Consider the following 68,644-nt stretch of genomic DNA (forward strand, 5'->3'; position numbering starts at 1 on the left):
CACTGAGCAAGACACTCATCCCATGGGTGCTGGGGATGCTGTTCTGACTATTCCCCAGCCCTGCCACGGCTGCTGGCTCCTTGGGGCAGCTGCTCTGCACCGTGTTGTCAGTCAGGTCAGGGAGAGCACAGAACAAGGCAGACAAATCATAGACTGCGGGGACAGTGTCCTCATTGTCTGCCAGCCCTGCCGCTGCTGATGGTTCCTTGCGGCTGCTGCTCTCCTCTGCACTCTCAGTCAGGTCAGGGAGTGCTTTGAGTAAGTCCATCAAATCATAGACATCAGGGGCACTGTCCTTGCTGTTCTCCAGCCCTGCCACGGCTGCTGGCTCCTTGCGGCAGCTGCTCTCCACCGTGTTGTCAGTCAGGTCAGGGAGAGCATAGAACAAGGCAGACAAATCATAGATCCCAGGGCTGGTGTGGTCACTGGTTGCCAGCCCTGCCGCTGCTGCTGGTTCCTTGCGGCTGCTGCCCTCCACTGCTTTCTCAGTCAGGTCAGGGAGTGCTTTGAGTAAGTCCATCAAATCATAGACATCAGGGGCACTGTCCTTGCTGCTCTCCAGCCCTGCCACAGCTGCTGGCTCCTTGCAGCAGCCGCTGTCCACCGTGTTGTCAGTCTGGTCAGGGCGAGCATAGAACAAGGCAGACAAATCATAGACCCCAGGGACAGAGTCCTCATTGTCTGCCAGCCCTGCCACGGCTGCTGGTTCTTTCTGGCTGCTGCCCTCCTCTGCACTCTCAGTCAGGTCAGGGAGTGCATTGAGTAAGTCCATCAAATCACAGACATCAGGGCCACTGTCCTTGCTGTTCTCCAGCACTGCCACTGCTGCTGGCTCCTTGGAGCAGCCACTCTCCTCCACATTCTCAGGCACAATAGGGAGACCACTGAGCCAGGCACCCCTATAATGGGTGTTGGGGATGGTGTCCTCGTTGCTGCCCTGCCTTGCCACGGCTGCTGGCTCTTTGGATCTGACACCCTTCACCACTTTCTCAGGCACATCAGGGAGAGCACTGAGCAAGGCACTCATCCCATGGGTGCTGGGGATGCTGTTCTGACTATTCCCCAGCCCTGCCACAGCTGCTGGCTCCTTGCAGGCCTTAGAGTAGTGCCATTGCTGCTTCCCAGAGTTGGAATAGCTGCAGGCCTGAAAACTGGTGGTGGAGCAACTGCAGTGCTTCTGCCTGGGGCTGGATTGGCCAAAGTGCTTGTTGATGGGGCTGGAACAGGCACAGTGCCTGTCCTTTGCATTCAAGTGGCTGATGTGTCTGTCACGGTACTTTGAGTATCCACAGTGCTTGTGGATTGGTTTGGAAAAGCCTCACTGCTCGTGAATGAGGTTGCAGCAGCGGCAGTGTCTGTCTCAGGCATTGGAGTAGCTGCACAGCTGTTGCTGGCACTGCAGTAGCTGCTATGCTTGTTGCAGTTGACACACACTGCAGGTATTCCAGCCACATCAATCAGCAGTGAGGCTTCTCCAGTGCGAGCCACAAGCACTGTGGCTTCTCACTGCCTGCCAAAGCCCTGTGGCTACAGCAACCCCAGTAACTGGGACAGTGGCTACTACATGGCAATGATAGGCATAAACACTGCAGCTATTCCAGCCACTGCAACAAGCACAGCTGCTGCTGCAGTGCCAGCCACAGCAGTGCAGCTACTTCAATGTCTGAGACAGACACTGCCGCTCCTGCAGCCTCATTCAGGAGCAGTCACATGCAGTGTGGGTACTCAAAGTACTGTGACAGACACATCAGCCACTTGAATGCAAAGGACAGGCACTGTGCCTGTTCCAGCCCCATCAACAAGCACTTTGGCCAATCCAGCCCCAGGCAGAAGCACTGCAGTTACTCCACCACCAGTTTTCAGGCCTGCAGCTATTCCAACTCTGGGAAGCAGCAATGGCACTACTCTAAGGCCTGCAACGTATGCAGTGGCTACGTCAACCTCCTCTACAAACAGTGCGGCTTCTCCAACACCATTGACACGCACTGCTGCTTCTCCAGCCCCATTGACAAGCAGTGAGGCTTCTCCAACCCAAGGCCTAAGAACTGTGTTTGCTGCAACCATGAGGGGGGTCAGTTGGGGGGGCAGTTGTGGGTCTGGGCGGTGACTTGGGGGCAGTTGTGGGTTTGGGAGAATCAGTTGGGGGGCAATTGTGGGTGTGGGGGGGTCTCTTTGGGGGCAGTTGTGTGGCTGTGGAGTTACAGGGGGATGACTTTGGGAACAGTTGTGGGTCTGGGTGATCATTGGGGGGTCACCTGTGGGGCAGTTGTGGGTCTGGGGAGTACCCACACTGCACGTGGCTTGGTTTGGAGAAGCCTCACTGCTCGTCAATGAGGTTGCAGTAGTGGCAGTGTCAGCCTCAGGCATTGGAGCAGCCGCACTGCTGTGACTGGCACTGCAGTAGCTGCTATGCTTGTTGCAGTGGCTGAAATAGCTGCAGTGTTTTTGCCTGTCAGTGCCACATAGTAGCCACTGCCCCAGTAACTGGGGTTGCAGTAGCCACAGGGCTTGTGGCTCGCATTGGAGAAGCCTCACTGCTGGATGATGTGGTTGGAATACCTGCAGTGTGTGTGTCATTGGAGCTGTAGCAGCCACAGCACCTGTCCTTGGCATTGGAGTAGCCCGTGTACCTGCTGCCATGGTTGTAGTAGACACAGTTCTTAGGCCTTGGGTTGGAGAAGCCTCACTGCTTGTTGATGGGGCTGGAGGAGCAGCAGTGTGTGTCACTGGCATTGAAGAGGCTGCAGTGTTTGTGACTGGCACTGGAGTAGCTGCAGTGTTTGTGGCTGGGGTTGACGTAGCCACTGTATACATAGCAGGCCTTAGAGTAACACCATTGCTCCTTCCTAGAGATGGAGGAGCTTCAGAGCTGAAAACTGGTGGTGGAGCAACTGCAGTGCTTGTGCCTGGGGCTGCATTAACTGCAGGGCATGTTGAATTGGCTTGTAGTAGCCACATTGACTGTCCTTGGCGTTCGAGTGGCCAATATGTCTGTCTCTGTACTTCTAGTACCTGCAGTACCTGTGGCTTGGGTTTGAGAAGCCTCACTGCTCGTCACTGAGTTTCGAGTAGCCGCACTGCTTTTTTTGCCCTTGTTGGAATAGCAGCAGTGCTTGTCTGTGGAGTCGTATCAGCTGTAGTGACAGTCCTTGCCATTGGAGTAGTCACGGTGCCTGTTGCCATGGTTGGTGTCATCGCAGTGGTTGTGGTTGGTGTTGGAGTAGCTGCTGTTCTTGTGGCTGGTGTTGCAGTAGCCGCATTGTCTGTTGCTTTGCTATTAGGTCTTGCCTGCCCTCACTGCAGAGCATGAGAGACTGAATCAGCCTTGCTCAGGGGAAGTGCTAATCAGAAACCACTATACAATCCGTGTGTTACCAGCGTTATCCTCAGACTAGAGCCGAACCTAACCACTGCCTCAGCTACAAGAGCAGAATGAACTCTTACGAGGTGTCCCTCTGACACCTGTTGCCCTCCAAAGAACCCAGAAACCAATCCCCACAACCCCCCCAATAACTGCAAAAGTCCCCCCAAAACACCCTATCCCCCAATAAACACCCAACCTCACCAAGGTCCCAAAACTGCAAAACACCCAAACCCACCAACTCTCCGCAAAACCCACAAAGTTGCCCCAAGAAACCGACCCCCAAACCCTCAAAGTCTCCAAAAAATCCCCACAGGCCCCAAAAATCCATCCTAACCCTCCAAGAGCCCAAATCCTCGCCAAAAACCCCAACCTCCCAAAACCCCCAAACCCCACAAACCCCACGCTCCCCCCAGAAGGCACCCCGGGCTTACTTGCCCGGCTGCTGGCTCAGGCTGTGAGGGTGGAGTGTGGCTGTCTCCTGGGGCAGTTCATGTTTGCAGCCAAGGGTGGTTGAACACATCCTCCAGGGATGGTCTGGCCCAATCTTTCATGTTCAAGCACCACCTGATGAGCTGCTGGCATTCTGGGGAGAATCCGGGAACCACCACTCAGTTGCAGGAGGCTCCTGCCCACCTTGTGCCACCGTCCGCAGCGCCCAGGCCGGGGTGTGCTCAGAGCTGCACCCAAACCTCCTGCTCCATGATCCGGTTTAGAGGAGAGCAGGATGGCAGGACATGTGCCACCTCCTCCAGCTGACCAAGGGAGATCAGCTGCCACCCTCTAAAACTTGACCTCCCCCTGCTGCCGCCAAGCCGAGTACCTACCAACAGAGATCTGGCGCTTGAAGAAGAGCTGCCCGCTGGTGATGTCCTCGCAGCACCGGAAGGGGAGGACCCCGCACACCATCTCATACAGCAGCACGCCCAGGGACCAGATCGCCGCCGGACGGCCGTGGTAGCAGTGGTAGAGGAACCACTCCGGCGGGTAGTACAAAGGTGTTCCTACAACAGGATACAGGAACAGCTCATCAGGCGGATGCCGCCTGCTCCCGCATCCTCAGCCGTGCATCCCCAGGGATGCAGGGGCTGCACCGGTGGCCCCATGGACGTGGGGAGACACACTTGGTGTGACCTGCCACTTTGTCACCAGCACGTGACTCTTTTCCCAAACTGCCTGCTGCTGGAAGCACCCTGGGCTGTGCGCTCACCGCTAAATTTGGTGTAGACCATGTTCCTGAGGAGGGTGCTGCAACCAAAGTCAATTAGCTTGATCTTTCCGGTGACCAAGTGGATGATGATGTTCTTGGACTTGATATCCCTGTGCAGGACACCGCGGCTGTGGCAGTGCCGCACGGCCCTCAGCACCTGGAGGAAAATGCCCTGCGCCGGAGACTCGGGCACGAACCCCCGGTTTCTGATTAACTCAAAGAGGTCCTGCGATGGCTCCGGACGCTCCAAAACCAGCAGGAAGGAGTCGGGCAGCTCAAACCAATGGAGGAGCTGGATGATGGTGCTGCAGTCGGAGCGCACTTTCCTCATCATGGCTATCTCCATGGGAATGCGGGTGCCGCTGCGCTGCAGGGTGACCGTGGCACCGTTAGCGGGGCTGATGCTGGCCCGGGGGTCCTGTGCCTCCCTGCCTGGGATGCTCTGATGCCCCCCTGCCCGGCCCCACTGTTCCCAGGTGCCCCCCCCCAAGTCCCCAGGGATGCTCTGGTGCACCCCTAGCCGGCCCAAGGGTACCAGGCACCCTCTGCCCAGGATGCTCCGTGTCCCCCGGTGACTCCACAGCCGCTCCCCTCGCGCTGTCCCGCTTTCCCCCCTCCCGGCGCCACCGCCTCACCCCCACCAGCCCTGCCCCACGCTGTGCCGGTGGCCCCGCGCACTCACCCGCTGGCCCCACGAGGAGATGCGCTCCCGAGCCACTTGTTTGATGGCCACCTGCAAGCCGAGAGCAGCGCTGGGCTGAGCCTCGCCTGGCCCCGCCGCCTCCCCGCCCCGCCGCCGGCCCCGCCCCTTACCGGGGTGTTGTCACCCAGGCGGACCCCCGAGTACACGGAGCCGAAGCCGCCTCTCCCCAGCAGCGGTCCCATTCGGTAGAGCCGCTCGAAGGTCTCCTTGTCATGCCCGACGCGAGAGACGCTGCCGCTGCCGCTGTCGCTGCGCGCGGGGTCCCCGCCGGCCCCCAGCGGCCGCTCCGGGCCGAGCGGAGCCGCATCATTCCCGGCCTTTCCCGGCCGAGGCTCCGCGGCGTGCCGCTCGCCGCCGCTCCCGGGGCGCAGATAGAGCGACGGGTCAATGCGGGTGAGGAGCACCACGGGCACCTTGGCCGAGCGCGCTGCCGGTGCCGGCACCCCCGCAGGGCTCTCGGGGGTCGCGGCTGCCGGGCGGCTGCGGGGCGGGGCCTGGGGGCGGGCCGGGGAGCGCCAGGGGGCGGCGCTGCCTCGCCAGACCCAGCGGCGGCGGCTCGCCCAGCGCCGCCACTGCCAGTACCGGGAGAGCCGAGCGGCGCCGCGAGCCCCGGCGGGGGGCACCATCGCGGGGAGCGGCGGAGGGAGGGCTCCGGACCGCCGAGAGCTGCCGCCGCCGCGCCGGGTGCTGCTGCCGCTGCTGCCGATGACAAAGTCGCTGCGGCTCAAAAGCCGCTGGAAAAGTCGCTGCCGAAGTCGCTGCCGCTCCAAAGCCGCTCCAAAGCCGCTCCAAAGCCGCTCCAAAGCCGCTCCAAAGCCGCTGCTGCCGCTGCCGCCGCAGCCTCGCTCTCAACGGCTCTGTCCACGCGGCCGCAGGAGCCCGTGGAACGGCGGAGCGGGCCCTGCCCAGCCCCGCGGCCGGGCTCGTGCACCCCCCGCCCGGCCGCAGCATCCCCGCGGCCGAGCCTTTGTAAACTGAACCTGAGCCTTGGGACCCTGCGAACGAGGCTTTAATAAAGAAGTGAGACCGGAGGCTTTGGGAAGTCAAAAGGAGGCTTCATTTTACTGCTTATTTTATCCCCTTTTTCCTTTCCTGTCCACAGAGGTGGATTGAGATGAGATCTCAGGAAGCTCTTCCCTGGGAGGTGCTGAGGCGCTGGCACAGGGTGCCCAGAGCAGCTGTGGCTGCCCCATCCCTGGCAGTGCTCAAGGCCAGGTTGGACACAGGGGCTTGGAGCAGCTGCTCCAGTGGAAGAGGTCCCTGTCCATGGCAGAAGATCGGAACTCAGTGAGCTTTAAGGTCCCTTCCGACACAAACCACATGAGGGTTCAGGTGCCCTGACTGGATTCACTTATCCAGAACCTTTCAGACAGATCATTCAGATGGGAATGATCAGTGCCCAGGCTGAGACAGCAGCAAAGACCACAGCAACCACCGTGATCCTCAGCACATCCTGCAAGGGAGAGGAGAGACCTGGAAAACACAAACCCGAGGAGCTGAGAGTGAGAGCACCGCAGGGCCCAGCAAGGGTGGCTCTGCTGCTCCATGGGGCTTCTCTGTCACCAGGACATGGGATTCATTTGTCACCCGCTGTCGAATCAGCGCTTTGTGCTGCAGCTGTGGTCCATGGGATGCCTGAGCTGGGACAAATCCTGCCCACGGCTTCCTTGGCCACCCCCCGGCTCCAGAAGTGCTGCAGGTACCCTCTGCAGCGGGCACTGACACACAGCACTGCCCCAGTCCCTCCCTGCCTGCACTGACAACAGAAAGCAAGGGAGGGAATTGTGTTTCCAGGATGGAGCCTCTGTCACAGCCTGGAAGGTCTCCTTGGGCAGCAGCACCAAATCTGCTCCCCCAGGACATGTTGGGAACCTCTTCCCAGAGTCTCCCTGCTGATGTCTCCATTCATGACAAGCTGATAGTGCATAAACAGTCAGGTAATGCCCCTGCCCTGCTTGCACCCATTACCTGCTCTTTCCTCCCATGCTCTCCTGGGTTTAGCTACTACTGACTGAGGACTTCCGGCAGGATTTTCAGGCTCTCCCTTTCTCCCATGTTGACAGTTGCTTTGTAGATGCCACTGTCCCTTTCTGGGACACCCTCCAGCAGGAGAGATCCATTGGATGGATGAGAATCAGCTCATCCTGCATAGGGAGCATGGATGGCTGGGCTGTGGGACCCCCTGTAGGCAGGATGGTGTGGGAGCTGTGCCATTGAGGTATTCCCACTGCACAGAGTAGACCTGCGTGATGTTACCCAGCCCAGGAAGCAGCACTGGGGATCCCACAGCAGCAACTTTACCCTTGAGGGGTTCCCAGATTCCTGCAGCTGTTGCAAAGGCACCAGCAGCCTTTTCCCTGCTCAGGGAAAGCTGAAGGTCTCAAAAAACACCCAGTTTTGGGGAAGGACAAACGGGAAAGAGTAAAGTTCCTTCCTTTTCCTTTCAGCCTGGAAACCTCCAGCAATGACAGATAACAACGGTACCTTTGCCTACGAGGATCACGTACATGGGACAGGCAGCAGACTCCTGCTGGCTTCCTCCTCAACAATCCCCCCCCGTGAGAGAGCCCAGTGAGCTCTCACTGCTCACAGACACCCCTTCCCAGCGCCCTCACCTCCCATTCCTCTGCAGCACAGCCCCCGGGCTTCTCTTCCCCACGGAAAGCCTTCGGTGGGATCCAAGAGCTCACGGGGAGGACTGAGGCTTGGAAGGAGCTTAAGATGCCTTCCACTGGAGCAGCTGCTCCAAGCCCCTGTGTCCAACCTGGCCTTGAGCACTGCCAGGGATGGGGCAGCCACAGCTGCTCTGGGCACCCTGTGCCAGCGCCTCAGCACCCTCACGGGGAACAGCTTCTGCCTAAGAGCTCATCTCAGTCCTCCCTTGGCACCCCCATAGCCCCCCTGCACCCCAATGACTCCCCAGCACCCCAATGACCCCCCCTACACCCCAATGACCCCCCCTGCACCCCCATAATCCCCCCAGCACGCTATAACCTTCCTGTGCCCAGTGACCCTCCTGGCACCCGATGCCCCCCCACACCCAATGAGCCCCTTGCACCCCAATATCCCCCCAGCATCCCAATACCCCCTGCACCTTCATAACCCCCACAGCACCTCATAACCTCCCTGCACCCAATGCCCCCCAGCAGCCAATGGCCCCCCAGCAGCCAATGGCCCCCAGCACCCCAATACCCCCTGCACCCCCATAGCCCCTCCCAGCACCCCAATACCCCCCTTAATGTGTGTGTCGTCCCCCCAGGAGCTGCTCAAGCTGGAATCCTGCCTCGGCATCATCGGTGGCAAACCCCTGAATTCCCTTTATTTCATCGGCTTCCAAGGTTCCATATGGGAATTTGGGGGGGGGGGTGTCCCCAGGACATGGATATGGGGGGGTTCCCCCTAATTCATCCTATCCCATCTCCAGATGATTTTCTGCTCTACCTGGACCCCCATTACTGCAGCCCTGTGTGGATACAGAGCAGGAGAACTTCCCACTGCAGTTAATGGGTGGGGGGGGACGGGGACATACCATCAATGGGGTATTTTTTGGGGGGGAGGGGAATTATCCTGACACCCCCCCCCCCCCCTTTTCCAGTCATTCCAATGCAGACCCTGCGGAAGATGCCCTTTGGGAAGATGGATCCCAGCTGCACCATTGGCTTCTATGCAGGCGCTGGGACCGGGCTGGATGCGCTCTGCAAGGACCTGAGCCGGGTGACCCCACATCGCATTACGGGGGGGGTGTTTTGGGGGTGCCCCCCCCATTGTAACCCCCTTTTCCCTCCCCCCCCCCCATATCCAGGTCCTGGCCCCCGCCACAGCACCCGAGCGTTATCCCCTCTTCACCCTGTTCAAGGGGGGGGCGCAGAGGATGGAGCCCCCCCCTCCTCCGGAGACGTCCCCCCCCCCCCGCAACCCCCTCCGGGGCAGAGGAGTTCGTGTTCCTCTGAGCACACACCACACCCCCCCACAGGACTGAACCATTGTGGGTTATGGGGGGGATGGGACTGAATCATTGTGAGTTATGGGGGGGTTCCCATGCGACTGAACCCAATGGTTATGGGGGGGTCCCAACCCCTGAAACCCCGCCCCCCCCATGGGACTGAACCACTGTGTGTTATGTGGGGTCCCCAACCCCACAATGACCCTTCAGGGACACCCACCCCCACCCCTTTGTGCCCCCCCGCCCCAGGGGGTACCAGACGCTGCTCACGGTGGGGGGGTCACACGTTATTTATTGCTCCCCCCCCCAGTAAAGATGAACTGAACCAGGCGCTGCCATCACCCATGGGGACCCCCCCATTACCCTCGGGCCGGGGGGGGCAGCGGCTCCCCCCCCCCCTTGTGCTGCTGCTGGTACGGGAGGCGCCAGGCACTGAGGCCGAAGGAGCCAAACGGCTCCCGGTGAATTCCTGCCCCCCCCCCAGGTGCACTCGGGGGCCCAATGGGGCTGAGCCCCGGTACCGGGGGGGGGGGGGCACCTTTAAGCGGCCCCCCCGGGGTCGTTTCCGCTGTCCCAGGGCTTCTGCTCTGCTTCCGGCTCCGCTTCTGGCTCCTTGGGGCTGGGAGAGGGGAGGAGGATGAAGGGATGAGGATGAAAGGGGGGGATGAGGATGAGGATGAAGAGGGGAGATGAGGATAAGGGGATCAGGATGAGGATGAAGGGGAATGAGAATAAATGGATTAGGATAAAGAGGGTGAGGATAAAGAGGGAGCAGGATGAGGATGAAGGCAGGGATGAGGATGAGGATAAAGAAGACAAGGATAAAGGGACGAGGATAAAGAGGGGGTGAGGATAAAGGGATCAAGATGTGGATAAAGGGACAGGGATGAGGATAAAGGAATGAAGGTGAGGATGAAGGGATAAGGATGAAGATAAATGGTGAGGATAAAGGAATGAGGATGAGGATGGGGGGGTAGGTTTAGGTGTGACCCTGTAGGCGCCTGTAGTTGGCCTGATCCTGCCGCTCCTCCTGCTCCGAGCTGGGGGCAAAGGGGTCCTGAGCATCCCTAATACATGGGGGGACACCCATGCCCCCCCCCCCCCCCCCCGTACTCCCCTTACCGGTACATGCAGGTCTTGTGCAGGGAGCACCAACGGTTCAGCTCCTTGTCATCCACTGCCAGGATCTGAGGGATGGAGGGGGGGGGGCACAGGGGGTTGGGAGGGGGGGGCAAATGGGTCTGGAGGGGGCCAAATGGGAGGGACCAAATGGGTCTGGGGGGGGGGGTCGAGATGGGTTTTGGGGGGGTTCAAATGGGTCTTGGGGGGTCCAGATGGGGTTGGGGGGTGGCCAATTGGCTCGGGGGGGGGGGGGATGGTTCAATGGGGCTGGAAGGTTCCATTTGGCTCTATGGGGGGGTGGTTCGGAGTGGGAATGGGGAATATGGGGGAGAAGGTTGGGAAAGGGATGTGGGACAGGGACATGCGGTGAGGATAGGGATGGACACAGGGATAGGGATGGACACAGGGATAGGGTTGAGATGAGGGTGAGGATATGGGAGAGGGATGGACACAGGGATGGACATGGATGAGGAAAGGACAGGGATGAGGAAGAGAATGAGGCAATGGGACAGGGATGGGGAGGCAGCGATGGGACAGGGATGGGGATTCGGCAATGGGACAGGGATGAGGATGTGTCAATGGGACAAGGATGGGGCTGAGCTCGGCACTGCCAAAGGCCTCTATGGGACAGAGCACGTTCTATGGGGCAGGGACCGCTCTATGGGGCAGAGCACCCTCTATGGGACATATCCCATTCTATGGGGCAGAGACCCCTCTCTATAGGGCAGAGCCCCTCTTATGGGGGCTAACCTAACCCTAACCCTAACCCTGTCCCTACAGGCACTTGTCCAAAGGGGGGACTCCAGTTTTCCTGTAGTCCCCTTCAGGTATTGAAAGGCCACAAGAAGGTCTCTCTGCAGCCTTCTACAACAATACTCAATGACTTTATGTCCAGCTGGTCTCTCCTTCATCACACCAAGTGTTTAAACAGGAACATGAGCTCTTCGTGTCTTAACAACACAAATCTGTGCCTACAACCCTATTGCTCTGCTCATTGTGGCTTCTGTTGGAGCTGCTGCTCTCAAAACCAAAAGCTTTTTGCTCCTTGTTGTGTGTATTTAAGGAAAGCAGTGTTTTGCTGTGTCAAAGGGATGCCACTGCCTTCAATGGGGTTATCATCTGAGCAGGAGAGCAGAGGAAACACAAGGTGACATTCTAGGAAGCAGAAGCAGCAGCAGCATTGCAATGCATCTTCCTGGTGGGTCATGATGAGCAGGCAATGAGGTGGCTTCTGGCATTGCTGCTGATGAGCTCCTAATGGCTTTAGCTCTCCACTTGCAGGTGGAGCTGCTTTCATTGGAGTTAAATCTGGTTTAAAGGCAGCTGAGCAAATGCTGGGCAGGAGCTGCTGCCCCTTCTTTGGGTACTTAGTGATTGGATTTAGGAGTCAGCTCAAACGTCTTTAGGCAAGGACTTATCTGCTTACATTTGAATGCACCAGGTCACCCCTATGTGTTTACTGGGTCCATGAGCTGCCTTTATTGTTGAGGGAGATTTGGTGGGGTTCATGCCTCTCACTGCAATGCAGACACCTCCATTGCTCCAGCTGAAGAGATCTGGGTGAAGTCTGCTGATTGCATTGGCCTGAGTCTCATCAGCTGTCATGGGACCTTGGCTCATAGATAGGTAAGGAGAGACACTCATGTTTGTGTATTGCTCCAAATGCAACACACACACACTGCCAAGGGCTGAGATTCTGAGTGTACTTCAGTAATCGCTGCCGTGTGCTACAGGCTGAAACACGCGCTGTGTTTTAAGGTGAGAAGAGATCCCTCTGAATGGGAACAGAAACTGCTCAGATGCATTGAGCGGTTGCATCCATGAGCCAACCAGGTCTCTTCTGCACCAAGATGAATGGCCACTTTCACATGGATTGATGGGAATGATTCCAGCTGCTCTCCTACTGCTGTGCTTCATCTGGGGAAAAAAAGCAGCATCTGGCACATCTGCCTAGAGAGGCGGGTTGGGGACCTTGGGTACCAGTCATCACAAGTGCCTGTGTGACTGGGGAGACAAGGAACTGGTTTTACCCACTCTCACAGTGACACACACAGGTAGCCTTAGGATTTGCTAGTTCAGGTCACACATTTTTGGTTGGGTTTTCACTTTTCCCAGTGGAACCAGGGTGTATTATCAGACACTGCCCATCCCATAACTTTGAAATATGCTTCCACTCTGTGTGTGCCCTTCACGAGGGCACAGAGAGTTACCAGCCACTACCTACAAAACACATCCATCAAATAAACTACTTCCCACTCTTCCACCTTAGCTCCCTATCAGCAAGATGTGTCCCCAGCCATTAGCCTAAGGGAATGATGTGATGTTAACCACCACCTTCAAAACTAGTGCACACTTTGGCAACAATAAAAGAGGACAACTCTAAAAGCGTGCATGGAAGTTCTTGCAGCCCCAGCACTGCGGGGAGATGGGAGGTTGGCTTTCCACTTCTGCTCTGCCCGTCTGCTTGTCTGCGCTCGTGTCACAGCCTGGGGCTAACAGGAATGGCACTCGGATCCTCTCCTGGCATGGAAACAGAACTCATGCTCCTCTGGTGTTCCTCCTCCCCTTTTCTGCCCTCAGGTCTCCACTGCCTACTGCTCTTCATCCTTAAAAACTCCACACCTTGAGGGTACAGGCCATAATGTGCTGTTTTACCTCCAGGAATGTGCTGTCTGGTGTATGTGAGGGTTTCAGTCCAAATGCTGCTATGTGTTTCTGTGCACTTAATGTAAGCCAAAGAGGGGAGAATGAAGCCTGGATACCGAAATGGGGATGGGGAAGGACACTGGCTACACAGACACTGTGCTCTGGGCTTTCCACTTCAGCAGGTACAGCCAAGCTGCAGTGAGCAACAGGACGTGTGCATCTGTTCAGTGGGGGAAACAATCTCTGGGACTTGCCCCAGTGCTCCCTGAAATCCCTCTTGGATTAGACTGGTTTTGTTTCCTGTTCAGTGGTCAAAGTGCAGAGTTGCCAACTGGTAACTGCCTCTGTGCTCCTTGAATCCAGAGAGCAGGAATCCCAACTCCCTCTGAGGAAAAGGAAGTGCCTTTAGAAAGAAAACAGGGTGTCGTGGTTTAAACCAAGTCCCCCAACTCCCGGAGAGTTAGGAAGGAGAATCCAAGGAATGTAGCCCCCACGGATTGAGATAAGAAAGGTTTAATAGCTAAGGCCTAACACAATAATAATGATACAGCCAATAACAAGTGAAAAGAATACAACACCTCACCAGCCACCGACCCATAACTCACTCCACCCTGCCTGGCCGAGCACCGAGTGCTCCCTCCTCCATTTTCCTCTAGAGCTCCATCCCTCCTGCTCTCTCTCTCCCAGCTGCATCCTGGGCATCACGTGCTATGGTATGGAATACCTCATTGGCTAGCCTGGGTCAGGTGCCCTGTCTTTCCTTCCTCCCGGCCTCCCCTCCTCCACCTGGCTGGAAAAACCCTTGAACAAAAACACCCTCAGAACATGCTCAAACCATGACACAGGTTTAGGAAGAAGGTGGCTTTGGGTGGGCTTTGAACCCCTGGATGCCTCGGGCAGCACCCGTCTCACCTCCTGTCTAAGAGATCTGTGGTGTTCATGAGGAAGAAGAGTTTCAAAGTGGGGATTTCTCTGCAGAAATGCAGAGGGTTTTCCACCTAAATGAACATGTCTGATAAATCCTGCACCTCAAGAGCTGAGGCTTTGTGTGTGTGGGGAGGAGCTGTGAGGATGTTTGGTTCTACTGACGAGGCAAAGGACTTTCTGCTGGTGTGATCCCCCCAATTCTTTGCTAATGGTTTGTCATCTCTGTGGGGACCCTTTCCTGCACTTGGATATGTCAGCCTCCGGTTCTGTAAGTCCCAACAGCGCAAGCAAAGCATCATCTGAAGAGCCTGTACTTCTCTGGACTCTGCTTCTTTTCCATACTGGAAACACCCACGATGGCTTTGGGAAGAGAAGGTGCCTTGCTTCAGATTCTGCCCCCCTTGTACCATGCAATCACTGCCAGACATGGGAGAGTGCCCATTGGGCTGGAGAAGAAACTGGGTTTGCTCCTGTCTTGCACATGTTGCAATGACTGCATGTGATGGGGAAGCCAGAAACAAGGTACTCCTGGCCCTTCAGTTCAGGCAGTTAGTCCAAGCTGCTTTTAGCTCTCTTGAGTTCAGCGTCACAATGTGCTGCCCAAAAACCTCTAAAATCAGTTCCTTGGCAATGTGACAAACAAAATGTGCTGTACAACTCAGTACAGTTGAAATAAAATCTCTCTATTAGTGCTGCTGTGTTTGGGACCCTTTCTTTTGTTTGTGCTGAATTCTTCTGATGGTGCTCCCCAGGCTGCAGGTACTTGCTGCCTCTCCCCTTGGTGAAGGTACCTGAGGGATTTCCTATTCCTTGTCACAAAACAGAAGGAAGGGTAGGACATGCAGCCCCCTGTGCTATGGTCTCCTACCCCGAGGCCCATCATGCTCTTCCCAGCAAACATGCAGCTGCTTGGGACACCAGCCTCTTCCAGCCTCTTTCAGCCTCTTCCAGCCTCAACTTTAATGACCCTTAAAAAAAAAGCAGCAGGAGTTTTCTTTCCAAAAGTCCCAGGCTCTTGTTCCAACACTTCCGAAACAAGAAAAAAGGGAATTTCCCCCTTTCCAGAAGCATGGATTTAGTTCCATTTAAGAAAGGGAGGAACTCAAAAGGACAAAAAGTTTGGTTTGTTGTAGCTTTCTTCCCCAAAATCACTTTATCTTCTTGTCTTGAAAGCAGCAGCCAAGCCACCACTCCCAATCTGATGCCAGCACCGTGAAAACCCCCTCAAACATCTAAAACTTTGCCATCAATAACCAACACACACCTACAGCTCCAGGACACCTTGTTCTTCTGGGTGCATCAATACCCCAAACCATGTGGACCACATCTCTGCCCGCAGCATGGGCCAGCCGGGACCGAAATCCCATTGTCTTTCACTGGAAAACACAAAGATGTTTTGCATCAAAAAGCTTTAGAGAACTGGCTTATTCAGTGGTGTCATCACTGTATTTACAGCTTCTGCTGGGGTCTGTGTTTTGCAGGTAGCCTGCAAAGAAGTGGAACCATTACATGGAGTGACACATATGTATTTAGCTGTACATAGCTCGCAAATACATCGAGCGCTGCCTACACACCACATCGAAGGAATTGTTTGCCAAATACTTCACACGCTGCAGTCGGTTTCTCTGATTCTCTTCCCTGAAAAGAGAATCTATCCTACATTCATCAGAGAGCAAACACAAACCATGACAGGAACAGCTCTGGTGGGAGCCGGTGGGATGTGGCTGTAGGAGTTGGCTTCCTTCATTGCCCCTGACCAGAGCACCCTGCTCCCCACAGGCATCCAAAGCCCTGTGGCTCTGCACAACAACACCCCCCCCCAACCGGAAAGCAAAACCCTTGGTGTTTCCCTTCTGCTTTCTCCATGCTGTCAAATGACACTGGACTCTCTTCTAACCTCCCTAGGAGGCCAGGAGCTCTCTCCCCCACCAGGGTCAACCTGGGCACACAGGAACATAAATCCCAAGAAGCACTTGAAGTGAAATACAAAGAGCCAAACTGACTTTAGAAACGAGCATCCCAAGGTGCATAAAGCCTAAGAGGGTTTCAGGACACCCAGCCTGCATCTCTCTGAAGGCAGAGCAGAGCTGAGCCCTCGTCTCCCACATCAGAGGCAGCCTGTGATCAAAAGAGTGGGGAACAAAGGAAACCACAAGGACATTTGGTGCTGGAAACTGCTCATGGGGAGCTCTGGAAGGAGCCCGTGGCACACAGCGTGTGCCAAGGAAAGGGACGAGATGTGCTATCTCCTCACCCACGCTTGGTGTGAGACACAAAGAGCATCCCCAGTCTGGGGGGACCCTGGGCTCCTCCCTGGGCGCCGTGGTGCCCACCACGAGCACCCTGCACCCCGACAAGCACCAACCAACCAGTTCAGTGATTTCATCTGCAGACAGTGAGGAGGCAGCTCTGTGCAGATGGCATCAATACAGCTCTGCTGCCAGCTCCACGGTGTCATCGATTCTGCTCAGCCTGAAGGGGTGCCCATGTAGAAAACAAGGTCATTGTTGCTGGGGTTTTGGGGCTCCGGCTGCCTGGCCAAGCTGAGAGCATGTGGTAGTGCTGGGGAAGGACAGGCACGAGGAATGGTGTTATCTCAGATGAAGGTGAGGAACTTCCCTAAAGGCTGAGTCCTTTCAGTGCACAAAGGCATTTTTTGAACCAATTTCAGTTATCAGCAATGTTTCTGGCTCCTGTGGGCTTCAAGAACACCAGAGCCTGTGCCTGCTGTGGATATGGGGATGGGGACAAGAGCCACCCCCAGCTCTGAACTCACAGGAACATCTCAACCTCAAGGCACAAACCCACCAGAAATTGGTATACATAAGACACCTGACATCCCTATTTACCCCTGAAACACTCCGTCAGTGCCGGACTGGACACAGCTGCAGCAATGAGCAGTGAAGCTCCTTCAGACCCCCTCATGTCTCATCCCACCGCAATGCCAACGCAGGAGACATGGCACAAGGCAAATGCTCCAGCAGCTTCCAGCATTGCCCTGCCTGCCCCAGGCTTGCAGTAATACAAGAGGCAGCCTGGTTATTTCCCATACCCCTTGATTCAGATAGGAATACACCCTCCCACCCTCCAAAACCATGCCAGAAGGGCCATTGCACAGCTCTAGGCACACCGAGAACCTGAGTTTCAGAGCTCTTTAGACAGTTGTGATGCTCACCATACTCATGGTGCTCTGTCTTGAAGAGCCTATAGCACCTGCACAGGATCCACAGGAGTTCTGTGGCGTTTTGGAGCCTGAACCAGACCCATCCCAGTCCTCACTTGTTGTGGGCAGCACTATCACCCCACTCCAAACTGGCATTTCTCTCTTCAAAGCTCCGTGCCCGCTGACTACCAGCTCCAAAACTGTTTGGTGAGAGGCACACATCTCTGAGAGGTGATCACAGAATCATGGAATGGTGACTGCATGAGTGAGGTCCCTCTCTGCCAGTCTGCATCCCTGATGGGGAAAAAGAGAAAAGCCTTCTTTGACTAACACAGGCAGATCTCAGCAGCATGCTACATGCCTTAGCAAGTCAGCCCATTCCCTATCCTTGACCACTTAGCCATGGATTCACACTGAGGCAGTGAACAGGAAGTCCTACTGCTCCAGAAAAGCAATTTCAAAATTGACTCCCTAAAGGATGTGGGAACAAAACGAACCACATGTTAAAGATACACCCCAACTCTGATAAGTCCCTTCCCATTGGGATCTCATTTGGGAAGGAAGGAGGGCTTTAACCTTAAGTATACTTGAGGAGGGTGTTCAGAGCAGTATCTCTCTGCCTCCTTTCAGACTTTGATAAGTGGCCCACTTTCCCTGAATTCTGGCATTCCCATTTGCTAAGAGGGCCACTCTGATGCTGAAGGCAATGGCTTTCAGCACAGTGCTGCTTGGTCTTCAGTTTTAAGTCTTTCAGGCAGAACAATCACATTCTGATTCAAGCTGATCTGAAGCAACATTCGCTTTGCCTCTCAGGAGGACTGGACCACCCTTACAATTCCAGCCCCAGCAGATAAGACCATCAGTTCAGAGGCCATCCCCAAAGCAGCGCTCCTGTACACATCCTGTGTACATTGACATTTAGGCACTGCTCCCCTTGTGGACAAGCAGGGTCCTTGGGGAAGAAGATTCCTTTATGATAGAGCCACTGCCTTTACACAACCTGCATTCAGTTATTACTGAAGCTTTTGGGTCCCTTTCTTTCATATCCTGATGTGAAAGAAGGGAGGAAGAAAATAATGAGCACAAATTTCTCTGAATTCATACCTGACAAGACCATACTGTCTAATGGTATAGAAAATGCACCACAAAGGCTTCTTTGTTCTTTACAATTCTTTCAAAAGGGAATAACAAGCAGAGTTGAGCAGGAAGAAAGCCAGTTTATTTCAGCATAGAAGGTCTGCAATTGATTCCATGCTCACTAGGAGTAATGCAGTTATTGCTCTATATGGTAAGACTCGATTCATCGTTAACCCCCACCCTGAGTGCTGGGAGTCTGGGTTCCCAACATTGCCAGGAAGAACCTCCCAAGCCATTAGGATTGAAATAACTGGAAGAAAAAAACTTCATTAATAATTGCTTGTAAAGATGTGATCTTTGAGAAACACACAAGTTCCTCAGTTCTTCATATTGCCACTGCTTTGTGAACGGAGGCTAGACTTTGCTCTCCACACTAGAATGATGTACAAGTTAGAACACAATATTGGAGATACGGTGAGGTAAGAACAGATGATCCAGGTGATCAAATCAAAGAACACGAGACACAAACTTCTTGCACAAGGATGCTCTGAAGCTGGAATCCTTTAACTGCAATGCAAATCACCCAGAATTTGTTTTACAGCCTGGAGTTTAGCAAGAATTGAAGTCTTTTTTCTTGGGTAGTAGCCTGCAAAGCAAAAGCAAACATGACAGGATTCAAGTGTGGACCATTTCTGCATCAGACCACCAGATTCTGGTTTGCCCGTCTCACTTCAATTACATGTAACAGACACTGCTGATGGCATCACTTTGAGTCATTTCCATGTCAGATTCCATCTATCAAGTTTCCCTGGGAGCAGACGATACCAATGCAGGGGCCTTCCATTCTCAACTACCTTCTGCCATTTACTTCCTCTGGGTTAAAAAAAAAGGATTGTTCAGTTTACTCTAACATGCTACAATATGGGCATGCATAACTGTAGGCAACGAGTGAGTTACTTCAAGATGTGCTTTTTCATTGAAGTGTGCTTTTACTATTACATATTCTACATCAAGGTGGAAGGAAGGAAGGAAGGCAGGCTGCAGAGTGCTCATACACTGAAGCTGAAGGAGCTTCCTTCTCCTGAACAGAGTTAAAATGTTCATTCCAATGTCCTATAGACAAACTACTCTATCCCATGCACTCTGGCCTGAGCCAGTATTCAACATTCCAGAAACCTGTGGGTTTGTTTGGATAGTTAATGGCAAGGCTGACAGCAGCAGTGTTTTTCAGGGCCTAAAAGAGGGAAGGAAAAAACAAAGCCATGATTCTCCTCAATCCAAAATGAAAGAAAACCTTGTATGAAATTAAACAGAAATAGATAAATAAATAACCATCTTGCTGGTCCTCTCCTGGTAGTGCAACAACTGCCATGTATCGTAGTTCATTCACGTATTCCAGAAGCCTTTCATGGTATTGTGAAGTCAAAGTACATTTATCTCTACTTTATACAACTGCACTGGGCAGTCAGAAACCATTCATTATCTCTGCTTGTCAGAAAGGTATTGCAAAACCACACATCACTGAGGTTGTGCAAGCTTATTACCTGTGCTGTGCAGTGATGAAGATGATCTTCAGTACTTCAGGCAAGCAAATACTCTTGTAGAGATACAAGCTCCTGCAGGAAAGCATTCAATGAACAGCAACACTTCTAGTGAAGATAACATCCTACTAATTAACATTAAAATGCTGATCATTACAGTAGGCCCCATGGACCAAAGCTACCTGAACTACACATAAGACTCTCCCTGACTAGAACACAGTCTGTGAACACAGAAATCAGTTCATTACAGACTGTTCCTATGTAATGTGCAAAACCAACTCAAGAAAAAGCACATATGAATACCTTGAAATTAGTTATTAAACCAGCATTCCTCTCAGAATAGAGTGGCTTTAGGGCCTGCTGCCTTAAGTGCATAAGGAGGAGTCATGACTATTCCATAAGGCTCCACAATGGATAGGGCAACAGTATGGCCCCTCCATTAGAATTTGCTGCCAGATTCCACAAGAGAAAGTTTTTAATGTTTCTGAAGCATTGAATGGTTCTAAAGCTCTGATGAACTTTGCCAAGGAAAGGAAAACTGCTTTTAATTTAACACGGAACTATGTATCATTGTGGGCACTGGGGAGAGGAGGGATACAAACACAGGAACTGCTTCCACTAACTCTGTTTTCTGTAACAAGAACGAGTTCTGCAAGTGCACCATGAAGAGGAGGAAGAATCCCAGGCTTGGCCATGTCATGACACAAGTTGTTTTCCATATGGGTAAAAAGCTGCCCAAGTGGCTTCAACAAGGTAAGGTCACAGTCCCTGAGAAAAGGCAATTCAAATGAAATAGTGAGTAACTGTGACCTTAGGCCTGTTTCTGGGAAGGAAAAAACCCAACACAGAACCCCAAACAAATTGAAGAGAACAAAACCAGACAGTTTTAACTGATGAGTAAATGAAGGAAGAAGCACAAGAATTATTCTAAAATCTAAATTCAGTGAAGTGCTTCAGGACAATTAATTTCATTCTGAGTCAGTGAAGTGGAGAAAACGTCACATCTATGAATATGTCCAAATGACTCTGGTAAAACTCAGTGGCCTCCTGAAATGAGGACTTCAAAATGACTGTATCCATCACTTTGCAAAATGCTGTAGCTCCATTGACTGAAACTATCAAATACTGCACTACAGCACTGAGCAGGCGATGCCCTTGTACAGCACAGACAAAACCTGAGCTATAGCTGAAAAACAATTCCAACCCTGCCTCCTTCCTACTCCTGAGTGAAAGCCAACTAACCCAGATGTTACTTACTACACAGATAGGATGACAAATGTTGGAGGGGAGGGAAAAGGGGAAGCTCAATTTCAGAATGGACCATCAGATTAACACAAGAAAAAGATTAAAGAATACAAGCACAATGGAGACTTGGCCTTTCCGCAATTAAATCTCTTGTCCACGTGACAAAGATGACATTTGCTGATGAAAATACCTAAGGGAACTTGAAAAAGTAATAAATCCATGATGAAAATCCCAAAGCCAGGTTTTCAGACTTGGATGCAAATCAAGGTTGCAGAGAGCCAAATGGTCCATTTTTATCACAGCACAAATATACTTTTTCACTTCTCTTTATTAAAGCAAGCTGGTAGGATGCTGCTATTTTCATGATTTTGCTTATTCTGAACTGAAAAGGTTCAAATTCAAACAAAATTCAAACAGCTGTTACTTTAGTAGCGACCCATTTGTTCACACGGTCAGTTCTCTCTTCTCCATATACTCAATACTGATCTGGCAAGCAAGAAATACCAAACTGTAACACCAACCAAAAACCTGAGATAAGTCTGGATTACGTCTCAAGGTCACAAGTCTTTTCTTTGGTAACATCTAGAGCAAAATGAGAAAGAAACCTATTCGAAATTCAAGTTTGCCCAAGTAAGGCAAATTAAACATAGGTGTTTTAGTGTGAGGTGGCTCTGCCCAGGGCAGGCAGGTTGGAACTAGATGATCTTCAGGTCCTTTCCAACCCCAACTATTCTATAGGTCCTCACTCACTATGCAGTAGACATCTGCTGATTGCAGTCATCCACCAGCCTCAATTTCATTACAACTATTTGAACTCTAATACAAGCTAACAAACCCTTTCATGCTATACCTAGAAATTAGATCCAGAACCAACTTAGTTTAATGGATACCTATTTTAAAGAGACAATTACAGTTATTTGTTTTCCTGATTATGGCACCTTAGAGTGGTTACTTCGGTGTGTAATTACTGATATAATGAAACTCTGAATGCAAATAGCATTACTATAATTGTCCCCACATCTCTGAAGATTTGGTATTTCTAACAAAGTCACAGCAAGTAAGAGACATTGGTCAAGAATCAACTTGAACAAAACGAAGCACCTTGTTTCCAAAACATTGGAGAAAGCAAATTCTAAGTCAAGAAAGGGGATAACCACATCTCTGTCAAAGCTTGGCAAAATAACTCCGGAAAGCCCTTTCCAACACATCCTGAGCAGTGCTTACCTGTCTAAAACCTCCCAGGATGACCTGCTGTCACTGTAAACTTATAACCCCACTCAGTGTTACTCATGTCAGAAGTAAATCTGTAATACAGCGTGGCACCTGTGTACAAGGGGAGGAAGAAAATCCACATCACAACCTTCTGAGTTAGCTTGGCTACCACAAATACAATTCAAATGAACAGTCTGTCATACATTAATCCTAGAAATCATCATTCAGGAGATGTGATCTTTTGCTTTTTGGTCATTCTGAAACGCACAGAACACTATGATAAGCTGGAGGCTGAAGTAAAGCACGGAATGGTTTCCACTGTGTACAGGTACAAGGATAATGCCTCTTACATTTTGCCAGTTAGATGGAAGGAGGAGTTAAAGAACCTCTATACCAGTTACGCTTCCCTTTTCCAACTGTGTTATGGAGCAGTTATGATTTATGAAGAAAGAACCTTTACAGAGGCAGCCAAATTCACAGCCCATTAAACAAAAGGTTAAAAACCAGAGAAAGCAAAGCTGCACTGCTTTTACAGACAGAATTAAATGGCACACTGCCACTCTAGGGAGCAAAACCCTGAAGTGGTTATGGCTAAAAGTGGAAGAGCTATCAAAGGTTTGACCATTTTGCTGTAGGAACTGGAACATTCAAGAAGTTCTTGTCATTGTAGCATCTCCAGCTTCTCAGAGGGAACACTGGTGGTTAGCTGAAATGCCAAACAAAACAGGTCCTTACCTGTCGTGCTCTGCAATACTAGAGCTGGTTAAAACAGAACTTCCTTCTGTTCCATGGACAATCCTGGCACCCTGGGACAAGCATGCCAGTTTGCACCGAGAAGCAGAATTTGCAGTTTCATGAAGAAACATTTTAAACACATTTTTTTCACAATTAAAAAACCCCTAAAAGTCTATCAGCTTCTTCCCTTTTCCATCACGAAATGGACTCATTGCTCTCTCCTATTCCTAAGAGGTTTGAGAAAGCCTTGCCATCAAATGAAAAGCTCAGAAGCCTTCAAACGCTAATGACATTTCTCTGTTGAGATCCACTGTCCTCTTGCCAGCCCGCTCCAGCTGGGCAGCTGCAGGAAACTGCTTTCACACAGAGCATAAACTCTCTCAGTACCTCCCAGCTCTGCCTATGGGGGCCTTTCCACAAGTCTCTCTGCCTCCTTCAGCCAAACTCATGAGCATCTGATGTTCTGGATTTGCAGGAACCACAGGTGACACCATCACATCATCAGAGGGATGCTTTTAGTCAGAGAACACTCTTTCTTTCTAAGCAACTCTTGACACAGTTCACACATCAACACCCATGATTTGCGGAAGCCAATACATTTATGTGTTTATCACAGGAGTCATCCTCTCACAATCCCTCATATCCTCTTCCTGGGAATTACACAGCCCATTCTCCAAAGTAAATTCAATACCCGTTCTCCCACTGGGTGTGCTTCACTGCTTCATCTTACACAACACAGCAGTGAAGGGGAAAGCCTGTGCTATCAGGAGCACATTGGCTCATTGTTTAATCTCAGGAAGAACCTGCAAAGGTGTAGTTTACATCAGCACCTGCTGAGTGGCTCTTACAAAACCAAACCAAACCCAAATGTACATTGCTCTAAATGTGTAAGCTCTTCCTGGCGGAAGGAAAGGGGAAACAGAGAGCAGGCTCCTATGCAATGTCAGGGGTAGCTAATTCAGTCACACCTTAGCCTTTGTTACCAGTTTTAAGGCCAGGCCCAACTCCTGCCTGTCTCTCCCTCAGCAGCAGTGGGCCAGCCATGCTGTTCCAGCAGTAACATCCTTATAAATACCTATTCTAGCCTTACAGTTGTATTTCTATGCTGAAATAGGTTATTTCTCTCCAACCCCAGATGCACTGGGACAAGCCCCTTTACCTTGGCACAACTAACTCGGCTCAGAGAGGTTGGATGGATTTAACTGTTTAATTCATTGATTGATTGTTTTCCCTCTCACCTGTACTGGCAGGAGCACTGTCTGTGTCACCCCCAGGACAAGCAGAAGACAGCAGTACAAACTCGTGTCAGCAGCCTCTTTGCAAGCACCAGGAACGTTCCAGTGGTACCACTTTTCACTCTGGGGCCCAGTAGGAGACACACACCAACTGTGCCGGGCACAGAAGAGGAGAACACAATGTGTACCACCCATGTCCTAACAGAATTCAAAGCTCTACAGGATCTTGATTATTAACTCCCCTCTCTGGAACTTCCACCCATTGCTAGTGAAATTCTCAGGAAAATAAAGGCCAAGTAATAAACACAACACGGAAGAAATTATTATTTTTTCCCCTTTTCCATCATGAAATGGACTCATTGCTCTCTCCTATTCCTAAGAGGTTTGAGAAAGCCTTGCCAACAAATGAAAAGCCCAGAAGCCTTCAAATGCCTGGTTGCAGTTAAGCCTGCTGAGGGGAATCAAGAGCCTTAATCCAGACAGCCTTGTCCAAACATGAAGTTCCACAAGGTGAAACTCAGGTTTCACAGCCAGGGCTGCCCCAAAACAATGGGCCTCCAAGTTCAGGTTCTTAGCAAACCTCTGCAACTATACGGAAGGGAAGGACAGAAAGAAGGTCATAAAAATCCGAAGTATTTCTACAGTATACACATTAGTTCCTAACATGCACTTTGTCACCCAAACTGCTTTGCTAAGAGAGCTCCTACGCCTATTTCCAGCTACTGACAGCACTCGAAGTCAAAAGCTTCCTGCAATGTCATGGTGCTCAGTGGGTTCAAACAACTTGAAGATGTCATCCCTCAGCTCACCAGCATTTGCTCCTGTGTTATCAAAACCAGGCTTAGGAGAGAACAGAGACTGAAGCTCTCAGTCAACTGAGTGAGGTTTTTTCAGCTGTACTCTGTGGCAACACCTGGAGACTTGCACTTGGCATGGTTAAACTTCATGGGGTTGGCATCAGCCCACCTCACAAGTGTGTCAAGGTCCCTCTGGATGGCATTCCTTCCCTCTGGTGGATCAGCCGAACCACACAGCTTGGTGTCATCGGCAAACTTGCTGAGGCCGCACTCAATCCCACTGTCCATGTCAGCGACAAAGCTGTCCAACAAGACCGGTCCCAACACCGATCCCTGAGGAACACCACTCATTACTGGTCTCCAGCTGGACACTGAGCCATTGACCACAACTCTTTGTGTGCGCCCATCCAGCCAGTTCTTTACCCACCGAGTGCTCCACCTATCAAATTGATGTCTCTCCAATTTAGAGACAAGGATGTCGTGTGGGACAGTGTTGAACGCTTTGCACAAGTCCAGGTCGGTGACATCAACTGCTCTAACGCTGTCCATTCGTTCTGTAGCCCCATCATAGAAGGCCACCCTATTGATCAGACAGGATTTCCCCCTAGTGAAGCCCTTCTGGCTGTCACCAAGCACCTGGTTGTTTTTCATGTGCCCTAGCATGCCTTCCAAGAGAATCTGCTCCCAGATTTTGCCAGGCACAGAGGTGACACTGACTGCTCTGTAATTCCCTGGGTCATCCATTTTCCCCTTCTTGAAAATGGGGCTTGTATTTCCCTTTTTACAGTCATCGGGAGCTTCACCTGACTGCCATGATTGTTCAAATATGATGGACAGTGGCTTAGCAGCTTCATTTGCCAGCTCCTTCAGGACCTGCAGACAGATTTCATCAGGTCCCATGGACTTGTGCACGTTCAGGTTCTTAAGATGGTCTCGAGCCAGATCCTCTCCTACAGTGGGCCTAAGGTCTTCATTCTCCACTTTTTACCTTTAAGGGGAACCACCTGAAGTCTTAACCATGCTTTCCCAAAGAATCTTAGAGAATAACAGAATCATAGAACTGTTTGGATTGGAAAGGACCTAAAGATCATCTAGTTCCAACACCCTGCCACAGGCAGGGACACCTCACACAAGATCATGGTGCTCAAACCACGTCCAACCTGGCCTTGAACACTGGCACAGATGGAACATTCACCACTGCTTTGGGCAACCTGTGCCAGTGCCTCACCACCCACACAGGGAACAATTTCTTCCTTCTAGCTAACCTGAACTACCTCTGTTTCACTTTAAGCCCATCACCCCTTGTCCTATTGCTACCGGCCCTGATCAAGAGTCCCTCCCCAGCATCCTTGTAGGCCCCCTTCAGATACTGGAAGGCTGCTATGAGATCTCCATGCAGCCTTCCCTTCTCCAGGCTGAACAGCCCCAACTTTCTCAGCCTGTCTTTGTACAGCAGCTGCTCCATCCCCCTTAGCATCCTCGCAGCCCTCCTCTGGATTTGCTCCAACAGCTCTACGTCCTTCTGGTGAGGACACCAGAACTCTACCCAGTGCTCCAAGTGCGGGTCTCATGAGAGCAGAGTGGAGGAGCAGGATCACCTCCCTTGACCTGGTCATGCTGGTGGTGATACAGCCCAGGACACAGGGGGTTTCTGGGCTCAAGCCCATGCTGAAGCCAGCTCATGTTCTGACCCCCAGGCCCTTCTCCTCGGGCTGCTCTGAATCACTTCTCCGTGCAGCCTGTAGCTGTGCTTGGGATTGCCCTGACCCAGGGGCAGGAGCTGCACTCGGCTTTGCTGAACTTCAGGAGGTTGGTCACCTCTCCAGCATGTCCAGGTCCCTCTGGATGCCATCCCTTCCCTCCAGCACGCTGACTGCACCACACAGCTCGGTGTCGTCAGCAAACTTGCTGAGGGTGCTCGATCCCACTGCCTGTGTCACCGACAAAGATGTTGAACAGGGTCTGCCCCAACACCGACCCCTGAGAGACACCATTCCTCACTGGTCTCCAGTTGGACATAGAGCCACTGACCGCAGCTCTCTGCGTGCAGTCATCCAGCCAATTCCTTGTCCACCGGGTGTCCATCCAGCAAATTCACGTCTCTCCCATTTAGAGACAAGGACGTCGTGTGGGAGGATGTTAAATGACATTTATTTGCTCCAGAGAGCACGAACGTGGCAGGAAGGGCTGGGGGCAGCTGCTCACTTGCGGGGGGAGGGCAGGCCCCGGAGGTGGTAGATCCAGGAGCCCCCAGGGCAGGAGACCACCAGCCTGCTGGTGACAGGAGCCGGGCCGCCCGCGAAGGATACGGTGATGGTGGTGCTGCTCTTGGCGCGCAGCACCTCGGGGGCCCTGACGGTGAAGTCCGGGTGCTTCACTGCGTATTGGAACGCCGTGGCCTTCCGGAAGACGTTCCTGAAGGAGATGGAGGTGGTGCCGCCGGCTGGGATGAGGAAGGGGCCCTGGGCTTCAGGGGGCAGCGCAAGGCCGATGAGTGGGATGCAGTACTGCCCGCCCAATGCAGAGCTGAGCTGCAGCGTGGCCTTGGCTTCGCCCAGGTGGCAGGGCTCAAAGGTCACTTCCACGCTCAGGTCCGAGCCCCCAGCACTGGCAGGTGCCGCACTGATGGATTTTGCCGTCTGGAAGTCGGCACAGTCGGTCTGTGCAGGGGAGACAAGAGACCATGGGGGGTGGGTCACAACAGCAGAGCCAGCACATCGGGAAGAACACGATGGTCCCCTGGCCCTGGCCTGGCCCACCCACACCACACTCCTGGTGAGTGCCTGCGGGGAATGGGCACGAGAACTGTGCAAACGTGCCCAGCAGGGACAACCCTGCACCCAAGCCCCAAGACGCCTGACTGCCAGACCTGGGCTGCAAGGGGGAAGCAAGCCCAGGCACCGTGGCACCTGCAAAAGCAGCTCCAACCAGGGCAGCAGACATGGGCCCACAAGGGAGGACAGTGCAGCTGGTGACAAGCCCACACCAGTGGGAAGACCCCTGGGCTCACATGGCCACCCTGGCTCTGCCACGCCAAGCCAGAGGCACTTAGAGCCCTTGGTGGAGAGGGCTGGTGCTGGCCAGAGGAGCTGCCTCCCAGCCAGAGCCCCGGCAGCCGCGCTCACCTGTACGAGGTACTCGGTCTTCTGCTGGGCAAAATGCCGTATTTTGGTGGTGATGGTCTGACGGGAGCCCAGCCTGGTGCGGAAATACACGGGCTTCTCTGGCCTGCTCCAGGTGGCTTTCAGCTGCAGCGTGTAAAACAGAGAGCCCAAGTCGCTGCTCTGGAGCACCAGCTGCCCGCTGCTCTCACCCGTTTGCAGGGGCTGATACTCCAAGACAAGATCCGCCTGGGAGGAAGGAAGGAAAAAGCCACTTTGTCAGGCAGAGGCAGGGAACACGTGTGCCTGACAAGGGGCAGCTGGTCCCTGCTGTGCTCAGGCAGTGCCAGAAGGCTGGGCTGCTTTCCCCCCTCTGACTCCCCTCTCTCGGGCACAGCCTTGCTCCTTCTGGGGGATGGTTCACTTAGGGACAGATCCCAACAGCTCAGAGCCCTCCAGCACGATGCCAGAAGCTTCCCACCATAAAAAAACCCCTGTGCTCCCCCAGGGCACACACCACTTCCTGTAAATCCAGGCTGCAGACAACCTGGCCATGGGCTGAGGCTTGTCCTGCAGCCACTCACAGCTGGAAGCACCACACTAAATGAGGGGCACGTGGCACAAGGACCTGCCACGTGAGGCCCACTTGCAGTGTGTTCCAGGGGGCAGCAGGGCAGGCTCCACCAGCGCAGGATGATGCCCACTGGGGATATTCTCGCACACTGCTCCCTCTCTAGATCATCGGCAGGGAGCTGCCACCACGGAAGGAAGCCCCACATGGCTCCTTTCAGGCATCACCCTTCAAGAGCATCCCCTGCAGCCAGGAGCAGGGAGAGCAGAGGGAGCCGGAGGAGCTTTGCCCCTACCTTCGACTGTGCAGGGACAGTAAAGTGCTGGGGAACGCTGACGTCGGGCACTTTGCAGTTGATGTCAAACGTCACCGGGACAGGCAGAGGGTTGTCCACCTTGACGCTGGAGGACACTCTCTGCCGAACAGCGGTGCTCATTTGAACAGTGCCCATGGGTCCTGAAGCCACTGCCTTGAAAGTCACCATGTGGAACAAGTACTCTCCGGTTGTCTCATTGAGGAAGGTCACCTAAATCAGACAGAAAGGGAAGGGCTGCTCATTCCACACATGAAAACAGACCCAAAACAGCCCCCTGAGCTCAGCGCCCTGCTTCCAGGAATGGCTGTGAGCACCCACCGAGGAAGAGCACAAGACCACAGAAAGCACGTGCGGTATTTCATAGGACCTGTGCACGTGGAGGTATGAAGAGGCATGTAGCTTCTCGGTGAGCCAACAGCTCCTTGAAGGGCCCTGCAGACCAGTGTCCTCACTTACCTTTGCCCTGAAGACTCCTTCTTTGTAGGAGAGGAAGGTGAGCTGGTAGTCCTTCTTCACAGAGCTTGGCACGTCCATATAGGAACACCCCTGCAGCACAGAACTGCTTTCCAGGTTCTCTGGTTTGAGCATGTCAATAATCACCAGGAACCTGTGGGTGAGAAGGACACAGTGAAGGTCAACACGAAGGACTCCCATAGGATACCCATCGTGTGGGGGTACAATACAGCCCCTCTCACCCTCAGTGCCTCAGGCACAGGGCACCAGCTCTCATCCCCCTTGGAGGAAAGCCCTCCAGGGTGCCTCTGCACAGGCAGAACATGGGTATGGCCACACACGGCCAAGGAGAGGGACAAGCTTTCAGGAAGGAGCTTCCAGGCACTTCCAGACTTCCTGGGCTGGACTCACCTCTGTGGTCTGTGCAGCCAGTTGGACACAGGGATGAGCTCCGTGTGGCACTTCCTGCATGGAACCTGCCGGGAAATGGCCCCTGAACACCTGGGGGCTTCAGCAGTTCCTTCCAGGTGGTAGCGTAAGCCTGTCCCGTCCGGCAGGGGGAAGAAGATGGAGCCCTACAGACAACGAATAGGACAAGTCGGCTCTGGAGCACCCCTGGCCAGCCCCAGGCCTCAGGCTCTCACTGCAGCAACTTCCAGCACGCCCAGCTGGCAGAGCTCTGCCTGCAGCCCTGTCCCGTGCAGGAGGCACCAGCATCGCACCTGCTCAGAGCTGGTTGTGAGTGGGTGCATGGCCCACAGGACATGGCACAGCTACAGGACACAGAGGCAGCATCTCTGGGCAAAGCAAGGAGACACGGGCCCTGCAGCAGAGCTGCTCTGCACATCCCAACACTCCCTTACTGGCCACACTCACCTGGGCACATCCCTGCCAGCCTGTGCTCATGCAGGGACAGCCCTGGGCAGGGGGTGCCCATCCCTGATGAGCTCCATTGCCTCAGTCCTGCTGGCCTTAGCCCCAACAGCACTGCCCAGACACCAGCCTCTAAGCTGGCACAACAGGGGCCCACCAGCCGTGGGCCATGGAAAGCTCATATCCATGCTCATTCTTGGTGCCAGTGGATCCCAGACACCTGCCTCTGCCATCTCCTCTGCCTCCACAGCAGCTGAAAGCTGCAAGACTCCTCACGCAGGCTCTACGTTAAAGACATGCTGAGCACGTGCAACCCTAAGGGCACAGATCTGCTGAGCACCCTGGAGACGGAGACCAGAAATCTCTGACCTCATTTCTGGCCTACTGTAAGGTCAGCTGGAGCGGGACAAGGACCCGGCAGCTCCAGCACCCCAGAGCCCTTCTGAACTGACCCCTTGGATTTATGAGCTTGTGGCACAGAAAACATTGCAGAGGGGCCAGTCACCCCCATGTGCCCAGCCTGAGACCTGAAGGAAGGGCTCCTCCCACAGCTCCTGCATGACTGTCAAGAGATCTCTCTCGTTTCCCACTTGCCTGTTCACGGCCAGGAGGGCACTGAGAAACTGCAGGGCAGCTTTGCCCTTCTTGCTCCCTGCAAGCTGCACAAGGACAGGCACAAGTGGTTGTGCCCAGGGCACGGAGAGCCTGTGCAGCCGTGCGCTGAGCGTGGGGGTCTCTGAGCCCCCTGGGCTGCCACAAGCAGCCACCAGGAGCTGCGCAGAACAAACTTCATTTCTTGGCCTTCAGAAAGCCTGGCTCTTTAGGTCAGCTGCTCCAACACGTTTGGCGGTCAGGCCCGAGTTCCCATCTGCCCTTTGCCCGTGCCTGGCCCCCAGCCACCACAAAACCCAGCTTCCAACAGAGGGCACAGGACACCTTCAGCTTGGACAGGACCTCTGAAGGTCATCTCGGCCAACCTCCTGCCCAAAGCAGGGTGAGCTACAAGGGTCATGCCACGAGGGTCAGCACACGCTGGCACAGCTCACGTACCTGGTGCTTCTTGTTCTCAGAGCTCATGGTTAGGGGTCTGTAGGTGACCTGGTAGACCTTTTCTTTTTGCCTGGCCTCCAGATGGATCAATTCAGGCCCTTTCCAGTATTTCCCCTCAATGATGGGCTGCAGGGTCCAGGCCTCGCTGCTCGGGTTGGACAGGAGGATGGTCTGGCTCTGCCTCTCACGCACATTGCAGATGAAAGTCAGCGTCTGTAACAGAGGAGCACAGAGGCTGCTGGGTCGTACCCACAACCCTTCCCACTCTTCTCACGCTGGCTCTGCACCAGGACCTGGAGCACAGGGAGCAGCTTTTCCTTGTCACATGCAAAAATTACGCTTTGGCCATAGCTTTTGGAGTAAATCAAGCTGGTTGCTCTTGAAGAAGGGAGCAGAACAAGCCTTTCGCATGCTGGGTGAAACGGGGAGTCCTGAAAGGAAACTCCTGTGCAAGGACAAGATCTGCAGCCACACAGCCCCTTCCTTCATGGGCAGGAGGAAGAGGAGCTCCACGCTCTCTCTGGGAGCAAGAGCCAACAGCTCCCAGGCTGCCCCATCCCAGGGGCTGGATGCAGATGCCTTGCCCCTTCCTACTGCTGAATGCCCTCCCCTGGCCCAGCAGGGGGGAGAAGTGTGGCTGCAGGTGCAGTGCTGGGATACATGGCATGGGTGCTGCAGTGCAGAGCCAGGACAGCTGAGCTGCTCACTGGAGGAGCAGCACCTTGAACAGGGGAGAAAGGCAATGACAGGGCTCAGGAATTCTGGCAATCCTGCCCAGCAGTTTCTCTCTGGGATACCCCAGCACCAGCGAGTCTGTGCTCACAAGTGTCCTTCAGTTCCTGCCCTGGGAGAGATGTGGTGCAGATGCTGGGGTCCAGGGGCCCATCCTGTCCCTGCTGCGTTACCTCTTTGGGGCCAGGGGCCTCCACGCAGGATCCTGCCAGCGTAAGCCGCAGCGCCTCACTGCCCTGGATGAAGCACCGCAGCCCCTTGTACTGGACAGCCTGGCTCAGCTTCGAGGGGCGGAAGGTCACAACCAAGGGGACATCCATCCCTGGGCTGATGTAACCCTTTGTGGGGCTGATGGAAAAGTCTGGCTTGAAGCTCTCCGCGTCCCACATAAACCTTGCCGAGGAAAGCACAAGGACAGGAAAGAAGGATTAGCCACGGGGAGCTGTGAAGGCAGTGTAAGCCTCAGTGTGAGGCTGCAAGTCTCTTGTGGGCTTTCCCACCACATCTCAGGCCTGACGCTGATCCACCTGGCAATAAGGCTTCAGGCTGGGCAGGACCTGCTGCTTTACCTGACTCTTGTGTCGCCCGCGTTCCGCATGACAACGCGCCGGCACGTGTAGCTCTGCTGCACCACGGCTCCAAAGCTGAGATGGTCCTGGTCCAGGTTCACGAGGCTGCCCTGGCAGGAGCCACGCACCACACAGAGGGAGCGCACCAGCCCGCGGCACTCCAGCAGCACTTCCCCGCTGAACGGCTGCATGCGGCGCTTCGGGGAGAAGGTCACCTCCACTTTGCAGGTGTCTCCTCTGCCCTTCAGCTTTAGATCCTTGCTGGGCTTCAAGCACAGAACCTACCCGAAGAAACGAGTGGAGACTATTTCATCTGGCAAGCAAGCTGTGGAGCCTCCCTCACCACACTCAGGGAAGAGGCTTCCAATTCCTCTTCTGTCCCCACCAGCACTGCCCCAGTCCCACTCATTCCCTCCTAGGCATTCCTAGGGAATACCAAAGGTGTTTTCTACCATGTGTCCACCTGGTCACGGCGAGGTCAACTCTGTCTTCTAAAGCTTTCACATACGTTCCAACAGAGCTGCAACTCTCCCTCTTTCAAGATTCACCTCCCTCACCTTTCCAGATCTAAAACACATGGCTGCATCCTGATGGATGTGTCTAAAACAGGCTAGAGGAATTGTGCCGCCTTCTCACTTCTGGCTCTCGGGGAGTCCTGGCACCCAGCTCAGCTGAAGCATTCGCACTGCAGGCATCTGCTGCCAGAGCAGTGCCAGCAGGGAGGACAGGGCAGGCACAGGCAGCCAGGGCTAGCTCCCACCCACAGCAGCTCAGCGCTCCCTGCAGGCACACCAAAGTGCTCTGCAGAGAAGGAACGGGCCTTACCCCAGCTTCCTGCAACTCTGGCACGGTGGACGTGACCCTCAGCTTAAAGGTGAGAGGGGCTGCACTCTTGTTGGCTACGGTGACCATCTTCTTCACCGTCTGTCCAATGCAGACGTTTCCCAGCTTCACCACCTTTCCTGGTGGATCCACAACGTCAACCTGAGGCGGTAGGGATTGATATCAAGCCAAAGGAAAGAAGGAGAAAAGGCTTTCTGCCACTCTCGTGGCAGAAACCCAAACCATGGGAGGCTGGGGAAGAGAGGAGGAAATGAGAAAACCATGCCGGTTGCCACCTGGAGTTTTAGCCTTTAGATTTCATCTCACCTTCATTTTTATGCCCCTTCCTTGGGCCTCATCAGTCAGCTTCTCTCCCGGGGCACACGGAGGCAGCAACAAGCTGTTGGGGCTGTTGTCATTTTTCGGTGTCTGTAGGGGCTGTGCACAGAAGGAAGAGAAACCATAGGCAGGATGAGTTTCTTGACCTTCACCATGTGAGCAGGCCCCCCAGCCAAGCTATCCCCTCCCACATTCCTTCCCCCCAGGGGCAGGGATTATCCAAGTCCCTCTGCAGCCTGCCAGCAGAGCTGGCTAACCCTGGAAGGCCACCAGGCTTTGCCCTGCGCACTGCCCCCGTCTCCCTGCACAAGCCTGGCCATGCTGGAGCGCTGGGAATCTACAGAGTGTGCACAGACCTTCCCCCTCACCTGCTCCTCAGCAAGGTGCTGCTGCTCAAACTGCACTGAGTAAACCTCACAGGGCTTCTTCACCACCACTGTCCCCTCTTCCCCATGGCTCTGGGGCAGCAGCGGTCCCAGCTCCAGCTCTGCAGGGATGGACTCCAGCCGTGGCTCCAGACCACATCCCAAGACCGGCACCTGCAGGCGTTGGCTGCTCTGGCAAATCTGGATCTGCAGCTCGCCCCGGTAGCACTTCTGCAAAGAAGCAGCACAGAAAGCTCCTCCGTGAAGCCCCAGCTGACAGCACCTCCAAGTCAACAATCGCCCAGGGTCAGGGGTCTTGTCAGCACCTCCAAGCTGAACCCAAAACAGGTATTTACTTAGAGCAGGGGCTACAGCATCTGCATGGCTCTCAGGAACTGCAGCGAGTCCTGCTGTGGAGCATAACTGGACAGTTGGCTCCCAGGTGGATCTAAAATGGGCTCTCAGAGGTTTTCACCTGGGCACGGGGGAGCGCAACGCTCATGAGAAAGGTCTGCTTTCTCAGACACAGTCCTGGCACTGCAGCACCAGGCAAACATCAGCTGTGTGCAAGAGACACCTGAGCTCTCACTGGACACAAATAAGGATCATCTTCTCTGCTCAGTGCTTGCCTCTGGTCAAAGCCAGACACGAGACGCTGAAATCTCCACGAGCAATTGAGATCCCTGGGACTGTCCCCAGGCATGGAAGCACTTGTGTCCATCCTGTCACACGCTACCAGTTTCCAAGTCACGGTGGCCACATGCAAACTGCCTTTGGGAATGCTCCATCATTTAAGCTGACTCCCGAACTGCGTGGGAACGTGCAGGGGAAACTGAGGCGCAGGAAGCTCCACGTGGAGGCAGAGCTCATCCCCAGCTTCCTGGGCTGGCCTCCCCTTACCACACTGCCCTGCCAGACATCCTGGCATGACACCCACCAATCTCACCTCTTCCGTGGGTGAAAAACGGACTTGGACGTGGCACTGCTGTCCTGGAGCGAGGCTTCCAGCTGAGGGCAGCACCTCAAAGCCACAGGGCACAGACTTCATCTCCTCCAGCAGCTTCTGGTGCTCGCTCCCTGGCAGATGTTTGTCCACCTGCGCACAGAAACCAGTGGCGTGAGGTCTCCTTGGTCTGTGAGGACAGACCTTCGGTTCCTGCAGTGCTCCGAGATGCTGGCACGGTGCAGGAAGCACCTTCATCCCACCCAGACGTGGCCACCACTGCCTAGAACTGGAGGGCAAACATGCTGGCAGGGCAGGCAGATGAGGAGGCAGTGTCCTCAGAGAAGGAGGAATGGGTGAAGACGGCAGAGAAGTGAAGCATCAGCTAGTGAACAGGCCCAGGTGAACCAGCCTTGCTCTGTACCCTCAAAAGCTTCCTCAAGCGAGCTGCAGCCCAAGTGCTCAGGCAGCCAGAGGGGCACAAAAGGCAAGAAAGGCAAAGAGAACCCAACCGAGAAGTTGTGTGTTACACGTTGTCTGTGCTTTACCTCCTGAACAGGATCAGTCATGCTGATGGACCATTTACAGGGGACCTGGAACGTGTTGTGGAGCTGGATGGTTTCTTCCTGGCACTGCCCACACTGGACAGCAGAGAACTCCAGCCTGTCCCTGGACACGCAGAGGGACGGCTCAGCCACCATGGCACGGAGGCGGACCTGGAATGTGGGGCCTCCTCTGACCTAGAGAAGGACAGAGCATCCGGTTGAGAGCCCACCCGATACTCACTGCTGTGCCAAACCTGCTGCCTGCCCCAGAAGCTGGAGTACCTTGATGGGCAGGAGCACATCCACTTTTCCCAGGGGCACGTTGGCACTTTGTGGGTCGAAGCACACTTCAAATGTCTTGCTCTCACAGGAGGGCAGGTGCTTCACACACTCCAGGCACACACTGAAGCCTGAACACAGCAAAATAAAGCAGCTGAGATATGCAAGCAACAGGAAATGGCTCAGAAGCACGGTAAGGCCACAGGGGTGTCCTGGCTGGCAGCTCTGGGAAAGACCCCTTTGCATCTCCAGAGAAGCTGCTCTTCTCCCTCTGGCACTGCCCAAAGCAAAAGGACTTTCACAACCAGAATCCAGGGGTTACATAGTAAAAAGAAATCACATTGCTTGAGGAACTCCAGCAATTCCTTCATCAAGCATCTCAGGGAAGGATGCATAGACCTCTCCAAAGGAGAATTGCCACCTAAGATACTAAATGCTGGGGTGTTCCCTGGACAGCGGCTTAGAAGAGACGACTGGCCACCCCGCAAAGACAGCAGTCACCATGTGCTGGAGCTGCAGCCTTACCTCAAGGCCTCTTTGGGAAGCCTGTTTCCATAGAGCAGAGGATCCCACAGGCCGGTCAATAAAGGCTGAGCAGAAGTGCTCTGGCACTATGAACTCTAAACAAAGCACTTCTGAACCACAGAGGGTCCATCTGTTTGCAACATAAACCCTCAGAGTGCACAAAGAAACTGGGATGATGCTCACGGGAGCCAAGAGCAGAAGATGCTGAGAGGCGATCAAGGTGATCAGCCCTTCTGGCCCCTGCAATCAGATTTTAGGGCAGCCACAGGCAGAGCAGGTCTCTGGGCACTGCTCGCCAGAAGTCAGGCTCTTGAACAGGGCACCCAGCACGGGGGTACTAAGGAGGAAAAAGCTGTCCAAGGAAGTACTCAAATCTCCCCGTGACCAATGGCTTCAGCTGATGTGTCAGAGATAGCTCCTTCAAGCCCCTGTGAAGCCTCTCCACCACAGGTTACCTGTGTTATACAGGACATATCCATCGACACGGAAAGATGCGGGGAAGTGCCCGGTGTTGGTGATCTTCACCATGTGTGTGTGGATGTCACCGGGAACGACATAGCCAAGGTCCAGGATGTATTCGGGCAGCTCAGCTCTGAAAGGAGGAGTAAGGAAACTCTGTAAACCCCAGCATGGCGTGGGCTGGAGAAGCAAATGGAGTGGATAATTCTGTATTCACTGCTCTGAAAGCTCAAGCCAAGCCCAGGAAACCCAAGGCCTGAGTACCCAGTAATAACACTTGGCTAAGTCATGGGGAGTGCAGGGCCTAGGATTTATCAGCCACCAATGGGATCTTCGAGTGACTTTAAAGTGGGTACTGGACACAGTTCCTATGCTGCAAAAAGCCATTGCAGAGAAGTCCACTGCATCTCCACTGATCTCAATCAAACTGCTAAGCTGGTGTCCAGCCCAAGCCTGAAACTGCTTCAGGACCTTGTCATAGCATTTCCTTGCAGAGGTCTTTTGGCAGGCAATCCCACTTGGAAAAGTGCATAAGGGATCTGGACCATTCCCTGCTCTTCCTGCATAGTGGGGTCTGTTTCTTGGCACAAAGACGCCGGCTTTGAGATGCCCCTTTCAGAGCTGGTCAGCAGGGGTGGTGCCTGTGCTGTCTGCAAGGGCTTGCTCGTCTGCACCCCTCAGCTCTGAGAACAGAACCCAGCAACTGTGGGGAGGGGAGCACCTCCAGAGCTCAGGGGAGCACTGTGCAAGCGAGGACACCGAGCTGCCCACAGGGAGCACATCATAGCTCTCAGCATCAGGCCCCTTCTGAAGTCCGCAGCTGTTCCCAGCTCTGAGACACAAGGAGCTCTCAGGAGCAGGCCTGCACTGCTGGCTGTTACCCTCGGGGCCCCTGCACACAGGATACAGGACTCCCTACTAACTTGAGAAGCCTCCGATGTACACGCTGGTGAAAGGCAGTGTCCTCCGGGGGATGGGAGCTGAGAGCTTTCTGCTGCTCCACGGCATGTTCCTCCATCAGCATCTCCTCCATCTGCATCTGCAGCTGAGCATCCCACTGAGGAAAGTAAAGACAGGGGCTGCTTAGCAAAGGTCCTTCCCAAGGCACAAGCTTGTCTCAGGTGGAGGATCCCACCCTGCTCTTGTTGAGAGAGGCGATGGAGTCATTCTGTCTCACTGCTCAGTGTCTGGGACACTTCCTGCTCTCTCAGGCAGGATCATAGCTCCAAAGAAATGAACTCCAGTGTCTCTCCCTGCCCAGTTATCAAAGCTGATCTGGACACATGGACAGACAAGCCAGAAACCTTCCAAAGCTCCAAGTATGTCCCTGCCCCCAGTTAGTGCCAAAGCAGCTTGGACAAAAGCTCTCCTGGAAAGGGAACCATGAGAGAGCTGGAGCCTCTCGGAGATCCAGAACACAGCACAGCCTCAGGGTGCATTCAGGCTGCTGCTTTACACGCTGTAAAGCTGGCAGGGCTTGGCCAGTGAGCAACAAAACCCCCAGCACCGACCTGAATGTCCTTCAGAGCACCATAAACCCAACTGCTTGAGCACAGCCCTTAGCATCTCCTGGGGTAGTCAGGAGCTGGTGCATCTCCAGGAGGGACAACTCCCAGAGGTGGGCAGCCCATGGGGCACGCTGAGCTGACACAGTCCGTGGCCAGGGCTGTGCAGGGAGGCACCCAGTGCCAGCAGAGCCCTGGGCACAGGGCCGTGGGGCGCAGGGGCTCCAGTGACACGCAGGAGGGTGGCACGTGTGGGACAGGGCAGCAGCTCTACTCACCATGGTGCCCGAGTCATCCATGTGGGGCTCGGCTGCCACAGCCTCCCCCAGAGCAATGGCCTCGTCTCTCTGGCTGCCTTTGTCCAGCTTTTCTTGGGCCTTTTGGAGGATCTTCTCATATTTGGCGTTGCCTGAAAGCACAGAACACCACCAATAGCAGTGGGGCAGCACAAATCCCATGGAAGACGGGAAGCCCCATTCCCCCAACACGCAGACACAAACTGCTCCAGCAATGGAGGGAAAGGCGATCCTGCTGCTTCTCACCCCCAGACGTCTTTCTCGCCACACAGGAGCATCTCAGCCCCACAACGTGATGCAAACCCAACCCTGTCAAAATCCCTGCCAGCCTCTCTTGCAGCTTCCCTGTGCTTTTCTGCCCAGCCTTCGTCCTCCCAGACCTCTGCCATACGCTGGCAAGCTGTGCAGGATGGTTCCTGCGACAAAGCCACACGGGCTCGTCTGCCAGAGACCAAGGAAGCAACCAGAGGGCTGAGTTTGCCTGACAGCCCTGAAACCTCCAGGCCTGGCGCAGGTGCCCATGAGCTGCCCTATGGGCATATGGCATGGGGGAAAGCCAGGTGACCTTCCTGGTGAGCAGACAGGCAGTGCTCACCTTTGATGTTCCTGGGCAGGTCCAAGTGGATCCTGGGAAAGGTCCCTTCTCCTTTCAGGCAGATTTTTGCTGGCTCCAGGTGACCCACTTGGATCTGGAAAGCCCTGCAGAAGACTCCAGGCACTCCTGGCAGGTAATAGACTTTCAGCACTTGCTGCTTGCCAGGTTCAATGTAACCCTGCAGGGCACAGAAGAGGGAGGGAGGTTGTGTACCAAAGAGGACTCAGTGGAGGGATGGCTCACACGACAGACACGCTGAGGACACAAGACAGCTTCTCATACATAAGGAAACATCAGACATTCCCACCTCCAGCTTTCTTGTACCCAAACGCCCAAGTCTCCTACACCAAGATGCAGTATGTCCTTCAGAGGCCTCGCAAGGCTGCCCTCTGCTCAGCATGAGCACAGCTATTCTGCTGACAGGGTTTACCCTCTGCTAGCCAGAGCCAGGCACAACAAACCAAAGCTCTTTCACCAGCTGTTCTGCAAGAGCACCAAAGGGCCTGCACTTCCAGCAGGGCCAGCAGCTCCTGGCAGCAGCTTGCAGGAGAGGACATCAGCGTGTCATCCCTCAGGCGGACAAGCACTGAGGAAGGTGGAAGCCACTTGGCCCTTTGCTTCCTCTTCCCATTGCAAAAGGGCACCAAGGCAGGAACACTGCTCCAGCTCTAAGACACCCAGGCAGGATGACAACTGGGATGGAGTGATGCTCCAGTGATGGCACAACCAGAGAGCTCAGCACTCAGCTCCAAAGAGCTCCCGCAACCATCATGCCTCCCACTGCTGGTTGCTGTAGGACAGCAGAGCCAGTGGCGGCCAAGGCCAGTCAGGGGCTCCATTAGGATTGTGCTCGATGCACCTCCTCTGCCTCTGCAGCAATCGCTCACAGCCCCGTCTCTGCTGCCTGGTTTTGGACGGGGGTTGTGTGCTCATTCCCCCTATTTTCCCCCAAAACTCTCTCCTGGGCAGCCTGACACAGGCCGGGTGAAGCCCTTGTGCTACTCACCATGCTGGGCACGACCAGGGGCACGCCAGGCAGAGGGCTGGCTGCAGTGCCTGTGCCGGGGCTCAGCACCACAAAGGCAAATCCCAGCTTCCCACTGTTCTGCAGGGTCACTGCTGCTTCCATGACTTTGTTAAACACCTGAGGAGAGGACAGAAGAGCAGGAAGTTACAGGCACACGTCTGCTGCTCACAATTTCATTCCTCTTCCATTGGGTCGAAAGCAAAGGAACACAGCCCAGAAGCATGAAGCGCACAGGAGAGATGGGCACTGGGCTCTCTGGGTTAACCTGGGCAACCCGTGACTGCAGGGTACCTCTGAGCCCTACACAGGGACAGGTATTTGTGGCAGAGGTGCAATTACAACCATGGAAAGATCAGGAAGAAACCAAGTAGGGGACACAAGCCCTCTGCACTTGAAGGTGTCACCCAACAGCAAGCTGAAACACAGGAGGAGGCACTGAGGCATTTAAGGAGAAAAGGCTCCTGCACACTAGTATTTGTGGGCAAAATACAAGCCAAAAAGGAGATGGACAGGGCAACGCACACACGGCCAACAGCTGGAAACAGCTGTGGGGTTGTAACTGGAAAGAAGTACAGTGAGGGTTATTCTGGGACATTCTATCCAGCTACAGTGACTGCAAACCCAAGTCAGCTGCCTCCTTGGCCGATGAATCAGGAGCATTAAAAGAGAGCACCTCCTTGCACCTCTGGCTTTAGGAGCCCATCAGCGGATGGACATCTGAGGGACACATCCCTCTGGAGAGCAACACTGGGATCCTGCCTGTCCCAGGAGGCAGCGGTAGTTCCCTCCAAGAGGATGGATTCCCAACTTTGGGCTGGGCTGGAGATGGCCATTAAACACCAGCTTGGAGCTATCACCCAAACGCTGGACTTCCGAGCCACAGAGCCAGCAGAGCAGCTGGGAAGGGGGGAGAGCTCTCGACGCGGGGGGGCAGCAGCCCACCGGTCATGGCTGGAGACAAGGAGCTCTGACAAGAGCAGCGTGCGGCACCTGCAGCCCGCAGTCGATCTCGGTGGTGTCCAGGAGGTAGCTGATGCCTGAGGCCTCCCCATGCAGAGCCACCTCGTAGCAGGAGTCCAGAGCTCTCTCCGGATACACCATGCTGAAGGGAGCCTCAGGAACTCCTCTGTTGAGCAGGAGCACCTGCAGCAGCAGCAAGAAAGCAACATGGAAATACATGAAGAATCCTCTTTACTTACTGAAGGCTCACTTCTTTTCTACTTTAGCAATTAACATCTGTAAAAGGCAGAAGATGCTGAGCGCTGCTGCCAAATACAACAGGACAAGTTCTGCCTCAGGGCTTTTTCATGCAAAGCAGGGATAACTTCACACAAACAGAGCCACTCTGGCCTTATTCCCCTGACACAGAGCACTCCACTTGACCTGCAGTGGCAAGGACCTGCTCAGCACCACCAACTTGATTCAGACCCATCCCACACCTCCACCAGGCTCACTGCTGCCCACGAGCCATCCAGATCCACCCCATGCCCTGCCACCCGTCCTGCTCACCTTGTAGCTGTGGCTTGAGCCAACAAACACCTTCCCGACGCTCAGCTGGTCGCAGCTGAGTTCCACCTGGGGCCCGACGCCTTCCCCACTGATGCACAGGGGCAGCCTGGTCTCACAGCCTGTGGAGTGAAATCACTGTGAGCGCAATTCCTTCTGCTACCCGGCACCTTCCAGGTTGTCTCAGTGCTGCTGCCGGTCCCTGGCCTGCATGGAACCACCTCCAGATGCTCCAGGAGAAGATACGGGACCCATCTCGTCCCTCAGGAGATCAGCCTTGGGGCTGGTTTCTCATTTCTAACCAACCCCCTGGGATGGTGTCTCAGAGAACCACAGAATGGTTTGCATTGGAAAGGACCTCAAGATCATCCACTTCCAGCCCCTTGCCATGGACAGCGACACCTTCCACTAGACCAGGCTGCTCCAAGTCCCATCCAGCCTGAACCTGAACATTGCCAGGGACGGAGCAACTTCCTTGGGCAGCCTGTTCCAGTGCCTCACCACTCTCACAGCAAACAATTTCTTCTGGATATCTAAACTAAATCTCCCCTGTTTAAGCTCAAACCCATCACCCCTTGTCTCATCCCTCAAGCCCTGGAAAACCAGTCCTCTCACTGAGCAGATCATATAAGTCAGACATATACTGCTAACGTACACATCCCTTGGTGCAAAGGCAACTGACACCTCAAGGCTTACAGCCAAACTCCAGGGTGGCTTCTTTCCCTTAGATTTGCTAGAGATGACAGAGCACAAGATCTTCAGTCTGAAAGCTGCTCTCAGCCACTGAAGCCTGAATCCCGGCTCAAATTTTGGATGAGATCTCACTGCCATCCCATTCTACTCTGCACACAAGGCGAGCAGCACCAGGAGGAGGAGAGAGCCACGCAATCAAGACTCATCTTGGAGGTAAATGGTCTACAGGCTCCTGGTGCTCCTTCATTAAAGCTGTGTGTGTTGCAAATGCTGGCAAACCCGTGCCAGGAAAGCTTATTCCTTCACTGCTTTGTCTCTTCTGAGGTCAGGAAGCCAGAGCCAGGCATCCTGAGCCCTGGCCTCGGACAGGAGACCACTGGGAACCGCAGGGACAGCAGCATGTGCCAGCACTGTCCTCTTGAGCCCTCCAGAGCTACACGAGATCCCAGTGGGCTGGAAGAGTGTTTGTACCTCCTCTGTGGGAACAGGAGCAGGAGGAAGGAGCTGTACCTGAGATGTCACAGTAGGCTGCCTCTTGGTAGACTCTGGCTTCTTTGGGCTTAAAGATCACATTGATTTCAAGTGAAGAATTTGGCAAGATATCTCCCTCCTGAAACAGAAGTGACAGCAAACCATTTATCTTCAAACAGCACATTCTTGTTGCCACTACAGCCCTGTAAGCCTTTATTTAGAGCATCAGCAAAGAGCAAGGAGCAAGCAACACTTGTCAACAGAATTTAGAGGAGAGCTTGGAAGCAGCTGCAGAAACACCTTCCAAAGTCCCTCGCCTTTACTGGCACCCGGAAGGGGCTTTTGTTACCCTCAGAAGAGACTGAGCTCTGCCTCAGGGATTTAAGTCTGGGCCACGCTACCAGTTTCTGCAACTGTCTGCTGCTTCCTCAGGGTCTTCTCTCTCTGCTGCTCTCCCACAGGATCCTGGCACTGGTGCTCAGGCCCAGGAAGCCTTGTCACACATTTCAGCAGGCATCCCTGGTTTCTATAGGCTCTCAATTCCTCCAACTGCCTTAAGCAAAGGCACCTCGTACAGCCCTTCAGCCCCTAGCATTACAAATACACTTGACTTAAGTAGCTACACCTCTGGCAACCGTAATAACGCTCTACAGGAATTCAATATTGAGTTGACAGAAGCAGATAAAAACAACAGAGTCATTTTTCTATCAGCACAGCCAGGCTCTGATTCCACTCTGCTCTTGGCTATTCTCAGGAATTTGTCCAGAAGAGCCTTGAACTGACTGGAGCCTCCAGCACTCCTGCAGCATCAATATTTACTAGCTATGGTTCTGCCACTGACACAGCACTGACAGCTTAGAGGACAGCCCCACAAAAATTAAAGAGCTACAACATGGGAAGTTATTGGCCTGCAGCTGCAAGTAGTTCCCTGATGCACAACCTGCTCTGAGTCAGGAGAACACGGGCAAGGACAGGCAGAGAAGAACCCTTTCAAACACCAACCGCCAGTAACTGCAAAAGTCTGAAAGAGTAAAGTCACTTGGATTCTTCTCAAAACCTGCACAAAGTCCCCATGTGGGACAGGAGACACTGCCCATGACACAAAGCCCTTGCTGCCCCGGCCTCCTCCCATTCCTGCATCCCCATTCCTCTAGCCAGGGCAGCTGGAGCTGGCTCAGGGCCTCAAGGCATCTGTCTGACTCTGCAGTTGATCCCGGCCCCAGATAACCCAAACTCAACATCACAACGCTGAGCTGCCACTGCACCAAAAAGTACAGCTTCAGCAAGAACCTGGAGAACACTGCAAAGGTGCATCTCAAACACTGAGGAGTGCAAAGGAGAGCCCAGCAGGGTTACTGCGAGTGCCCAAGGCCCTGGGGGCATGATTTGCTCCATACCGAGACCACACTGACTGCTGCCATCATTCTGTACACACTCTTTAACTAGTGCAGGAGGGAGCTTAGAGCTTTGGGAACGTGCCATTGCTTCCTTTACAAGCTAATCAGAGGAGGGTGCAGCACACACACCCCCTTGCCAGGGATGATGCCTTGCTGGCCACCAAGCACCACAAAGCCATCCAGTGAGGCACCACGATCCTCACAAGTGACACATCTCCATACATCCAAGGTGCTGCTGGGTCCCAAGCACAGCCAGATTACACTTCTCTAAGGCACCTGAGGAACAAGCTTATGGGCTAGCACTAAAGCCTCTCCTTTTCTAGGGATCAGCACAGCTCTCAGGAACAATCCTGATACAGCACCCCCACTGGAGCCTTGCATTCATATCCTCCATCCCAAGAGAACTGACCCAGCGCTTAACAGGCTCAGGTCTCTTGAGCTCCTGACAGGAAATCACCATCCAGCAGGATTCAGTGTATTGGCATGGAAACTTTTGGCAGTCTCTCCACAGAGACATTCCCTGGATCAGCAGGGAAGCTGTAAGCCAGAGCGTTTACCTCCGATGACGGAAGGCCAGGAGACATCATCAGTTACACTTTATCCTACTATTCCATGGCCAAACCACATTCTTGAAAGACAGACCTATACTGGGAAACCCTTTGGCACTTCTCCCTTCATTACTGCTCTAGGGCAGACCACAAAAGCAGAACACTATTTCTCTCGGGAAATTAAAATAGGCTGTTGAAGAGGTTCTTCACATGCCTGCTACTCCCCAGCAAAAAGAACTGCTGGATAAAAGGATGTGCTTCATCCCCCACCCTTGCACACTGGTGACACATGCGGATGAGCCTCGGGACACCTCAGGAGCCAGCGCTCTGCCCACGAGAGCAGGTTCTCTAGAGGATGGCAGCTGAGCAGAGTATAGAGAACTACCACGGATGCTACCCAGGACAGCAATAAAGCTCTGCAGTGCTCTCAACAGGACACTGCAACACTCCTGGCTTCACGGCAGGCTCAGGCTGTGACGGCAGGTGCCCTAAAACACAGACGGTGGCTGCAGGTGATACAGCACAAACCCCTCAGCTCTCGGACCCTGGCTTTGCTGCACCAGAAAGCAATGGCACCCAGGAGGGGATGGCACACCACGACTCACAGCTACACAAGTGATCCCTGGGCGAGAGCCAATGCTAATTACACACAGATCCTATTGCTCCTTCCTCAGCCCCTAAATGGTGACAATCTGTGAGACCCCCCCCAGGCTGCCGAAGAAGAAGCTGGCCTTCAAAAGCTGCCCACCACCAGCTGGGGCTGCCCAAGCCACTTGCTTTGCTTTGCAGAGGTGGAAGGTGAGCCACGGAAACCAAGCCAGTGCTCACAGCAAACAATACCCAAAGACAGAGCTGGCAGAGGCAGCACAGTCATGACATCCACAGCACATCCTCTTAGTTCAGGGCACTCAGGAGAAAGGCAGTGCCAAAGCCAACATCTGCCTCTTTCCACAAATGACTCAACTCTCAGCCCCCACTGGAAATGGGGCCTCTGCCAAAACCTGAAGGGCTCTGCAGGATCCTCTCGTTTGGATGGGGACCAGCTTGGCTCCCAGCTGAGGTGGACATTTGCAGGAACAAACAACAAGGCTACCTGCTGGCCCAGCCTCTGGATCAACAACAGCAGCACTTTCATAACCTGGATGTCTGCAGGACTGCCTCCACCAGCTCAAAGTTAGCACATGGCACTGAGGAGTCAATGACAGACAAGCACAGGGCATGGTGGCTTGTCAAGGTCAGTGCCATGGTAACAAATCCTTGCCCTCCCTTGCCTCTCATTTCCCTTTCCAAGGAGTCAGCTCCCACAGGTCGCAAGGTGACTTACAGCTAAGCTGTGGTGGGGAGGATGCAGCACAAAGCAAGGACTGTGTCCTGTGGTAGCCACCTGAGCTTCCATCACAGCTGCTTCTGCTGACATCTCACAGGGATTTGCAGAAAGGAATTAAATTCAACATGAGATGTGCTCGGAAAGTCAGAGCTGCACAACAGCTCCTTCCCCACGGGCCTGGAAGCTGCTCCAAATGTTCCCCCTCACATGGCAAGTCCCAAAGCACTGCCTCCTCTGTCCTGGTCTGATCTGCAGCCAGGACTTAACCCTAGACATGCTGAAGTGACCTGAGGCAGCTTCTGCAGACAGCAACACCTGAAATACAGGCAGCTGATGCTCCACTTAGCAAAGCTGCTGCACAAGCCCTGCAAAGCCATCCTGCCCACAAAGCACTTCCAACACCACTGTCCCTCCACCAGCTTCCTAACCTCTGCAAGCAATCACTTCCTCCAGTCACTTGTCACCAGGGATTGATGATTTCTAGAGGGTGCTCCCACAAACCACAGGCAATTGGTGCCAACAAGAGAGCAGCTGCTTCTGGCCAGGACGTCCGAGGCAGCAAGGTCCCACCTCTGGGGGGGCCTCCCCAGCACATTCAAGAGCAGTGCAAGAAGGGGGTTGGTCCAAGCTCAAAGTTATAGGGCCATCGACAGACAACACGGTCTGGAAGTCAGTGGCAGGGGATCTGCACATTCTACATGTGTAAAAGAGGGGAAAATACTGTCAGTTGGAGTAAAGATACACACATGTCAGGGGGAATGCAGATACCAGCAAGACTCTCCATGGGAAAAGGATTGTTCCATAAAGAATGGAATTCATGGAAATCAAGAGACTGATAACGCTGCACAAGACAGCAGGGGAGAGACTCCTGTAGGAGCCTGCTTTGATTCAGCCCTACAACAAACCGTGTAACAGGAACACTGCCATTTAGGAAAGGTTTCCACTCACAGCTTGGGGCCAAGCTACACTTCACGTCTCTGCATCATCGCATCTTGATGTGGACAGGACTCAGCCACAATTCCAGACCTCCCCTTAATGCACCTCAGGAGCTCAAGAGCAGCTTAAGCTCATTGTGGAGACACAGCAACTGAAATGAAGCAGGAGCCCTGGGGCACACTCCAGAACCAGCTCTCACACACCACAGGATGCTCTGAAGGCTCAGCTCAGCAGCTCCCACTCTCCCCAATATCCCTGCTGCTCTGACACAGTCTCTTGCTCACATCGTGCTGCTGCCAGCTACAGTGCTGTGAGACCGCACTTGTGCTGGCACTGGTGGCTCTCAGCCTTACATGCGCTGCAGGAGCAAGCAAGAAGAGAACAGCAGCCCCTTCCTCAAAAACAAAATCAAAACATAAACTAGTTTCACCCACTGGAAAAGAAAGAAGAGGTTGGGATTATTCCAGGCTTCACTCCAAGATGAGAAGGGATGTTGCACTGCTCAGACAGCAGCCATTCTTCAGCTCAGACCATGTGAATACCCACAGCAACGGCTCTGGCTGATTGAAGGACATGGGGGTTTTGCTTGCATCACCAGGAAAGTGAGCAGTTTTCTCTACCTATCTGCAGTAGAACTCAAAAAGCTTGTTTAAACCTGCCAGCCTCGTGTCCAGGCTCACAGACGGCACTGGAAGGGACACTCAGATGTGGTATACATCCAGGTTTTAGGAATGGATTGCTGTCCCCCCGATTAAACTTGGGCTCAATTTGGACTCCTTTCCACAGGAGATCATTTCATTCTGCAGGTCAGGATGTGAACTAACAGTGCACCAGTGGCCTTTCTTCACCCCCATGCGCTACGTGGAAATGTGTCCTTACAGATAATAACTGATACCTCTGAACACTGTGAGGACACTCATGAAGTGCCCTTGAGTCACAGCCCTTGCAGCAGAGCCCAGCCTGGGGTCGGCTCTTGCTGCTGCTCAGAAATGCTTTCTGCAACAAGCGCCCCCAGCCTCACCAGAAACCTGATGTCTCCTCTCTTGGCACATGGAGCAGCTGACGTGGGATCTGCCAAGGGACCTCATTCAGAGAGGAGAAGGACGAGGAGCAGGAAGGGAGGTTCTCAGCCATCACTTACCATGGGCACAATGGTGAAAATATCACTGCAGAAAGGCGTGGAGTCTCCCTGCACCTCTGTCCCCTGGCTCTGGGAGGTGCAGACGGGAAGGGAAGGGTGTTCTCTGAGAGGGGGGACCACCCCGTGCTCCTTAGGAACATCAACCAGCTTGTCCTCTTCCTGTCTCTGCAGCCTGTGCCATGGGAGAGACAAACCAAGGAGATCATTGAAGAAGCAGCAGATTTGCAGAGCCTGCTGTGTCCGTGCACGAGCAGCAAAGCACTTGGTGAGGAAGAGCAGCAGCTCAGCACGGGGCTGACCCTGAGACACAGGCTCCCCCATGGATCCCATTATTCCCAGCACAGCAGCGAGTTTTACTCCTCACTGACAAGCTCATCAGAGGTTTCTTAAAGCTGGCAGCCCTCAAGAAAAAGCCTCCTGCACTGGGAGGGGAGAAGCAACCAGGTTTCAGCTGCACTTTACCAGCAGCACACTTTTCCCCTTCCCTTTTGCACCCACAGGGATGAGAAGACAGTATCTGCACTGCCTTGCGCCAGAGGATCCTGGTGCACTTCCAAAGCAAACCAATGGGTTTGGCATCCCACCACTTCAGTGACACAAATGTGTTTCTGTGCATGAAAACAGAGGTGCCAAGAGAGGAAGGGACTTTGCCCAGCATCACCCAGGAAAGAAGTCAGCATCTCTGAATGCAAACCCTACGCTGGACTTGAACCACCTCATCTTTTCCCTCATTTTGGCCTCCTCTGCAGAGCTGCAATGCAGTTAACCTCTGCCTTTATTGCTGGTTGCAGCAGAAATCATTCTAGTGGTTAGAGATCACAAGCGGGAGATGAGAGGGGAGCAGTGCTGCACAGTGGCTGCTCCTTACTGGGAGCCTGAAAAGTTGCACAAGGATTCCCCAAGTCACAGAAGCTTTTAAGTCTCGTTTCCAGTTCATCCCCCCAGGCTGTCAGTGTTTCTCTGCTGCCTGAAATGGCAATTTCAAAGCTTCACCAGAGGCACCCTTGGAAGAACCTGCCCCATCTCTCACCACCAGGATGACACAGGTTGCTGAAGCCCAAAAGCACTTCCAAGTCCTGGCTGCCCTCCCTTCCCTGCACAGCCCTCCCCCTCCACATCTGCCCAGCCGAGGAGCAAGGCCAGAAACACCTCCTTGGGCCAGAAACCAGGACACTGGAAGGCAATTCCCCAGCCTACAGCAGGACGGCCTCCACCTTCTGGGCCAACCAAGCACTGTACCCTGCGTGTGGCTGGGAAAGGAGCCTTACACCTTAGCAAAGAAGAAACTGCTTGAGTATCATAAGAGTTGTGCCACCTGCAGCTCTTCAGTGCTACTGCTCAGTGCAGTCCCAGGTACCGAGTGCTGACACCTGCCTCAGCCTCATGGACCCTCCGCAGTGCACGCAGCTCTGAACTCAATAGTTTGTGGCTCCCAAACGTGAATTTGCCCTCTGAGGCAAGCCAGTGATTGCAATCAACCTTCTCTCCCCAAAACATCATCCTCAGCTGTAGCACGGGTGGGACTGGAATGGCAAGGGTTAAGCTCCATGCTGTGCATGGCTCTGTCTGCCTTAATCCCTTCAAAAGCCCCAAGAGCCCTCTGAGGCTGTGTGTTAGTTTTCCCCTGGGGCATCTATCTTGCTGGGAGGAATCTCTCAAACAAACCTCAGCTTCTGCTGCTCCTCCTCTTCCTCATCAACAAAACGCTTCCACTGGAAGTGGGCCGTGATGCCACTCTGGTTGTGGATGACCAGGGAACTTTCCTTTGACAGCGTGAGGGAAGTCTTCTCAACTGTCAAGGAGCTCTTGTCCAGCCTGATGTCAGCATTTACAGCTGTTCCACAGAGGCTTTTGTGAACATCTTCACCTGGAACAAAGCAAAGGCAAAGTCTTGGCTCATCTCACTTGCTGATGGAAGTACAAGGAACGGGGCAATCTGCAGGCAACAGGAGAAAGAGCTGCAGTTCTGAGCTGCATCAGCAGTTCCCCACATCAGGATATTTATCGTATCCTGACAGCTGCACATGATATGGCATGAGGATGTCCTGGCACCACCTTAGGCACCTTATTTTGGGGGGTGTTCGTGGAGATTTATCCCCAAGGTGACAGCATTTACAGTGAGACTTTGCAGATGTGCCCAGGGTGCCCTTTGGGCTGCCATCCCACTCAGGTCACAGGGAATTCTACATCCAAGTCACTCAGTGACGCTGAGGAGCCCACCTCAGTCATGGCTTGCCCAGGCTCTCCTGCAGGCAGGAGATGCCCCCACTCTTGTGTCATCCTCATCTCCTGCTCCTCAAATATTGGCCATAGCTCTCATCTCAGAAACCAAGCGGGAGCATTTGAAATGAAATGGACAAGGGCAGAAAGAACAATGGCAAGTACAGAGCAGCTTCTGTGCTGAGCTCTACACTCAACAGGGTGCTATGGGGCCCTCGGATCCATCTGCCAACTCCTTCTTTTGCTCCTGCTGCTCTCACAGCCAAGTGCCTCACTACTGCCAGCACATTCTCCCTTGTCAAACGTGCTGCTGTTACTACTTCACCACTGGAGAAGTGAGTCCCTTCACTAGGGTAAGTGTCCACTGGAAAGCTGGAGACTTCCAGCATCAGAGCAACACGCACAGCAGCACAGCCATTCCCAAGGGTTTCTCCAAGGTGCTGTTCACCACCTACCTTCAGACATCATTACACCCTCACATTACTGACTCCAGCCCTAGCAGCAGCTTCTTCCTAAACCTCACCATTAAATAACTGCTGCTTACTAGGGGGCTTCTACAGAATCATTCCCAGGCTACAGCAAAGCTCAGAGCACCCTAATGGCTACCGCTGCCACACTCACTGCTCCTCACAGTCACAAGATGCATGGCCCAGCTCTCGGCAGAGCACCCACTGTACCCATGCATCACATCACAAGAAGAGGGTCTCTACCTCAAAGGCCTTGCCAGGAACTGTAACACAACACATCGGGATGAAAAGCAATGACCAGTCAGGAGAGCTCTATGGGACAAGTTGCAGGCTCTTCAGACAGCTCTCTCGCACGTTAAAAGCCATCTCCTTTTCAATCAGGCTCCTTGCTACGCCTTCTTCCCCAATGGAGCACCCAGAATATTCCCCATCGCCCCCTGTGCACTGTGCTTAGGAAGATCTGCTGCCTTGTTACAGGCTGAAATATTCCAGCACAGCAATATCTGGCAGCCAGCATGGAAGCTTTGCTCTACCCAGCGTGAAGGAGTCTTGCAGAAGGGATTCAACAGGACAATGAAGCCATCAGACGATGATGGCAGACACTGCTCTCTTTGGAAGGACACACCGAGGGTGCACCAAGCACTTACCTGTGTCATAGTGAACAATCATGGGACTTGTATAAACACCGGTCTTTGGTGGGTGAAATTCCACCGTGACTTGCATCGCTTCTCCAACGCCAAGAGTCCCAATGGAGGGATCCACAGAGAAAGGGCTGCAACACAAAGAGAGAGATCTGGGTCCTCCGTTAACTTTGCAGTCTAGTTCACTTCAGCTCTCTTGTGCAAGCAAGGAGCAAGCAAACCACAGGCGGTACAAGAAAACCAGAGCATCCAGGATCAGAAACAGAGCGGGTGACTCTCCCTGCTGAAGAATCCCATGCAGAAGAACCCTGCAGAGGATCCCGTGGTATAACATGACCTCAGCCCCCCATCCTCTGCACACAGTTCTCAGCTCTTCACCTCTGCCATCCAGTTACTCACTAATTCTACAGTTTTTGTGTAGCTCACTTAAACTTTTGTAATGCTTCCCATTTCTTTATTGCAAATCAGGACTGAAATAGTTCATTGCTGAAGTTCGGGAACTCTTAAAACCCTTGTCAAGGAGCTCTCAACACATGCTCTGTCACCCAATAGAGTAGTTGGCAAGTGCATTGCAAATAGATGCTAGACTTCACTGGGTACTTATTGTGGTGGTGACAACTAGGCATGGAAATCCCGGAAGGAAACTGTACAGTGATTTACAAGTTCCTGCCCATGGAGCTCCACAGGGAAAAGCAGCAGCCTGCTTAAAGAGCATCCTAGAAGCCTGCTTAAACAGCCTTGCCAGCCTTTGGCAGAAGCTCCTCTCAGACCCTCGTGTTTCACAGGAGACAAGTTGAAAGTCTTCTGAATCCCGTTTCCTGGAGAAGAAACTGAAGCAGCTCAGGTGCACCAACTGAGACGCAGCAGGTCTTTGGTGTGTTCTTAACCTCAGCTCCTGCACTGAGACCTCTGGGACCAAGCAACTCTCAACTCCCAGCCAACTGAACCGCCTGCCTTGCGGATGCAGTGTCACAAACACATTCCCCTCTCCGCTGCAGCAAACTGGAACCAGTGACTGGCTTCTGAGACCAACAGGAACAGGACAGGCTGTCTGCAACACAGTTCACCTCAGGCATTTGATAACGGGACCTCCAGACTACCATGAACTTGTGGCCTCCAGAGACCGGGTGTACTTGGTTCCTAGTGGTATGGAACCATTTCAGAAGGTTATTTGTGACCACAAGGGTGCAAACCAGCTACTCAGCTACTTGAGCCCTCTCCAGGAAATGTGGGAGAGAGACAGCTCCAGGAGAAAAGGCCCCCAACCCTTTGCAAATGCACCAGGCACTTGGAGCATCTTTCACCTGCGCCCTCCTTAGCTTTCCGGTAGTCCACTTCTGAAGCCACTGCCTGCTCCTCTCCACTTCAGAGCTCATTCTGCTTAGGCATATTTGGTCCCAGGCACCAGACCAAGCCCACGGGAAAACAAAGGCCCTGGACCACACACTCTTATTGCCAGGGCCTCCAGAGCAATTGCTTTCATCTATGATCTCTGCTTGCTAATATAGACACAGCTGCTGATCAACTCTTCAGTGCCTCTCACCAGCTCATTGCTTGCCCATTTCTTGATGCTGCCTTTGGGCTCCGTGACCTGAGCCCCTCGAGCTGTCCTCTGCCACACAGCACCTTCTGCAGCACTCCAGCTGCCTTCCTACCTTGGCTCTTCCAATCCAACAGCATCAGATCTGCAAGATGCTGCCTTGCAGACATCACTGCACTGTAAAACTTGCTTGCAGAGCTTTCTCAAAGCACCGTAAGCAATGGCAAACCCCACGTGTCCTGCCCATGTCCAGCACCTCAGATGCTCTGCCTCCTTTTTCTCACTGTTTACAACTCCATGAGCACACAACAGCGTTTTGCACAAGAGATGAGCTCCTTTACCTCAGAGTGGTGATGCTGTAGCAAGCCTCCCGCTTCCCCACGTTGCGCACCAGCAGAGTCTTCTGGGTGCTGAACCTGACTGGACACTCGGAGAAGTTCAGCTGCTCAGGGAAGTCCAGGCTGGCTCGGGCACCTATGGCTCGGATAGGCACAAAGAACTTCTCCCTCTCTGTGATGATGATAAGCTCCTCAAAATAATCCTGCAGGGAAAGAAACAAGCTCAGCACAGTGCCTTTAGCACCATGCCGTGCCAGAAGAACTGCTGCTGGTTTCTGTGACTCTCACAGTAGCATTCGATAATGTACTCGCACTTTTTACCTTCATGGCCTTTCATTACAGATTATTTCACAAGCAGGGGCAGCCAGGGACCATGGGGCAGATCCTCTGTACCTTTCTAGAGGCATGCTGCTTGCGGATAGGACAGACTATTCAACTACATTTAAGCAGCAAACACAAGATGAGTAAAAGGCCATGCACAGGCAGCAGACTCTCAGCCCTCAAGCCAACAGACATTCCATTAAATATTCCACCACTGAAGGACAAAAGAGCCTGAAACAGGCAAGAGCCTCCAGCCTATGGGAGCACAACCTTCAGCACCAGCAAAGAGTCTCCCCCAGGTCTAGATCCAGTGCAATCCCACTGAACCCAGGACACTTCTTCAAAACCCACACCAGATGCCTGCTTTGGAATCCAGCCCTGCGGTTCACCTCCCCTCAAGGCATCATCTCTCAGGGACCTCCACTCTCACCTTGTTCTCATCAGGTCGGAAAAGGATGCGGTAGGTTGAAGACGTGCCCGGGGCTACCTTATAGTCCTCATCACTCGGGCTGATCAACTCAAAGTAAGGAGAGTTCCCCAGGATGACGTTCAGCAGACGAGGAACCTGCATGAAAGACACACAACTATGATTTTGTCACTTGGGGAAACTTGAGAAGGGACCAGGACAGGCCACGTGACAGCCTTCCTTACCACCTTCCCAAAACACTTTTAGCTCTGAAGGTACATGCACGGAACACACAAGGCTGGACTTGAATCCCCTTTAACTGCTGCTGCTAAGCTAGCCTCTTTCCACTGCTCTTCCCTGTGCTTTGACAGGCACTTGCACACAGGTGGCTGAACAGGCTGAGAGAGGAAAACATGGCCTGCCAGAAACCAAGGCTGACCAAAGAGCCACCAGGACACAGTGCACACTCGAGGTAAAGCATGACAGCAGGCAAGAACTGCACAGCCCTCGACAATCCCATCAGTCCAGGGCTTTCAAGGGGAAGCATGCTGGCTCAAAGAGCTCCTTTGGGTAGATACCACCAGTGCACGGCCAAAACCAGAATCCCCAGCATGGGAACATTTCCCCATCTTGCAGAATAACACTGGTGAGACATTTTATTCTGCAGGCGCTGCACTGCAGCAGGGAACTTGCTCTGCTGCACACCATGTGAATTCCACTGCTCTCCTCCTCCAGCCCAGTGCTCAACCTCCACAGCCCAGCACTTACCCTGTCTTTGTTCCTCAGAGCTAGCGACGCTATGTAGAACTGGTGGGGAATGTAGTTCTCAAACACCACCTCGGATGGGAAAGCCTGGAACGACCTCTGGTCCCGATCAACGGCTGAGAACTGCAGATGCAAGACAGAGCAGAGAGAGCTTCAGCTGCTGGGAGAAAGATTAACGAAGGAAGAGCCCACACTCATCTCCAGTAAATACAGTCTCTTGGTGACTACATCTGCCCAGCTCACGCTAGGAGATGGCAGCTCACCCACCTCTGCTCTCAGCTCAGCAAAGGGTTCTGGACCATGTTGAGCAGCCTCAAGCTAAGAAGCTCTTTTGGAGGCTCTTTCTGCAGGTTGCCTTCTCCAACAGGCAAAGCAGCACTCACCTCCAGCAGAGCCCTCTGCTAAGCTGCTCGCTCAACTCCAGACACTTGCTGGAACAGCCACCAGCACTCGGGGAGCAAGCAAAACCCAGCAGTTTCCATGAACCTCCACAGGAAACAAGTTGCAGGTGAACTTCCCTCTGGGACAGCGACACTGAGTCCCACACATCCCACATATCTTTTTTTGATGGAGAGCCAAGAAACCAGGCGGAAGACACCAGTACCAGGGAAGAAAGGCCAACAAGAAAGTAACAGGGCAGTTGGGAAACAGATAAATGAGGTGAATGCTGGATGGGGATGAAATTCAGCTCTTTCCCCAGCATTACTGGGCAACTTGAGCTAGGCTGCAATTCGTATCCCCTTTCCCCAGGAGCTTTAAAGTTGCTGCTTCACTGTATTCTATTACTGCTGGTTTATTTCACAGCACTGCAGAAGCAGCTCTGAAAAGTACACACAAAGAACAAATGCTGACCCAGCAGAGGCTTTACTTGGAGATAATTCCTCCCTGCTTGGTCTCCCCTCTCCCAGCTGCACTGCTGCCACTCGAGACACACAGGCAGGTCTCCCGCTGCCCCACAAAAGCCACGGTCAGGCTGAGGCCAGAAGCTGTAGCACTGCCAGTTATTTGGGCGCCTGTCTTACGTGTTCCCACCTCGTGTGCTGTCTGGGGCAACCCTGAACTGATGTGCTACAGCTCACTTGCTGGCAACTTTCTGCTCAACAGCCTACCTCAGTCATCCACCCACCTGGACTGGCTGTTACACTGAGCAGTCCTGCAAGAAAAGCAGCTTTAAACATCCATCTAAGAGAGCACTGATCCAGGGAAAGCACATCCACTCTCCTCTGCCCAGGGCAATTCCCCGGCTATCCAGCAGCCTGAAAACTCAAACACCCTGGAAGGCTCCCACGCCTTCTTCCAACCCATTCATGCATTGACGCAATTGGGTTTCTTACAGCTTAAGTAATTGCCACAGGCCCTCAGCCTTCAAAGGCCACTACTGCCACCACTGAGGGAGTCCTGTGACCCCAAGCACGTGGCAGTTGACTACACCAAAGCCAGAGGTGGCTCTTTGAACAGCAGGGTGAGAAACAGCAGCTCCTGCCCTTGTGTCCTGCCCCAGCCCTACCCCCAGTAGCTTTAGTGACGGTAGCTCAACTCCAGCAAAACCCACCAACTGCAGCACAGGTTCCATTGGCTTCCTGCAGATCAGGACTTCAATGGCTCACTGCAAACACACGTTTTGCCTTTCCCCCACCAGAAAGAACTCCACCGCCACCAGTCGGAAATGACAACAGGACCTAATCATCAAGCTGCTTGGGTGAGCTGGAGGCAAGTCAGCCACAAGCACGTGCCCTCTTCAAATAGCACGTCAAACAGCAGGGAAAATGCCAGGGAAAGGATACCTTTTGATGGGAGACTTCACCCATGTCCCGAAGCTGGGCAGTCCGGGGCCGCCTCATCTTCTGAGGCCTCGCCAGCCTTTGCTTGCTGCTGAGAGACTCTTCTGCCTCTCTGACCAGCTTGGGATTATGAGATGCTACCACTCTGCTCTGGAATCCATCCGCCCTTCTGGAGGACCTCATGGGCCGGGGGGTCTTGCCACTGGCCATGTCGCAGAGCTCACCTGGAAGAAGCAACAATTGGACAATCCACAACCCCAGAACCTTAAAACCCCACACCCATGGAAGCCTGGAACCCACAACCTTAGGGAAGGGCCCTTAAAACTCACCCACTCCCAACCCCCTGCCATGGCCACAGACACCTTCCACTAGAGCAGCTTGCTCCAAGGCCCATCCGACCTGGCCTTGAACACTGCCAGGGATGGGGCAGCCACAGCTTCTCTGGGCAACCTGTGCCAGGGCCTCGCCATTCCTGGCACACCCAAAGGACACAGCCGTGTCTCCAGCCTCTGGCATCCTTCCTAAGCGCAGAACGCAGGGAGGGCCTCCCCACCCTCACTCATCATTAGACCACATTTAGGCTCCATTCATAGACGTAAAACCCCACAACAGACAGCCCCTGAGCCAAAACAGCCTTTTGCTCTGGGTGCAGTCCCACCAGCCACGGAGACACACCAGGGGCTGCTGGCACTTCTCACCCTTTCTGCAAGGAGCCTGCTGATGTTTCTAACTAACTCAGCACAGAGCTCAAGACTCTGGTTAAGAACCAGAGTTTCTCAAGGCTACTTTGCCTGCTTGAAGTTACAAAGATTAGCTGGCAAAAACGGCTCCTTCCAGGCAGGAAACCACCCCACTGCCCAAGAGCACTTCTCCATGCAGAAGGATGCCCTCATTGTCACTTGGTAACACCCAAACTCGAGGCTCCCTACAGGCATTCCAGGCTGCCACAGCAGGAAAGAAGCAGGAAACCATCAAAGGCACAGGAGCAATTACCTCAAATCTAAGGAAAATCCAGGAGGATATTCCCTCCTGCTTCCCTGTGTTCCACAGCACCTCTGTTGTGTGCACTTGCTCTACACAGCAAGACAGCATCTAGGCAAAGATGGCCATTCCCTGCCCCCCGACTCTCCCCCACACCCTGCACGCAAGGCAATCACTTCATGCCTTTACGCCCAAGACAGCTACAGCACGGCACAAACGGTGTTTGTGGTGCTGGGCCCTTGGCAGCTTCAGGAAACAAGGCTACCGGTTCCTTTTGTTCTTGCAACAAACACCAGAGCTCTGCACTGCCTCTGCTCAGGAGGACCTGCTGCAGCAAGAGCTGGCCTTTAAAGCTGGAAAGAACTGCTTGTCAGGGGAGAAACCTCATGGGGATGATCCAACATTCATCTGATTTCAGGGTTTATTACCGGCTCTTAACTGCCTCATTCGTCCCAATTCTCCAAACTGTGATTTCACTTCACTTGAAACGAATCCTGTTGTCACCCCCACAACGCTTATTTCCAGAGGGCTTCCAACCTCCACAGCCCGGCCAGCCCAGCAGCTTCCCCTGAGCCCTGGAGCAAGGCTCTTCCCCAGCCCCAGAGCCCACAGGGACCAGCCTCCCAGAGCAGCAGGAAAGGAGCACAACGGAGCAATCGGGCACATCTCCCTGCAGGGGCAGCACAAACCAGCACCCAGGACACAGCACCCCTCCAGCCCACCACCCCGGGGCTCCCTGCTCCCCACCTCACACAGACAAGGCTCCCTTTGCTGCAGGACCTACAGCCTAGCTCCAAGTCTCTACCATCGCTGCAAGCTGCACAGCAGTTCCACAGCCCCTTCAAGCCCTTCTACCTGCCCAGCCCTGCTCTTAGCCCAGGGATGTTTAAATCCTGTGGCTATCACACAACTGCCCCATCCCTGCTGCCAACGGAGCTGCCTCCTCCCTGCCCAGGGCCAGACGCTACCTCAGCACGGGTGATTCACGCTTCTCCTGGAGGATTCCTCCCCGCAGGGCCTTGGCTCCCGAATGCCCTCGCACTGCTGGCACCTGTGGGCAGCTGGAGGGACAGGAGCCGCCTCGGTGGGGATGCTGCCCACCAGCACAGCAGGGAACTGCTGCTGGGCTGCCAACAGCCAGGGGAACCTGGGCACCAAAGGACAGGGCTGGCACCTGGGCTGCCCAGTCCCTCTCCTCAACGCTCTGGCTTTGCCAGCTAGGGCAGGGTTTCACCAGCGCCTCCACGAAGCAGAGCTCAGAGCCTGACAGTAGCTCAAGCCTGCTCCTGCCTCAGTGCATTGAGCAGCAGCAGCTCCCTCTATGTCACAATAGGAGAGGTCCACACCCCCCGGAAAGAACGTGCTCACCCTCCCGCACCACTTCCACACCAAGGCCACCACCACTTGTGGCTCTGTGATTTCTCCAGCTCCAGGCTGGAGTGGAGACCCTGCTGCTTCCTGCCTTGAGCTCTCTCGCTATCACTGTCGGCCGCCTTGTCTCTCCTCTGCTGGCTTCCACGGCCACTGCAGGGCCTTGCTAAAGTTACAGCCTTGCAGACCCCTGCAGCCCCCCTACGCCTTCAATGTCTGCCCTGCACTGAAGGGCTGCAGCACCATTAAAGTGCACCTTACAGCACCAGTTGTTCACGCTCCGTGAGCGGCAGATCAATTGGTTTATACACTGCACATGAGCCAATCATTTCCCTGCTGCAGGAGTAAAGAAAAAAGCTTCCACACTGACTACAAAGCAACCATTTAATTCCTACTTCGCTGGCCCAGGAGGAGCCCACTCACACCAGAGCCATGGCCAGGCTGCCTTTGGGGTGACCCCTCTTGCTGTCCCTGCTGAGCACCCATCCATCACTTTGTACCCATTCAGCCTGCGCACACGGGCACACGCACCAGCCAAGGCCACCCAGCTTCCTGGGGCATCACAGCTGCCAGGAGCCTCACACGTTTTCAGCACAGCCTTTGCCAGAAACAAAAGCTTCCCATGAGACTCTCGGCCACAGGCAAAGCAAATCCTCACGTCTGCTTGGTGGGGATCGTGGAGTCCTCACTTTGAAACCAACACTCAGCATCTGGGGGTTTACAAACCAGCCAGGGAGGAGATGAGCCCCGAGTGCTAACTGGCTCTCCAGGCAGCCAGCCTGTGGAAACACTCCAAAACATGTCCCGCATCATGTCCAGCCACGAATCCAGGTGAAAACTGGAGAGCTCAAGCAAAGGCTTCTCTCCTCCTTTCCTAAATCCAGACAGCATTTCAAATACCCCAGTTTGGAGACCCTGACGTCAGCTGTGCAGTCAAATCTGAACTGAGGAATTGTTTTCCCTCCATCACTTTTAAAAACAAAACAGAAGTAACTTGGGCCCAACAAGCGTAATGCCTCCTTGCTCTTCTGCTCCCTTCACACTGTGAAACCATTTAACCCAGCAGCTGCCTTGCTGCAAATTTCAGAACATTCAAGAAGTTACTCACAGTTCAGGGGCAATCTCTGACACGAGCAGGGCAGCAACCGAGGCTGTGACTGCCAGGAGACAGGGCACAGAAAGATGGGCGCATTCTGGATGGAGTTTCGGGCCCAATTCAGCAAGGTACTGGCACCACATCTCAGGTTAAACAGGAAAGGGGACAGATGTCAGGGGCACTGATAACTGTGCAGCAGCTACAGAATGGTTCAACAGTCGTTCCTGGGGCTGACACTGCCTTAATCCTAACTGCCTTGGCCTCATGTCTCCACTGGCAGCTAAAAACCATCAAAGTCACCACGATACTGAGGACAGAAACATCCTACAGTACCCCACACTGCAGGACCAGGGCTTAGTCAAAGTCACACAGCCAGAGCAGGGCTCAGTCTCTCTTCCCTCACACCCAGCTCTTCTCTCCCTCCTGCCGGGGCCTTCTCCAGGCCACCCAGCACCAAGACACACCACAGCCTAGGGAGTACAGGCTATTCCTCTCCTCCCCCAAGATACAGAGCTTCCTTCAGAGCCTGAGCACATGGCAGCTCTTTACTTCCTGGCATCACACACATTTCAAACCATGCTTACACCCGAGCACCCACAGCCCAGCAAGATCCTCCCATGGTCAGCTCCAAGGACCAGACCAGCTGCCACAAGCGCTCCTTCCCTCCACCTTCTCCTGAGCAAGACAAACAACAGCCCTCACATGCTTTACCTGCTCCACCACAGCTTGGTTGGCATTTGCAGCTTCAGACATCCCGTGGCAGCTCCATTTGCAGCAGGACTGGGCTCCTGGGCTCCTGCCTTTGCAGCAAGCTGGTCATCCACAGCAGGGCTAATACTTCTCCTGTGGGGCACCTTCAAACACCGGCACGTGGGTCTGTGATTTGAAGCAAGGGAGAGAAAGATCAGACCAGGAGACACAGGGAGGGGACAAGCCCAGCCCGTGACCTGCCTTTCAACCTGAGCCCACAGGAGCACCGGCCACAACCCCAGCACCTACGAAGCCCCACAGGCTCTTCAGAAGCTGTGAAAGGAGCAGCTTGGGTTATCTATCACTTGGGAAGCACTGGAGGGACAGGCCCATCTCTTGCTGCTGACAGGCAGCTGGGGCAGCTCCCTGCAGCACGCAAGCTGTGCTCAGAGGTGCTGGGCAGGCTGCAGGCACAAGCCCTGCTGTGCAACGAGCTTCCAAAATGAAGCAGGCACCAAGAAATAAAAGCAAAGATGAATGTGGCTTTACCTGCCCCGGGCAGGTGCCTTCACAGGCCCATTACAACCATGCCACAGCCACAACTGTCTGAACTCAAGCAAAACCCCAAAGCAATCGTTGCTCTGCTCAAGAATGGACCACTGGATTGTCTTTTGCTTAGTCAACTATTTGACTGCATTTGTACCTGAAAGTCTTTGGCCAAAAACACTGGGAGTTTTGTCAAACAACAGCTGTGCAGAGGCTCTCCTGGGCTGGAACCCAAGCCAGGGCTTTGATTTTTAAACAGGGCAGCCAGTGCATCCCTTACGAGAGCCTCTGCTCTCTGCCATGCAGGTACTGTCAGACTCTACAGCTCTGATGGGATCGAGACCTCCGTGCCGACTGCCAGCACATCCCCTCTGGGCACTGGGAGCAGAGGGGCAGATCTTCATTTTCCACAGAATCCCAAGGGTTGGAAGGGACCTCAAAAGATCATCTAGTCCAACCCCTTGCAAGAGCAGGGTAACCTAGAGTACATCACACAGGAACTTGTCCAGGCGGGCCCTTGAATATCTCCAGTGGAGGAGACTCCACAACCCCCCTGGGCAACCTCTTCCAGTGCTCTGTCACTCTCACAGTAAAGGAGTTCTTCCTGACGTTCACATGGAACCTCCTAAGCTCCAGTTTACACCCATTGCCCCTTGTCCTATCACTGGATATCACTGAAAAAAACCATCATTCTGACACCCACCCTTTACATATCTGTAAACATTGATCCTCACGAGCAGCTGTGTTCTCTTCCCTTGTTATTTCCCTTATTATTATTATTGGTGGTAGCAGCAGTGGTTTGTGTTATACCTTAGTTACTCGACTTACCTCAGCCCCTGGGAGTTACACTCTTTCCATTCTCCTTCCCATCCCTCCGGGATCAGGGGTAAGTTGATTGGCAAGTACATGTTCCATACAGGCCTCGGGCCAGTGAGCACGTAGAAAAGATGAACCATCTGATCAAACAACAAATTAGGAAAATATGTCAGGAAATGAAATTCTATTGGTACCAAGGTTTACCACTGGCTCTATTAAGAATTCAACTAAACCTCGGTCAAAAGAAGAGGTTAGCCCATTTGAAATTTTATATGGAAGACCATAACAGTCCCAGTTTAAGGCAGAAAGTCTTCAGGAAGTGGCAGAAGGCTATCTCTGACAATTTTTGATCAATCTGGGAAAACAATTGGAGGAGATAAATAAGAGAGTAGCAGGGACAAGAGCAAGAGGTTTGGATTATCCCATTCACCCTTTCAGATCTGGAGACTGGGTTTATGTTAAGAATTTTTCAGGAGATCCTCTACAGGAGAAGTGGAGCAGAACGTACCAGATATTACTGACCACCTTTACAGCAGGGAAGATAAAGGAACAACCTGCTCGCATACAGTATTCAAGAATAAGAAAGCACCAGAACCAGAGATGTGGCAGATGGAACCTCCAGGACCCTTACGTATGAACTTGCGTCGGTCGTAATTTGGACTCGTATGATAACTGGTGCACAAGCTTGGGACCAGAATTTATACCTGAAATTAATGCAAAATGGTACTGAAGTTTTAATCGTAGTGGCTGTTGGGTGTGTGCACAGGTGCCTAAATCAGGAGAAAGCCTGGAACTCCATGAACTGGAGTTCCAATTCCTAACACTGTTTCCATGGACAAATCTGTGGGTGAACACTAGCAATTTGTATTCAAACGAAAGGTTAACATTTGGAATAGTTAATCCTAATCCAGGTAATAAATATCACACCTGTGCAAAAAGATGTATTACACCAGGAACCAGGGCAGGAGATCATGCTTGTTCAAATGCCACAGATGTGGGTCACCATTCAAATTGCAACCACACTATTAATATAGATGGTAATCTGGTTCAGTGGTGGCCCATTCCTAAACGGAAAGGATGGTATTGGTTATGTGGAGAAAATTGCTTATGAGACTCTACCCCCCCAGCTGGAAGGGGGGCAGGCACCTTAGGTGCTGTAATACCCAATTTTACTATTACCCGACAGGTATCCTTCCAGGACCTGGATTAGAACTTCTGCCAGAAGTGATGAAGATTGTTGGAAGAAGTAAATACCCTCAGAGACCACCACCATTTTTGTACGCATGCAGGGAACGTTCTGGAAAACAACATAATCCCACACGTAGCCTCATGACTATGTATGTATGCCCCAGCGACTACGTAAGGATGGCCTGTGGAGCAACAGGGGGACACAACAGCAGGAGGAGCTCTCCCCCGTGTCTCTTGGTGCTGCAATGAAGAATACCTGCTTGTCAGCTTGAAAACTTTGTTGCAAGTTTGGTGCCTGGAGTTTTCTCCCAATCACTGCACTGGGTTCAGCTCTAACAGTTTCTTTTCCTCCTTCTTAACAGACAACCTCAAATGAGTTCAGATTGTTTTATAAAGAATGCACAAAAGCTTGGATTATTTCTTCATTGACTTAGGTTTTGTGGTTTGGTTTGTTGGGGTTTCTTTGTTTTCGTTTCTTTTTTTCCCAATTCTTGTCCAGTATTATCCTAAAGTTGTATGAAACCTTCATGGAGATTCTACTGCCCTGATAGCGGAGTATCCCAGACACACTGGGGAACCCCAAATGTGGTTTTACACAGGGTTCTCACACCATACAAACAGTCACGTACCACACACTTGGACCAAACACTAGCACCCTCACTACCAATTACTAGTCCTAGTCCAACTCTGCCAGGCGCTCTTGCTACTTCTGCTGCAGTCCTGTTCCTGCCTATTGATTCAGATGTGCCTGGACAGTCCTGCAAGAGACACTGACTAATGGTGTGCGGGACAGTGGGAGGGTTTCAAAGACATGCTGGAGGGGCTGGGATTCTGCCATTATTTCTGCTGGGCTGCAATACCCCTTCTCCTTCACAGACAGCTCTAAGATACCCTAAAGAAAAAGCCCTAGATCCAGGGCTGGGCTGAAGCTTCCAGCAAAAATCCACTACCTCATCACATTACAGGGCCACACAGAACTATACAGACACACATATACAAATAAAAGATACGGGCACTGCAGCCACTCCAACCCCTACAACAGGCCACCACAAATGCTACCTCAGCAAGAGGTGGCACAGCTCTTTCAATGTCAGCAACAGGCACTGAGGCTACTCCAACCCCTGTGACAGGCACTGCCCAAAGGTGACTGAGGAGCTGTTGGTAGAGCCTGTCTTGGAGACAGAGGAAATGCAGCAGTTCTGCCTTGCCTGGTCTCTCACAGGATCCTTCTGTGCTGGGGCTGCTGAAGGGAGAAGAACAACAAGTGCCAATCACTACCACAGCAGTGCACCGGTGGCAAGATGGCACCAACCCAGACTCCCCGATTGCCATCCATGAGCGGATGCATTGATTGGAGAGTCCAGGAGTGCTCAGCAGGACCCACTCACCCTTCAGGAGCCCCACAGGGCCCGTGCACAACCCACATTACAGTCTGATTGTAAACTGCAGCAAGTGAGCCAAGGAAGAACAATTGCAGATGGGGCCCTGAGCAACAACAGCCTCTGAACAAATGAACCAGGAGATAGTTCATGCCCTTGGGCAGTGCGCACTGGGCAAGATGTGAAATGTGCTCTGCACCGCACTGGGGAGAATGGGCTTACCTGGAGCCTCTGGCAGAAAGCTCCAGCACAGACTCCAGGTCGACCCCTCGGCTTTTGGAAGTCGGGATCCCCAGGATCCAAGGCTGCTCTACCCCACCTGAAACAGAGATCCCTGGCAGCCTCTGAAGGGCTTCGAGCTGCTTCAGAAGTGATGGGCACTGGAGCACAGCTCCTCCTGGCACCCCACTTGCCCGTGCTTGCCTTCATGTTGCAAAGGGAAGGCCTACACATCAGGAAGTATACCCTCCTGGCTCTTCGGCTCTGGGTGCAGGGGCCAATTGTTCGTGCCCCTCTCTGCTGCCGGGCAGCCGAGGGCAGGCACTGCATTAGCTGCTCAATGGCCAGGCCTGCCACATTTCTGTCAGCTGCATCAGGGCCTGAACCTCACTGGGAAAACACAATCCAATAGTACCTTCAGCTACTTCAAGCCTTATCACACCCAGCTGCTGCTTTCCAGGAAGGAAAAGGAAGGAAGGAAGGAAAAGGAAGGAAGGAAAAGGAGGGAAGGAAGGAAAGGAGGGAAGGAGGGAGAGAAAGGGAGAAAGGGAGAAAGGGAGAAAGAAAGGGAGAAAGAAAGAAAGAAAAGGGAGAAAGAAAGAAAGAAATGAGAGGAGAAGAAGAAGAAAGAAAGGGATAAAGAAAGAAGAAATGGAGAAAGAAAGGAGAAAAGAAAGAAAGAAAGAAAGGGAGAAAGAAAGAGAAGAAAGAAAGAAAGAAAAAGGGAGAAGAAGAAAGAAAAGAAGGAGAAAGAAAGAGAGAAAGAAAGAAAGAAAAAGGGAGAGAAGAAAGAAAGGGAGAAAGAAAGAGAGAAAGAAGAGGAGAAAGAAAAAGGGAGGAAAGAAAGAAAGGGGGAGGAGGAAGAGAAGAGAGGAAGAAAGAAAGAAAAGGGAAGAAAGGAAAGAGAGAAAGAAAGGGAGAAGAAAAGAAAGGATGGAGAAAGAAAGAAAGAGAAAGGAGAAGAAAGAAAGAGGAGAAAGAAAGAAAGAAAAAGGGAGAAAGAAAGAGAGAAGAAAGAAAGAAAGGGGGAGAAGATCAGAGAAAGAAAGAAGACGAGAAGAAAGAAAGAAAGGCGATGGTAGAAAGAAAGAAAGGCGAGAGAAAGAAAGAAATGGGAGAAAGAGAAAGAAAGAAAGGTGTGGAGAAAGAAAGAAAGGGAGAAAAAGAAAGAGAAAGAAAGAAAGGGAGAAGAAAGAAAGAGAGAAAAGAAAGAAAGGGAGAAAGAAAGAGAGAGAGGAAAGAAAGGTGAGCCAGAAGAAAGGGAGAAAGAAAGAAGAGAGAAAGAAAGGGAAGAAAGAAAGAAAGAGTGTGGAAAGAAGAGAGAAAGGAAAAAGAAAGGGGAGAAAGAAAGAGAGGCTGAGAAAGGGAGAGAAAGAAAGAAAGAGACAGAAAGGGAAGGAAAAGAAAGAAAGTTGTGGTGAGAAAGGAAGAGAGGAAAGAAAAGAAAGGGAGAAGAGGGAAAGAAAGATGATGGGAGAAAGAAAGGGAGAAAGAGAAGGAAGGAGTTGGCAGGCAAGGGGGGGCGTGGAGAGGAGGAGTGAGAAGAAGGAAGAAGGGGATGGAGGACAGGTGAAAAGAAGATCCTGGAAACAAGTTCAATGGTCCGACGTCCAGAAAGAAGAGAAAGAAAGAAAGAGAGAAGAAAGAAGAAGAGAAAGAAAGGGAGAAAGAAAGAAAGGAGAAAGGGAGAAAGGGAGAAAGGGAGAAAGGGAGAGAAGGAAGGGAAGAGAGGGAAGGAAGGGAAGAGAGGGAAGGAAGGAAGGGAAGAGAGGGAAAGTGAGGGAAAGGGAAGAGAGGGAAGGGAAGAGAGGAAGAGAGGGAAGGGAAGAGAGGGAAGAGAGGAAGGGAAGAGAGGGAAGAGAGGGAAGGGAAGGGAGGAAGGGAGGGAAGGGAGGGAAGGGAGGAAGGGAGGGAAGGGAGGGAAGGGAGGGGAAGGGAGGGAAGGGAGGGAGGGAGGGGAGGGAGGGGAGGGAGGGGAGGGAGGGAGGGAGGGAGGGAGGGAGGAGAGAGAGGGAGGGAGGAAGGAAGGAAGGAAGGAAGGAAGGAAGGAAGGAAGGAAGGAAGGAAGGAAGGAAGGAAGGAAGGAAGGAAGGAAGGAAGGAAGAAGGAAGGAAGGAACGAAGGAAGGAAGGAAGGAAGGAAGGAAGGAAGGAAGGAAGAAGAAGGAAGGAAGGAAGGAAGACATGAGAAGAATAAAAGAGTAGGGATCTGCACAGAGATGGAGAAAGAAGCAGCAGGGAAAGAGGAAAGAGAGGCAAACAGTGGGAGAGGGAGCAGGGCAGAGAGAAGTAAGGACTACAGGATTGACAGAGATCATCAAAAGACGTGGTGGGTAGAGGAAAGGTGAGTGGGTAAAAAACAAATAGGGGCAGGGAGAGCTTTGCTAGCAACACCAAACTGTGTGGTTCGGTCGATACACTGGAGGGAAGGAATGCCATCCAGAGGGACCCTGACACGCCTGAGAGGTGGCCAATGCCAACCTCATGAAGTTCAACCAAGCCAAATGCAAGCTCCTACACCTGCGTCAGAGCAATCCCAGCAATCCCAGCTACAGGTTGGGTGCAGAAGAGACTCAGAGCAGCCCTGTCCAGAAGGACTTGAGGGTGTCAGTCAATGAGAAAATGAACATGAGTGTGTGCTCACAGCCCAGAAAGCCAACCGTGTCCTGGGCTGCATCAAAGGGAGTGTGACCAGCAGGGCGAAGGAGGTGATCCTGCCCCTCTGCTCTGCTCTTCTGAGACCCCACTTGCAGCACTGGGTGCAGTTCTGGTGTTCCCAACATCAAAAGGACACGGAGCTGTTGGAACAAGTCCAGAGCAGGACACGAGAACGATCAGGGGCTGGAGCAGCTCCTGTATGGAGACAGGATGAGAACACTGGGGTCTTCAGCCTGGAGAAGAGAAGGCTGCATGGAGACCTCAGAGCAGCTTCCAGTGTCTGAAGGGGGGGCTACAAGGATGTGGGAGAGCAACTCTTCATCAGGGACCAGAGTGACAGGATAAGGGGTGATGGGTTCAACCGAAACAGGGGAAGTTTCAGGTTAGATATAAGGAAGACATTCTTCCCTGTGAGGGCGGTGAGGGCTGGCACAGGCTGCCAAAGGAACTTGGGAATGCTCCATCCCTGGCAGTGTTCAAGGCCAGCCTGGACAGAGCCTTGGGTGACATGGTTTAATGTGAGGTGTGTTCCTGCCCATGGCACAGGCTTGGAACTGGATGATCTGAACGTCCTTTCCACCCTAACTATTCTAGGATTCTGAAACCAGAGCAACAAACAAGACTAACAACTAAGAGAAAGAGAAGTGCAGGAGCAAGGAGCAGCTCAGAGGGATCGAGGAAGAAAGAGAAGTATCAGAAGCCCTGCAGAGGGATGGAGGAAGGGTCTGGGAGCAGCAGACACAGCCAGAGAGAGGAGAAGTAGGCAGGGAGAAAGGCAGAGACGGTGGGATACAGAATGAGCTGCAAGTAGGAGAAGGGGCTGGTAGAGAGACAGAGAAAGAGGACTTGGAGAAAGAGAGGGACGTGGAGGACAGCACAGGAATAGAAGAGAGGTCTGGGGAAGGGAGACAATGACAGCAA

At 53.3% G+C, this 68,644-nt stretch overlaps 5 protein-coding genes and 1 long non-coding RNA gene across 6 annotated transcripts; all 6 read right to left on the reverse strand.

Moving 5' to 3' along the window:
- Nucleotides 1–3,791: 3,791 nt before the first annotated feature.
- On the reverse strand, nt 3,792–5,900 carry LOC117436925 (serine/threonine-protein kinase pim-1-like). The gene is given in 6 exon segments (XM_034069001.1): nt 3,792–3,854; nt 3,856–3,947; nt 4,189–4,365; nt 4,572–4,938; nt 5,254–5,304; nt 5,385–5,900. Coding segments are annotated over 6 exon segments (1,266 nt in total).
- A 21,218-nt stretch (nt 5,901–27,118) lies between these two features.
- On the reverse strand, nt 27,119–29,047 carry LOC117436926 (hydrocephalus-inducing protein-like). The gene is made up of 3 exons (XM_034069002.1): nt 28,885–29,047; nt 28,043–28,267; nt 27,119–27,577 (listed from the first exon to the last, which is right to left on the reverse strand). Exons 1-3 carry the CDS (start codon nt 29,038–29,040, stop codon nt 27,119–27,121), a joined length of 840 nt encoding a protein of 279 aa, XP_033924893.1. The 5' UTR covers nt 29,041–29,047.
- A 718-nt stretch (nt 29,048–29,765) lies between these two features.
- LOC117436927 (hydrocephalus-inducing protein homolog) lies at nt 29,766–36,928 on the reverse strand. The gene is made up of 11 exons (XM_034069003.1): nt 36,856–36,928; nt 35,879–36,006; nt 35,600–35,791; nt 35,055–35,204; nt 34,277–34,339; nt 33,732–33,842; nt 33,408–33,566; nt 32,583–32,863; nt 32,187–32,406; nt 31,282–31,494; nt 29,766–29,933 (listed from the first exon to the last, which is right to left on the reverse strand). The coding sequence occupies exons 1-11, from the start codon at nt 36,926–36,928 to the stop codon at nt 29,766–29,768; spliced, it is 1,758 nt and encodes a 585-aa protein (XP_033924894.1).
- A 1,104-nt stretch (nt 36,929–38,032) lies between these two features.
- On the reverse strand, nt 38,033–40,315 carry LOC117436928 (hydrocephalus-inducing protein-like). The gene is made up of 4 exons (XM_034069004.1): nt 40,262–40,315; nt 39,256–39,433; nt 38,643–38,773; nt 38,033–38,134 (listed from the first exon to the last, which is right to left on the reverse strand). The coding sequence occupies exons 1-4, from the start codon at nt 40,262–40,264 to the stop codon at nt 38,033–38,035; spliced, it is 414 nt and encodes a 137-aa protein (XP_033924895.1). The 5' UTR covers nt 40,265–40,315.
- Nucleotides 40,316–41,890: 1,575 nt separating this feature from the next.
- Nucleotides 41,891–48,442, reverse strand: LOC117436894 (uncharacterized). Its single transcript, XR_004550228.1, has 3 exons — nt 48,302–48,442; nt 42,992–43,091; nt 41,891–41,910 (listed from the first exon to the last, which is right to left on the reverse strand). It is a non-coding gene; the product is annotated as an uncharacterized lncRNA (long non-coding RNA).
- Nucleotides 48,443–49,956: 1,514 nt separating this feature from the next.
- LOC117436929 (hydrocephalus-inducing protein homolog) lies at nt 49,957–56,990 on the reverse strand. Its single transcript, XM_034069005.1, has 6 exons — nt 56,784–56,990; nt 55,003–55,122; nt 54,259–54,393; nt 53,511–53,710; nt 51,636–51,760; nt 49,957–50,168 (listed from the first exon to the last, which is right to left on the reverse strand). Exons 1-6 carry the CDS (start codon nt 56,988–56,990, stop codon nt 49,957–49,959), a joined length of 999 nt encoding a protein of 332 aa, XP_033924896.1.
- Between the last annotated feature and the right edge of the window lie 11,654 nt (nt 56,991–68,644).

The sequence above is a fragment of the Melopsittacus undulatus genome, chromosome 13 (genome assembly GCF_012275295.1).
Source record: "Melopsittacus undulatus isolate bMelUnd1 chromosome 13, bMelUnd1.mat.Z, whole genome shotgun sequence".
Classification (NCBI taxonomy): domain Eukaryota; kingdom Metazoa; phylum Chordata; class Aves; order Psittaciformes; family Psittaculidae; genus Melopsittacus; species Melopsittacus undulatus.

Bases quoted from the DNA above. Each gene is read 5' to 3' on its own strand.
- LOC117436927 (XM_034069003.1), bottom strand. From the start codon at position 36,928: ATGGTGAAGATCACCAACACCGGGCACTTCCCCGCATCTTTCCGTGTC. The intron at 35,205-35,599 runs GTAAAGCACAGA...TTCTGTGCGCAG, and splicing joins TGACTGATCCTGTTCAGGAG to GTGGACAAACATCTGCCAGG. The intron at 33,843-34,276 runs GTCTTGGGATGT...TTCTGTGCACAG, and splicing joins GCCAACGCCTGCAGGTGCCG to CCCCTACAGACACCGAAAAA.
- LOC117436929 (XM_034069005.1), bottom strand. From the start codon at position 56,990: ATGGCCAGTGGCAAGACCCCCCGGCCCATGAGGTCCTCCAGAAGGGCG. The intron at 54,394-55,002 runs GTAAGTGCTGGG...TCTTTCATGCAG, and splicing joins CTCTGAGGAACAAAGACAGG to GTTCCTCGTCTGCTGAACGT. The intron at 51,761-53,510 runs GTAAAGGAGCTC...TTTGTGTTGCAG, and splicing joins TACAGCATCACCACTCTGAG to CCCTTTCTCTGTGGATCCCT.
- LOC117436928 (XM_034069004.1), bottom strand. The intron at 38,774-39,255 runs GTGAGCACTGCC...CTGTGCTTTCAG, and splicing joins CCTGCCCAGGAACATCAAAG to GCAACGCCAAATATGAGAAG. The intron at 38,135-38,642 runs GTGAGTAGAGCT...CCATGTGTCCAG, and splicing joins TGGATGACTCGGGCACCATG to ATCAGCTTTGATAACTGGGC.
- LOC117436926 (XM_034069002.1), bottom strand. From the start codon at position 29,040: ATGGGCACTGTTCAAATGAGCACCGCTGTTCGGCAGAGAGTGTCCTCC. The intron at 28,268-28,884 runs GTAGGGGCAAAG...CCTTCCTCCCAG, and splicing joins CTGTCCCTGCACAGTCGAAG to GCGGATCTTGTCTTGGAGTA. The intron at 27,578-28,042 runs GTGAGCGCGGCT...TCCCCTGCACAG, and splicing joins AGACCGAGTACCTCGTACAG to ACCGACTGTGCCGACTTCCA.